Consider the following 72,089-nt stretch of genomic DNA (forward strand, 5'->3'; position numbering starts at 1 on the left):
TAATTACAAGGTAACCCTCTAAAGATTTCTTAGAGATTTAACAATTATATCATTGTATTGGTGATAGTGAATTTCACCCCTGGAGGTAGCGCAAGCAACACTATAGATCAAGTGGATCCAACTCCATCAAAATTAGCATCATAATCTTCATAAATAATGTGAGCTGGATGTTGAACTCAATGCCTATGGGATACCGGCAGACGATGAGGAGGGATTACAGCATCCATGTTTCGATATACCCCCTAGGTGGGACTAATACTTATATTTGTTGCACATGTCGTGCAACATCCTGTTCGGCCTCTAGGCCCAATCTCTGCCTCTAAGCCTCTTGTTCTTGAGCATTAACCTTCTTGCGTATGTTTTTTTTGAGTTCCTGATCGTAAGGTAGCAATGTGGATCACTTACTTCTAGTGGTAGGCATACACAACAATTTTAATATGTAATATATCAAACACAACATCACAAGTAAAATTAGGAAATTATAACTAGAAGTCGAATACAAACTAGTAAAACACTCCTGACCTGAAATTTCTCGGAAGCAGCGCCAAAATTTGATGTTTCCAAACTTGCACTTTTAATGAAGGTGTAACCGTTCATTTTCACTTTATTGAACTCAATTGGAGATAATGATTAATTATCGCTCTTATCCAATTGTTGTTACTATCTCCTAATGAGTTTAGACAAAAAAAAATTAGGTATGAATGGCAAGTATCAATTTCTAAACTTAACATTATGATTCCAAATATATCGTATAGAGGATGAATAACGATGGATTATTCATTTGATTAGGAGAAACAAGATTAGTGTTCACTATGAAAATAATTGCGAAACTCCTCTGACATCTGAGCTTCCAGCAATCATAACTTCACAAAACTCAGCAAATGAAGTTGATACAATGCTTCTCAGCCTTATCAGAGAATAATCCTCCGTATACTCTCAACTACAAATGGATTTTTTAATTAAGAACTCCCTTAAATGGATGAGAAGATAAAGTTATCTTCTCTCAAATTCTAACTTTACCCATAATATTGTGAAAAAAGATATGCTTCCTCCTAACAAGTGCTTTTCTCTCGAACAGCCACTTGATTCGAGCTAGTCTAACACGTGCACTCATTAGACCAAATTATAGTAAAAACTTTAATCTTGATCTTTGTCCTTAACAATTATTCTACGCTCGTTTTACACATACAAATTCAAAGTATCATGATAGATCCCACACACCTAATTTTAATACTTCGGTCTAATAGTTCTATGTATATCACAGTTGATGATAAATGAGAACATCATATTAATTACGTATGATAGCAAACTGAAAGTCACAAACAATCTTGATAATCTTATAATCAAACTTCCTCTTGTTTCCAAGCAATTCGAAAACAAATTGTGATCGCAAAATCCCAAGTTCTCTCCTACCTCTCTTGTCAAAATATTCGATAATCAAATAATAGTTCAAAAACTTCATAAATAATATCCCAAAAAGACTTTTTAAAAATAGACCTAATATAATTAGTACTGCATTGTCACTTTCCTTCATGGTCCGTACAGTAGTCCGTGGTCTTGCCTTCAACTATCCAAAACATAAACTCTTTGTTGTTCTCTAAAGCCTGGTTCATTGAAAAAAACATGGACCGTGAATATTATAACTATTTGTGAAAACGTCTGTAGTCTTCACTTTGACTTTCTCAAACTCCAGATCCTTTGCACTACTTTCTAGAATCTTATTGATGGACAAATCATGAACCGTCATAATCACGGTCCATGAAACGTCCGTAGTCTTTACATCAACTTTCTCGACATCGGACACTTGCACTACTCTCTGGAATCTTTTTCATTGAAACGCAAAGACGTCCGTAGTCTTCATTTAAACTTTCTCGATTCTATACATTGTGCACCGTTCTCTGGAATCTTGTTTATTTACAAAATCACAAACCGTCAAACTTATTACGGTCCGTGAAGAGGTCCATTGTATTTGATTGAACTTTCTCAAATGTAGGTCTTCGGAATTCCTTTACTATCATTGCACTTTACAGTCACTTACACCGTCTGTGAAGTGAGACATGGACCATCAAGATAACAGTGATTTACCATTTCTTATCTTTTCTGTCTCATTATTCCTGCATCATTACAGAAAACATGAAATCATACCAAATACACTAGATTCTTGTATTAGTTCTTTGTTTTTAAGCGTTAAATTATACTCGGATATCCCGTTACATCAGTTGTCTTCCTATACGAAAAGAATCTGATGAGGAATGTCTATGCTACATCATTCCATGTTGTTATTGAAATTGCGAGCTCTGAATTCTACCATCTGTTTTCTTTCCCGAATAGAGAAAATGGGGATAAAGTGAGCCTCAAACAATCCTTAATCACTCAAATTGGTGTGTACTTATGACTGATCTCAAGAAAGTTATGAATGTGAACCGTAGGATTCTCATGTGATAGACCAGTAAACTACCCATTTGAGTGCAATATTGGCACCATATTCTGCATCAATTTGAACTTCCCACAATCCTCAGGTTTCTGAATGTGTATAGTCACATTGGTGGGACGTGGGATTGCCACATCTCCAACCTCATGTCATTAGCTGCCATTGTTTCAGTTGTTTGTTCTCATTCCTCTGTCTTAGTAATGGGGATTGTAATTCCCCAATAACCAAAGGTATTGGATATTCCGCTTGCCTTCACCTTCTGTGTACAAATCTTATAGAATCTGAGAGAGGCGACAACAATTCTCGATCATTTTCGAGTTTGGAGTAACAAACATCTTGCAACAAAGAAATTATAAGATCAAGTTGTAGACACTTTTTTTGAAATTTAGAACTAGGAAAATCAAATATTTCGTAATTGTTAAAGTCCCGGGAAATGGCACCAAAACTTGTTATAGTCAAATCGCACACGCATGTGCACATAATTGTACAAGTAATACAGTTGGTCTTTTAGAAAGTCGAGTGTCGTACCCACAGATACTTACAACTAGAATTTATTCATTTCTCTAATTTATAATTCAACACAAGTAAAATTTCAACCCTTTAGAAGATTGTTAATTATGTAATTCTACTTAAACTAACTTATAACTATTATGATTCAATTTCGTAAGTTTCAAACATTGATTAGGGAAATATCCACGGCTGCATCTTTTACCAGAAATCATGTTATCGGTATCATTTGTTAATTGTTTTCTTTGGTTTATGTCATCAATGAATAACTGGGTTAGATGTATGATCATGGTCTCTCGACCTTTAATTGCCTAAAATAAATAACACCCTAACCACATCGTTGAGCAGGGATAGAGTGATTAACAATTGAGAATCAAGATATCTTCCTGTATGGTAATCCAAGCAAGGTTTCTAGGTATATATCTATACTATAAACAAATTAACCCTAGCTATTTAGAGTAAATCAAGCTCCTTATGCTCCATATTGTATCCTCTTATTGCACTGTCGAGCTCAATTCGACCAATAGATTTATTTCTATGGTGATCAATCAGGAAATACTAAAAGCAAGAACATAAGAAATATTCATATGCTAATCCAAGATAAAATCCAATACCAAACTCAAAAGATTCCATTCAACCTACAGCCACAACCCTAAAACTAGTGTATTTAGCTACTCATAATCATATAATAAATCTTATAATGTTTTTGAATCATCACCATAAAATTGAAAAGAAAAGATATAGAGAATATACCCTAATAACTTCAAGGTTTTTGTTATCCCAGGGTTCCCACTCGAAAATTTGAAAAAGAATGTTTATAAAACAAAAATTAACCCTTTTTATACTAAATGTTGAAATTAATACTACAATTAATGTTTCACTTCCATTTGTGTGATGCGAGGACAACACACATCTGCCCTTAAAGCATTTCCTTATCTTATTCATTGTTTCCTTTTGTCTCAAAGCTCCATGTCTGTCATCAAATCATACGACAAAAACACCGTTCACTTGTAATGTACGTGTAGTGAAGTCTAGGAATCAAGCAATTCATCACGATCTTTAACAACCCCCTGGTCTCTATGAGCATGTGAACATATGGATGAAATTTGTGATATCTCTTGTTACTCTGTTTGGTCCATTGTGCCATGGACTGTGGGCCGCAGAGCAACTGTCGGATGGCCTAGTAGGGAGGTATGATGTTCATCTAGGTTAGAACTAATGGTTATGTGTCCTCATGTGTGTACTATATAGCATTTATGCTCGCTGGTGTGATTGGAACGTTCCTATCGCGAACAGTGATAAAGTGAGATCACGTGTTTGCAACTTTGGCATAGAACTCCCAAACAATGCTCACTCATCCGGCTCAGCAAATACAAATCCCATTTGAAACTCTCTCATCCGCCGTACAATATGTGTGAACTCACGAGTGAGGGTGTCAGGATAAATGCACACATCAGAGAAGTAAGAAGCCTCTGTGTGCTTCTTGTACCAATTCTTCCCTTCCATGGACAAAACCTTTTGCCCATATTATCTTGTCTGTCCTTGGGGAGCTGGGGGTGCTAGTGGGACATTCTCGCTACTTTTCCTCTTCTTTTGAGTTGGCTGAGTAACAAATTTCCTAGGGCATTGTGAAGTAGATATAGTTACCTGTATAATAAGTCCCAATTTAGTCTATAATGTTGCATTTATTAATAAATATGGGCAGTTTGCTTCCACCACCCCACATTAAGTTCATAATATGAAAAATTTAGGTACTCACACATCCCACAAGTTATAACATTGCATAGTCAGGCCAACATGAAGTGCATCGCTTGCTTAAACATCATATCATAACACACTCGCACAATCAATTATATGGTGCTACATCAAAGATCAACATCTATTAGTTAGCCCATGGTATATCATGCAACTTTGTCATCTACTCAAGAATTCAACTACATTAAGAAATAAGTATCAATATTCCTTCAATCAAACATACCTAAAAATCAAACATCCATATGTCATAAGTTTTTTTACCCACAACATACCCAAACCACCATTTCAATTCAACCATTAATACTAAAAGGAATGTGCTCTACTCAAGGCTTAGAAGCACACCAACTCTCCAATGTAAAACTCCATATCATAACCTTAATTTCACCTACCCACTACCAAAATAATTCCAAACACCAATTAAAACCAATGCACTCTATCCCTAAAAACCAAAGAAGAAGAAAAATGCAGAGAGATTAGAAGCACAAATACTTGAGCGACGCGTAAGAACATAAGAGAACATTGTATGACCAATAACTCTAGCTGAGTGATACATAATGGGACGCAAAAATTCACTTGGGGTGAGACGAACAGAAGGGAAATACTCGATGATTTTATAAAATTGAGGGGAAATGGGAAAAATCAGGGGTTAAAAAGTGGAAATTGGGGGATGGGTCTGGTTATTTTATTTATACGGGTGAAACCCATTTAATTTAAAAAAACCTCTAGAAGTTAAACCTTACCTCGAGATGAGTGACCTGCACAAGATCTTTTGTAATTTTCATTGTAGTTGAACCAAGTTGTGGACTTCACTACGCGACGTGGAACCAACACGGGATAGTTATTTTTTATGAAGTAAAAAAAAATTAAACATCGATATCACATCTAGACCTTATCAGGTGACGCGAGAGTTGTACGAGGCATTCTTCCTCGAATTTTTCATCAAAAAAGATGTGAATCGTTTCCTGCAATGAGCGCCCAACACGAGGCTCATTGACTCAAATTTCATCTTCAGCATATTGTCCAGAACCCCTGCAATATCAACTCATTAATGAATACCTTATGGGTTTCCTCCCATCCAGCGCCCTAGTTACGGTCATGGAATGACTCATATTTTTGTGTTTTTTATAACTATCAAAAACAAAGTACTCATAAATTATTACAACGGTTTACGGGTTAAATCCGTTGTAGCACTTGATTTAACGTCGCAACATGACCCATCTAATGCCTCACTCATCATTCGGTGCGAGTGCTTCGACCTCACGATCCACATCCTTGAAAAAAAATGCTTAACCTTTTGCCCATTTAAAAGTAATGTTGAACTGTCACCCTTGTTTTTTAATTCAACAGCACCATGTTGGGTCATTCGAACTACTTAGGATTACTCAATTTAGATCGAAGCTTTCCTAAGAATTTCTTCAACCTAGAGTTGAACAAAAAAACTATTTGACCAAGGTCGAAGGTCCTTGGCACAATATGCATGTCATGCCACCTTTTAGTCTTTTCTTTATATAACATTGCATTTTCATTGTCATGAGGCCTAAACTTCTCTAGCTCATGCAACTGTCCAAACCTTTTTCCTTCGGCTAACTTAGTATCAAGATTCAACTTCTTTATTGCCCAATACGCCTTGTGTTGCAACTCTGTCTATAGGTGACAAGATTTTTCAAACACCATTCTATAAGGCGAAGTCCTTATCTGTGTCATGTAAGCAGTTTGATAAACCTATTAGGCGTAATCTATCATTCCTTTCTTATTTATTTGTTGTTTTCCTTCTTCCTTCAATCATCCTCATCTCTTCTCGTCCTCTTATTCTCTTCTTTCATTCATATAAAAATTTCGTCCAATACTTGACTTTAAAAATTTACATATTGTAAACATGAGTCGCTTCGAACGAATAAGTCAAAGCATTTTGATACGTTTATACCTAAATATTTTAACTGATTAGAGAAGATTTGAATTTGTTGGAATAGAAAAAATAAAATGTAAAACTATAAACTTAGACTTATTAGGCAAAGACCTTACTCAAATTACACAAAATTCATTATATTTACCCTTATTGGATCAACGATCAAAAATATTTACCCAACTACCCCTTGTTCTATTAACTGAACCACTATCTCTTCATCCTTGATACTATCAAAGTCTGTAATTATCTAGTGGTATCAAAGAGTAACTTAGTACTATTTTCAACGAATCACTACTTCATCCCCCTTGATAATGTAACGCTCTCAGCTACCCACCGGACGCATATACGGGACCTAGGACCACAACTTATCTGAAGCTATCAATGGTTGAAAGTTCAGGAGCATACTAAATATGAATTGAATAAAAGATACTGTACGGAAGCTACAATCATAAAGAAAGAAATAATTGGGAATACCCATATACTATAACTGAGATATGTGAAAACTTGTGAGTTTAATACAAGGAAGATATTAACTCGATACTATGCTTAATGTATCTATGTATGAAAATAGCCTTTAACTGACTAGAAATGCTAGGACAAGCCCTAGCTAAGTCTAGAAAAACAGAAACTAAAAAGAACTGAATCTACTGAAAAAGAAACTCATTAATATTAACCTCAGAGAATGATGACTCCGCACTGATTCTTCTTAACTGGAAACAGGGAACCGATCTAAGCGTTATTTGGATATTGAGAACCTAAATCTACATCACCAAAAGATGTAGAACAAAATCCATGTCAGTACTTGAAAGGTACTAAGCATTGAAGATAGAATACAACTGAGAACCTGAACAAAACAAATTAGGAATTATATAATCTGAACATGATATACTTAATACAGAGCTAACTGGATGCAGTGACCAAATTTGTAACATGTTGAGACTGAATAGTTAATGAAATGTAAATATGGTTAATGCAATCGAGTCTAACTGAAATGTAGGAGCTATTAATAAATGACAATAAAATCACACGAGTTAAATGTGGAGTCTATGTATACTCCTCATCAAGAGGACCCAATATACCCGGCCATAGGTATAGAGGCATGTTGGTATAGTCACTAAATTAATGCCAAAACGGGGGACTTACTACCTACTTGACTAGTAATTCTTGGACTATTCGGGTACGGTGAACCCTAGTCCAACTCGGTATTCTTCTACTCCCAATGAATAAAGTGGTTAGCACATTATGATTTAATTTCTGTAATATTGATATCTCAAAACTGAACATACAAACAGAGAATGCAACAATTAATCTGTTAATGATGAATTAATAACCAAGGCATGCCTAACTGAATATTGATATATCTGACCTAGCGTGTGTAATTCAATAACTAAAAGATTCAAAGCTAGGTTATTTAAATTCATGCAATAATTTTAGAGATAACATGATAATGTTATTTGGAACATTTAAATAACTAAATCATGATGATCTACTGAAATAAGAAAATTATTGAATTCTAGGAACCTAATGGGAAAAAGGAACCCACTAGTGAAATCCCACATACATTGTGATGAATTCCACAGAGAAATCTTTTGATTTCTTGTCTAGAACTTATGGAAATTTGTTGCATTCTTGAACTAGGGTTCCTGACCTTTTTCTCATCTCTTGCTTCTAATTCCCTATGTTTTTATTAATGATTTGACTTTGGTAAGCTCTAGTTGTCATTCTAGGCTTTAACTGACTAAAACCTCATAATTTAGGGTCTAAATAACGTAGCATATGGGTCCAACAAAAAAGAAAAAGACCAAGAGAAACCTGACATAATTGTTGTCAGAGTGACTAACAGACAGGACCTATGGGTCGTAGGCCGATACGACTTCACTAAAATGGGCATAACGTTTTACTCGCAGGTCAGGTTTTAGACCATGTCAAACCCATCTCTATTTTATTCTCTATTCTCTATATTTAGAGAGTAAAATAGAGAATGAATTTTCCAACCACTTTGCATTCACCTCTCTATTTTACTTTTTGATTATTATAATATTATATTATTTATTTAATCTTTATCATTTATAACTATTTTCTAATGCAATATAATATTTAAAAAGTTTCTACCTCAACCAAATTATTCATTTTTATTTTATATTTTTCAAAAAAATTGTCACTTTAAATTTGTAACGTAAAGTTATTTTAATGTTAATTATATTATATAAGATTATTAATTTAGTACATAATATTAGTAATGATTTTCTAAGCAACACAACATTTTAAACATTATATTGATTTTATTACATTTTTTTGTCATTTTAAATATGTAATATAAACTATAATTGTTTTTCATTATGAAGTATGCACAAAATTTATATAATAATTCAAACGATATATTTTTTATGTTATCGTGATAAATTATTAATCTACACTTTTGAAATAGCATTAAAATATTTGATTCAATAGTTCAAAATGGAATATGGGAAGTAAATTAGTACACATAATAATTGGTTACAAGATGAAATTTTTAATTTAAACAATTTTTAGCTACAAATAAAAAATAAGGACCAAAAACACTAATTTTGAGCTCCGTAATACAATAATAGAACATTCATGAAAGTAATGTAATAGCCTTGAAAGTTGAGTACATATGTAAGATTTAAATTAATTTTTATGATAATACAATAGAGAAAAGACATAAAGACACCATAAAAGTTATTCTGTATTTGCATAAAGACAATTTAACTTTTAAAGTGTCCTATCACCCCACATAACTATTTAATTCCTTTGTAAATGGACCATTTTGACCCATTCCCTAGTCTATGTAATGGTGCGTGTTGCTCAACTTCCTATTATATAATTCAACTCGACCCTACCATATTCTTTGAACAAAAGTCATCTTCTCCTTTCCTTTTCTTCTTAGTTTGGCATGCACATTAAAAAAAAGTTTAATTAATTTTTCTTCTTTCGTGTTTTTTTATTCAACTATCGAGTTAGGTGACAAGAAAATTTTGAATGTGAAATTGCTTTTAGTTGCAACCTTTTGGTAGAAAAACTCATATCTGCACTAATTATTCCCACATCTAAGTAGCGCCCCAAGGGGGATCTGCCTAGATATTACATCAACTAACACAGAGTTTCTTCCTCCCACCTTCACATTAATTTTCAGTGATAAACTCGTTTTAGGTCACCATAAAGAGAGCCATTATTTTCTAGCAAGATCAACCAGGAGATCAAGCTTCTCCCATAGCAGCTACAGCTTTGTCCTGGCATCATGAAATCGAGTTTATAAGGATTCGGGTTTAAGTTCATTTAGAATATTCCACACATTTGTGCAAGCTCAAAACAAAACCATGAAATCAAAAAATGAGGACAAACAATGATTATTTTGGGTTTAAATTTGGGGAAGATGACATAAATTGCTTAAATAATTAATAAAAAAAATAATGACACATGGTACCTGTAAAGTGGAATATGGAAGTACAAATACTGCATGACGCGCCTCATATGCGTGGTAACAACCCATACTTGAGAATGGGTCAAAATGGTCAATTTACAAAAAAATTAAATAGTTCTGTGGGTTGATAGGCCACTTTAAAAGTTATGGTGTTTTTATACAAATACGGGACAACTTTGATGGTGTCTTTCTGTTTTTTCTCAATACAATATTTATGATGCAATTATATTTCATCAATGATTTCATTTTTATTTAAATTGTTCTTTAATATGTATTATATATAATATATATCGCTACTTATGTCATTTAGAATAAATTATAATTTTGTATTAATTGAAGTATTTTAAAAAATAAAATTTTGTATTAGATAATAGAGTAATTATATTCAAAAATAGGAAATGATTGAGATTATGAAATAAAAAATAAGAATTAAAAACAAATAATAATATAATATTAAGGAGAAGGAAAAAAAGATTCTTTTTTAGAGAGTAAAATAGAGAATTGGGTTGGAGTTGATTTTCTGGAAAAATATAGAACTCTATATTTAGAGAGTAAAATAGAGTATAGGGTTGGAGATGCCCTTAGAAAATTCGTCGGCGCTTTAAAGATGATTCAATTGTGTGTAAAATCATAGGTTATTTGACATTTAGTTATTTTGATGCGGAGAGTTATGCCCACTTGAAGTTAACCCAATCACAAATTTGCCCTAACTAACTACTAACCTTCAGTTACGGTCTGATCTATGCAACATTGGTCTTTTTCGTGGGTCGAGACTTCGCTGATTTTCTATGCTGGATTTGGGGAGGGGCTGTAGTGGTGAACTACATACCTACAACACAGGTCGTGCATCATACTACGGTCCGTTCCTGGTGACTGTAGGTTGCACCTGTAATTTTGAGAAAGTGAAATTTGTCTGTTTTTTGATACGGAGGTGTTACATTATCTCCCCTTGGGAACATTCTTCCTCGAATAAATTCTAAACTAGTTGAGTGAGGAGTGTAGGAGCTGCAACCTTACAACTAGACACTAAGAACTCAATTTCTTACTGATCTATGTTCCAAAAACATGTAAATATACTAAAAAATTCAAGTACAAATTAGAGGAACATGACACTAAGATTGATCTTACGCATGAACGGATGAAAAACTAAGCATGAACTATTGCCTCAACCTGGAGTGGTATCGGATGGAAAAAGGTGATGATACATGGCTTGCATGGCTACTTCTACTTCCTAAGTAGCTGCCTCTACGAACTGACACTTCCACAAAACCTTGACCAAAATGACTTCTTTGTTTCTCAACCTTCTCTTCTGCTGATCAAGAAGCTAAACTAGTACATCCTCATAACAAATATTATATTTCACAACCACACTCTCTAATGGCACAACAGATGCTGGATCACCCACACTGTTCTTCAAATGCGAGATGTGGAAGACCGTACGCACTGCTGCTAGATCTGCTGGCAACTCTAACTCATATGACACTTTGCCAACCCTTTATAAGATCTTGTAAGGGCTTACATATCCAAGACTAGCTTTACTTTCTTTCCAAATCTCATCACCCCCTTCATAGGCTTAACTTTAAAGAAAATCCAATCATCAACTTGGAAATTAGTTCCCCTCACCTCACATTTGTATTAGACTTTTGGTGACTCTCGTTTTCTTGAGTCTATTTCTAATGATTTGCACTTTATCCATGTCATAATGAACATAATTTGGTCCTATCAAAGCTATTTCACCTACATCAAACCAACCAACATGAGATTTACATCTACGCCCATACATGCTTCATTAGGGGTCATCTGTATAGGCGCACACTATAAGATTAAGGTGGTCATCCCAACTATACTTGAAGTCAATCACACAATATTTCAACATCTCCTCTAAGGTATGAATGGTACACTCTTCCTACCCATCCATTTGTGGATGAAATGATGTGCGAATATTATCCTGAGTACCAAGACCTTTCTGAAATTACTTCTTCAAATGAGACTTAAACTTAGGACTTCTATCTGATGTAATAGATAAAGGAACCCCATGCAACCCGACTATCTCATTGATATAAAGCTTGGTGTATTCCTCAGCCAAATATGTAATCTTGACTGCAAAAAAGCACGAAGACTTAGTCATTATGTCAACTATCACCCAGATGGAGTAATGTTGTTGCGAGTGCGAGGTAACCCTATAATGAAATCCACATTGATTATTTTCCACTTCCAAGTAGGAATCTCAATATCATGGGTCATACTCCTTGGTTTTTGATATTTTACCTTCACTTGCTCACAATTAGGGCACTTACTCAAAAAATCTTCTATATCTATTTTAGTACCATTAATCGAATTGACTTTCCACATATCTCGGTACATCTTAGTGGTGCCTAGATTAATAAAATATTTGGAGTTATGGGTTTCTGCAATATTGTGTTGTTTCAACTCTCTCTCTCCCTCTCTCTCTCTATCACACACACATACACACACACACACCTTTCGGCCCAGGAGTCCAATATATAAATATGTGTACCCCTATATTATTTGTACCTTTCCATAGTTAATTAATATAGGGGGAGATGATTTTATCCTTTCTTCCCTTTTAGTGGAACTATTGAAGGCAAAGAGATATTACTCCTATTTAATTTTATTTTTTACTCTTAGTGAAAAAAATGTGACTAACTAGTAATTGTAATCCCACTCAATTTAATATTTATCTATCCTTGAAATTGTGCTAGCCAAAAAGAAAATTGTATTTGAACTAGGAGAAGGATTTAATTCTAGATGTACTTCGAATAGAATTCACAACAAAGTGGAATTATACCTAACATAGGAAAAGTATTTCTCGCCCCAACTTATCCTTTATAAATAGAGGACTCCTATCATTGTATTTTTCATTGTCAATATTCAACAATTGCATACTTCTATTTTTGCAGATCGTTGAGGTTCATGTTTTTTTCTTTTATTTTTAAATTTTTTCCTTTGTTATTTATTCTTGTTTTTTTGGTCTTCCTCTTCTTTTTTTCCGTCTTTCTAGTTTGAGAAAAACATAAATAATATTTATATTTGGCGGAGGCTAAACAATGGAGATCCTTATCACAACATGAAAGTTTGATAACGTCCATGACTTGTAGGTCACTAACTTGAGACTTTACTAGAATACTGTATTTGACGTCGCCGCCTTGAAAAAAATACTAATCTCAAGGCCTTATAAGTTCCCAAATACTTAACCAACTTGAAGCTTTCAAGAAAATCGTATTTAACGTCCCCGCCTTAAAAAAAATACTACTCTAATGGATTTACAAGGCGGCCCCGAAAAGTTAACCAACCTGACGCTGTACTATAATATTGTGTTTAACATCCCCACCTTGAAAAAAAATATTACTCTCAAGACTTCAAAAGATTCCTAATACATAACAAACTTAAGGTTTTACTAGACTAGTGTGTTTCATGTTTCTACCTTGAAAAAATCATTACTCTCGAGGCCTTATAAGGTCAAAATACCCAACCAACTTGAGGCTTTTCACGAATACTGTGTTTAATGTCCCCTCTTTGAAAATATACAACTCTCAAGGCTTTACATGATCCCGAGTACTTAAGCATAAGATATGAACGGGTGTGTACAATGTTCTCCTCTTAAAAATCACGTAATTTGACTCTTTTCAAGATCCCTAATGATTAAATTATTCACCTCTGCTTAACTACCCATTTTTAAAAATTTTATCTTCTTTTGTGCATCATCATAAATAAGTATTGAGTATCTTTTTCTTTTTTTCTTTTTGCAGTTTGAACAATGGGTTTCTTCAAAAATTGTACTTGAAAATCTTCTCAACTCAAATATCTCATTGTTAGAACATATGGTATTATGGTGAAGACTTTGTTTTTGGTCAAGGATTCTTTTGTTGGTAGTTATGTTGATGCATGGCCACAATTGACGAATACGCTTCATACGAGAAGTTGGACATCTGAATACAATCACAAATCTAACAAATCCTTCAAAGTGAAGTATACTGAGAAGCCAATTCATCATCATACAAACATCTTGAGCACTCATTAAAATTTAGGTCGTTGCATGACTGTAGAAGAACTACGTTGGGGAGATAACACTGTGCTTGAAGGTGAATATCACTGCGTTCCGGGATACTAGGAATGGACAGTTCTTAAGAAAAAATGGGCAAACTCTAAATAATTCTTCTATTCGTGATGTTGTATTTTCTTCCCTTTTTACTTATGATCTAAAATACAATATTATACAAGCCTTTTGTGAGGGTTAGTACCCTCAAACAAATATATTGCTTACATATACTGCGAAAACATCCATATCTCTTAGGGACTTGCATATTCGGGGGGGGGGGGAATGCATTGTATGGAATGTAACCATTCTTTGTAAGTCTCACCAAACATATTATATTTATGATGGAAAAGCACCAGAGTTGGAGCTATCTTCCATGTAGGATGGGATGTTCCATTGTCATCCAGCAATCTGGTTTGCACCAATTTAGTTTCTAATTTATTTTTCATCAAGATATTGCTGGAAATTTATAAAATGATAGTTGTGCTGAGTCGCTCGATGAAGGCCTTAGATATTTGCTCATTTGTACATCTCGTGCAACTATGTCTAATGCGGTATTTCTCCTACGTTAACTTCAACAAAGAAGCTTTATACTACCCAATATTCATTTTTATGGGAGAAATCCTATTGAACGTTTTTGAGTATAATTTTGATTCTATGATGGAGAAAGATGGGTCATAATTTGTTACACTTTTAGAAGATAAAAGTCAAGATATCGAGAAGACACTTTCAAAGGTCAAGACACCACTTTCTCTCCAACCTCAATGTAAGAATCTTAACTTCTCTAAGGCATCCAAGAAAAAAGTAGTTCATTCTCCTATGGATAAAGAGAAATGTCCCAAATTCCACTTCCCAAGTAAACGGGCCTTTTGAGGAGAAAGAAAAACAAGAACGGATGATGGTTGTTAAAAGAGTCATATGGTTGAACCATCTAGGGTTGAAGTTGTTTATAAAGGAGTTGTCGAAGTCCAAAGTGTTTATAGTCCTTCATGATGTTTGAGATCAGAGTGACAATGTTTTCTTTCCTTTCTTATTTTTAATTTTTTCAAATAAAATGACTTGAAGGTTAACGTTTTCGAACATCCACTAGAATTGCCACATGAAAGACCACAAGTTAGCGATGAGTCTACTGTAATATCACGACCTAAGGAAAAATAAATTTCAAAGACTGAGCAAGAACAAAAGACATCATGTACTTCTCGTGGGAAAATTTTAATAAAGGTTTGCTCCTTATTCAAAAGAGAATTCTTTAGTTCTTTCAATGAGTAATGGAGCTATGTCTGTCTTTGAAGGAAAATTGGTTGCGTTCAAAGACAAAATGAATTACATCTTGGATCTTTGGGAAGATATGTGAAAAACATTCAAAAAATTCTCTAGACAATAATATTTCATCTTACAAGGATTATAATTGTTAGATTTTCTAGGATATGAGTGAGATAAATTTATTATATCTTTCACAATTAAAGATCTTTGTAGATTCTCTTTTTGATCATGCTACTTCTTATTATCAAGAACACTCTTATTTTATTGAAAAGGCACATGAAGATAAGAAAAATAAAGTTTCTTTCCAATGCAAAAGAGTTTCTTGAATTGTTCAAAGTAGAGGATGGAGAGAAGGCAAAGCATGTTTCTTCAAACAAGAAATCGCTAAACAAGGTTAAGCGTAAGCTGGAAACTTTACAAGGAGAGCGAGAGGGACTTGAAATCATTTTAGATGCTACTAAGAAGAATGTTTAAGAGATTCAAGCCAAGAATTAGATACAAAAGATTAAATATCCTTGTTTCAAAATGTAAGTTTATTAATGCCTAAAGATTCCATCTGTTTGGAATAGAACAGAGAGTGCTTGGAGGTCACCTATCAAGATTTGACGAATTATAAGTTACGCTTGGATAATGATTTTTATTTTCTTTCCCTTATTTTTATTTTCTTTTGCATTTATTGATGTTTTAGACAATTTCACAATAATGAAGTTTTTTCATTTTTTCCCCTCTTATCATTCATTTTTATTGCATTCTCAGATTTGAATTCGCTCTTTAGTTCTTGATTTTAATCTTTTAGTAATTCAAAGTAATTCAATCTTTTGCATGCCAATAAGAATGAATATAGTGAAAGTCTATATTTTTAAGTTTGCACATTAAAACATGACTTACGAATTTTGTGGAACTTGATTCTTCAACTCGTAAAATGTTTTAGGACCTTAACTTGTAAATTCATAGATTTCAAAGACATTATAGAATGTTAAGACTTAAACTTATATCTTATTATTTTATAGAATTTGAAGACTTATGTTATAAAATAAAGTACTTATCGCTTTGACTTTCATGTGAGAGATCAAGTGGGAACATTTGATTTTTGACACTCATGCAACTGAACTTTGAATATGGTTCTAAGAGCCTATGTACCTTAGTGAAAAGGATCAAGTCACAACATAGTTCTGGGGGAGTGAGTGACTTTTTTTTTCTTCTTTTTTTTGTGTCCTACATAGTTTATACTCTTGTTGGCCAGGAGTGACATGCAATGTAGGCTCGTACATTAAGGACCAACATCTTACATCAAAGGTAATATGTCTTTAAGAATTTTTCATCAATAGGACCGATACATACGCCATCAGCATCAACAATCTTGTAAGAACCATTTAAAAATATGCTTCCTGTAAAACATATGGTTCATTCCACATTGAGGTAGATTTTCCCCCAGACTTGTGCGAAGTAATGATGGTTCTTTTTACCGTGAAAACGTGGTCTCCAACTTAGAAGCACCTCAAGTGAACCTTCTAATTAAAAGCACAATATAGACGAGATTGATTACATTAAAGGTTCTTTTGGGAGTATAACATCTTTTCATAAAGTTCTTCTAACATACCAAGACGCAGTATAGAATTTTCTTCTTTAGTGAGACCTTCTTGAAAAGCAATTCTCAAGAAAGGTATTTGACGCTTAAGTGTCGAGACTGGTTCAACTACAAAAGAAAGTGAATATGGTGTTGATTTAGTTGCAGTGTGGTACATCGTTCTATACTCCCAGAAGGATTCTTCCATTCTTTTCATGGCAATTCCATTGGACTTGGAGACAACTTTTGTAAGAAGGTTGCACAAAGTCTTAATGAATAATTTGGCAAGACCATTGGCTCCAACAGGATACATAGATTATTTACGCTTCTTGAAGACGAAGAGATCACAAATATTGTTCATTAACTTGTTATCAAATAGCTTGTCATTGTCCGTTATTATGTTTCGAGGGATGCCAAAGCGATAAATGATATTAGTTGGGATAAAGTTTGCGGTATTCTCTTTCTTTAATTCCTTAAGAGCGACAGCTTCAGCCCATTTTGAGAAGTAATTTTTTGAAGACAATATGTACAAATGTCCTCTAGAATATTTGGGTAGTGGCCCCATAACATCAAATCCCAAGCGTCAAATGGCCAAGATGCGATAGTTAGGTACAATACTTTCGAGGGCTGATGTATGAAATTCAAATGAACTTGACAAGTATCACACCTGCGAGCATAGTCTAAGAAATTCTTCACCATGGTTGAAAAATAATATCCCATCATCTTTATGTGAAAGTGTTGTTTCGGTCCGGATTTATGTGATCCACACACTCCTGAATGTGTTTCTTGCAGAGCTTGAATTGTTTTTTCCTCTCCCAAATATCGTAATAGTACACCCTCATATGATCTTCTATATAATGTGTCCTTGTAGTAAGGGATACAATGTGCAAGATGACAATTGTTCGTCGTTCTCTTTGGATTTTCTGGGAGTTTCCGTAACACATCTAGTCAATAATGGGTTTTCTCCAATCTTACTCTGTAGCTTCAGAAATGACAACGAGATACTCAAGCTTATTTTCTATATATATTTCCCCATTTAGCGGTGGTACTATCCATCTTTGAGAAATATTAACTTGTGTTTGATCAGGAAGGGTTAGTGTTGAAGCTTGGGCAACAAATGAATCATCTTTCTTATTTTCCGTTCTACGCACATGTTTAAAATTCACATCTCAAAGCCATCCAATTAACTTTTGATAATAATCATGATATGAATGCAATTTGGATTTCTTCACCTCATAACATCCCAAGAGTTTGTTGATGACAAACTAAGAGTTACTAAATTCTTTTAAGTGTAATTGTTTATTGTCGATGACCATCTCGAGTGCAAGTATCACTACATGGTATTAAACTACATAATTGGAGAAACATTGCTTCAATATAAAGGAGAATGGTAGAACCTCCTCTTCTGAAGTGATGAACTCTAAGCCAGCGCCTGCTCCACCACAATGTGCATCCCTATAAAAGAACATTTTCTAGGAGATTGAATTTGAGTACACATTGTATCTTCGTCAAGAAGGTCATCTGTTAACTCCTTATCGTCAGGTATCGGACGCTAGGCAAATAAAATCCACTAATGCTTGTCCCTTTACAATTTTTTGAGGGATGTAAACAATCTCAAACTGTTGGAATTGAAGGTATCATCTTGCTAGTCGGTTACTAAGGTCAAGATTTAACATAACTAATTTGATGGGATTTTCTCTAGAAATAAGTCTGACAACATAAGCTTGAAAATAAAGTTTGTTCTTTTTAATTGAGAAGACAAGTATGAAGCACAATTTTTCAATTGTTGAATAGTTCAGCGTATTCGGCATCATCGTTCTACTTAAGTAATAAAGAGATTTTTGTTTGTCTTCACTATTCTTTGGACTAATAGGGCTCATACGAACCATTTTGTGTCGCAACGTAGAGTATCAATGGCTTTCCAGGTATTGGACTACCAAAACAGGAGGTTTCTCTATATATGATGTCATACTTTTAAAGGCATCACGACATTATTGTTCCCAATTAAAAGAACTACCTTTCTTCATGAGGTGACCGAATGGTCGGTATCTTGAAACTAGATTTTAGTGAACTTCCTAAAGTAGGTTAGCTTTCCTTAGAGACTATTTAACTCATGCATATTTTGAGGCTCAAGGATCATGCATATTCCATCAACTTTGGCTTGATAAATTTTAATTCCTCGATGTCTCAAAAAAAAGCCTATGAACTTTCCATAAGTAAATCCAAATGCACATTTAAATGGATTCATTCTTAGTTGATATCTTCGAAGTTACTCAAACACCATTCATAAGTCTTTCAATTTATCACCCCTCTTTCTTGACTTCCACTAAGTCATCAACATAACATTCAATATTTTTATGGAGAAAGTCATCAGATATATTTGCATAGCCCTTTGATATGTGGCACAAGCATTCCTTAGATCAAATGACATCACTTTATAACAATAAATACCCTTAGGTGTATGAAATGTGGTGAGTTCTTCATTCTTTGGTGCCATGTGGTCGCTTCATAATTAAAAGTGTCATCAATCATGAACTCTAGAATGAGAAGAGGAAACTCATATTATGGAATGCATTATTGAGAACTCTATTGTCAAAACAAACTCCAATTTGGCCATTATTCTTCCTTAAATGAGCAATACTTGAAATCCATGTTGGATATTTGACATAATAAATAAAGCCTGCCTCAATGAGTTCGTTAACTTTCTACTGATGAACCAAGTCAGGCCTAAAACATCTTTGAGCTTGCTTAATAGGATGAGAAGCATTTTTAACTGCAAATTGATTGACCTCTACTTTAGGATTCAATCCAATGATTTCTTTACAACTCCAAGAGAACACATCTTTATATTCATAAAAGAAATTTTTGAACCTACTTTTTGAAATGCACTTAAGTGAGTTGGCCTTGAATCTTCATTAGTGCAAAGGTTAACTTCCATCAAAGGATCTATTGTGGTCTTTACTCTTTCTTCAAATTTTGGTTGAGCATCTCCAGCATGTTCTTTTTCTAAAAGATTGTTGTCATTGCTATATATATGACATTATAAGAAAATATCTTCTAAATCTTTATAGATTTTTGTTAGAGGCAAACAATCATACTTATTTTGGATTGTAACATTATTTGACAAGCCTATCATTTCTTCAACTTCCTCACGCTCTTTGCTATAAACCAATATGAAAGCCTTTGCCTTGAGTTCCTCTTTAAACGAAGCCGCAAGTTTCATTCGTCTCCTCATTCTAGAAGGAATCAAGGTTTTTAAATCCTATCGAATCAAATGTGAAGCATTTGTTGTAACTTTTAAATAACTTGTCATATTCTTGTTTTTCTCTAAAGGACGTAACCTCTTCAACAGAGAAGTTCTTGTAGTCGATTCTCCAAGTTGATCAAATACAAAAGTATTTTTGTTGGAAGTAGTGACATAATCTTCAAAAGTTATATAGTTATTGCTTTCCCTTATTATGCAAATATGAATTGGTGATGGGGTTTAATTAATTTGGTTCGACTTCGCAAATTAAGGGTAAACGGAATTTAGGAATAAATAGCATGCAATGTCGTTGCTAAGAATTTCGAATAAATTTCTATATTTCTTAAAGTTACGTGTGAAGTTTACTTCATCTGGTAGAATCTTTGATCTTTCCCTCTATAGTGTTGGTTGGCGGAATCTTGGGTCGCCAGACTCATCCGGCAAAAGTGAAGGTTTGGTTATCATCCCCCCCCCCTTCATGCGTGTATCTAGGAGAAGTTTGTATTAACATTTAGATACTTGCCTTATGATTCACATACCTCTTTCGTCGAGATGCCTTTCAAAAAGATTTTCCCTTTTCAAAAGAAGACCCACTATCGTAGATTTAGCCAATCCATGCGGGGAAGGTAATTCCCTAATAAATTCTACAAAATCAGTGTTTTCTGTAAAAAGTTAGATTTCAGAAACATGTGTATTTTAAATTGTTTTCTAGCATTATGCTACATGTCCAAAAACAAATCCAAATTCTTCATGATGAAATGAATATTTAATACTTGGACAACTAAATTTCCAATATATCCCCTTTAACAATATAATTTTTTAAATAGAATTTCTGATTGGCAAATTGTGACGCAACTTTTGTGAAAGTATAATCATCTGCAACTATCTTCCTTTCAATTCCTCCATTAACATACTTCAAACATTGATAGTATGAAGATGAGAAAATTATATTCTCATGTACCTAGGACATGCCAAGTAATATATTGTATGTCGTCTTTGCGTCAATCTTCCATGTACTTGATAGCACATCTTCCATGTGTATGTCTAATTTGATAGATCCTATCGAATCTGCCCACTTAATTAAATTCTTGTATCAATAGACGACTTTCAGTTAGTCTCCAGTCGTGATGGTTAGTTCTTTTGTTCTGTTGATAGGCAAAATGTTGACCCCAAATCCTTCATCTATTAACATTTTATTTACCTTCTTCTCCTGAATGTAACACTCCATATACAAAGGACGATTGTGTAGTGTTTCACCAAATAGAAGATCAGTATCTGTAAATGTGATTTTGGTGTTACATGGATGTATTTCTTATGATTAAGGTTCAATAGGTCTTTCAGAAGTCTAGGGAGACATCATTGATGAGATTTTCTTGTTGCTTTTCTATCGTCACTAGGAGAAACTTCTAGTGAGGATTCACTTGTTATTCATTCTTTGTCAATAGAAGGTACCTTCGTCGTTTCTGCTTTATCAACATTGAAACATGATTCCTCGACATTGTTTTGGTAGTGATGCACTTCTACCTTTGCCCTCTTGGGGCGGTTGATTCGTTTTCGCTTCTCCAATTTCTTCACCATTTTTCCTTTTATCGATTTCTCGCATTATTATTTTCATAAGCTTGACATGTTGTGTCTTTGTCTAGTTACAAGAATCCAACTTCATCACAATCTGTTTCATCTTGAGATTTCTCCCATAACTCTTCTTCATATTTTTCTGAGATATATATTTTGATCAGATTGAGAGAACCAAATGTGATAGAGATTTTTTTAGAACTATCTTTCTCATCATCAAGGAAAGTTTTCTTTTCATAAAGCAATTACATCACCCTATCCTCGAAGAAAAAACATTTTTCAAGAGGATGACTCACAAGTCTATGATACTTGCAATAATTTGGGTTATCAACTTTTGTCGCTTCATAATTACACTTCATCTCTGGCAAGTAAATGATCTTTAACTCAAGAATTAAACTTACCAAAATCTGAGAAGCATCATAATCAAAGAAAGCATATTTTTCCCTTGCATCTCCTTGAGTGTCTACTTTTGATTTGAACATGTTTGGAAAGTCGTCCACAAATTTTTATTCATGCCCTCATTCATGGTATGCAGGAAACACATTAACATTCCCAGATTCTTTGTTATCTCATCTAGGAACAAATTTGATCCATCTTTTGGGTTCCTCTTTGTCTATTCTTTTGCAAGGATTATGGACGATAGACATATGTTTTCCATCAGAAGACATGCTGAAATACGTATTATGAGTGCGAGTATCTAGGTCATTGAAGAATTTTGGTTTTATTCCTTGAAAGATGTAAAGAGTGCCCCAATGCATTCCTTGGATACACATTTTTATTTCAAAAGCTTCACTAAGCCTATCCTTGCAATTAAGGCTAACTTTCTTCTATCAATATATGAATCGATAACCGAGTCATCCTTCTTTTGGAGATTATTCTTGAGTTCTACCATGCTCACTATACACCTTGTTTTATAGAAGTTTATTGATAAAGTCGTGCTATAGTTGCTCCTAAATATCAATAGAATTAGGCTCATAATCTGTGTGCCAATCAAAAGAATATCCTTTTAGAAAGCGGACAAATTGTTTGACAAGATTGTCTTCATAGCTTCCAGCATTAGTACATGTCTCCACAAAGTGTGCACATATTGTTTTGCATTTCCTTTACCCTCAAATTGTTGAAATTTTGTAGTTTGATAACTAGCAGAAATTTTGAAGTTATCAATTCTAGACATGTATGGATTAGCATACATATGAGAATTCTTGGTGGATATTTCATAATTATCTTTCGTTGTGCCTTCAATAAACACCTTCAAGCGTCCGAGTGGGATCATTCCCATCAAAAGAAACTGGCATCTCTTAAAGTTGTACTTTCTTTCTAGGGTATCCGGTCTCTCGAACTCCAACATCCTTTCTAAGTGCATGAGTCGCTTCTCCATCTAAATGTCCTTCCATCCTATCCATCAAAATATTAAGTCTAGACTCTTTGTGTTGTACATTATTCGTCAATCCATCAACCAACTTCGTCAGATATGTGAGTTGTATCTCAGAGAGGAAGGAGAAGTCGCCATCTTTTGCATGATCATTGGAGATTTAGGAGAATAACATGGATAGTGCCGTAAGTTAGTCTTCAGTGGACTCACGTGTATGTGGAGATAATTCATTAGTGGAAACATATTTCTTTCTTGTGGTAGATTTATTGGAACTAGATTGCTCAATAGAGCCACTTTCTTCTTAATCTTTTCAGCAACATTGCTTACTCCTTCTAGAGTATTTGTGGAATAAATTTCTCCTTTCGGAGTAGCAGACCCAAAAAATTGCATTTGATACACACAATACTTGAAGTGTTTGTTGTCCTAGCATAGCAGCCTTGCTTCTCGTAACAACTCTAAAATTTCCAAAGGTAACACCAAGAATGACTTCACCTTCAGTTGAGAACTTGTAGCTAGTAGCCTTAGAGGCAGTTATTCGAGAATTGTTCTTCATGGAAGTAATTTTTATATTATTCGATGCTTGAAAGTTTTAGATGAGAGGTAGAGATTATCCCACTGGGCGTGTAATAATTTGTAGATGATAAAATTTGCATTGAGAAAAAATAATCAAGAATTATACAACAACCGTATCTTTAATTTCAAAGTGTGAGGTTTACAATATCTATTGTTCCTCATAATTCCCCTTTTCAAATATAAATTCAAGGGCTTTAAAGCTTGTTCTTGAATCTCCGATAAACTTGAACTTTTAACTTTATCAGGATCTTAACTTTTACTTGAATTCAAGGGCTTCGAGATTGTTCTTGAATCCGATCCTCTTGATCTTTATCGTTCTTAAACTTGAATGCTTGAATTCTTAAACTTGTTGATATATAGGAGTTTGTAACATGGATTTTCTCTATTTTCTTGCTTAGAATTTTCTGTCTTTTTTCTAAATTGTAAGGACTTCTATTTATAGTTTTAGAATAGAGGAATCATGATTGGAACAAGATTTCCTTCGGCCAATCACATTTAAGTGACATGGTATATGGTCTTTATGAAGTGAGATTGACATATTTAACACATGTCATGATCTTGTTGACTTCTTGTTTGACTTGGAATGCAATATCATATGCCACATGACACCAAAAAAATGGGCCTCTAGGATGAGGTAAAATTGAGCTCATCTATTGTATCCCAAGCCAATTAAATTGAATTGATATTTATTGGACTTAAATAATCAGCCCAATTATATTAATCCATAATATTTATTTGAACTAATATATTTAAGTCTTTAACATAAATTAATCATTTTATAAGTTAATATTTAATAAACTTTAAATGATTATAGTCATTGGCCTTTTTTTTTTTTAAAAAAAAAAGATGAATAACAAACCCTCTTGTATAATTTTTCCAATAATTATTATTCCTGGAGTAAACATATGCATTCACTGTTTGCATCATTTCCATTAAAGACCACATCTTTATTATACTTTGCAAAGCTACAACGAACCTTAAATGTTTGTTGTGCTTTTTGATTTTCATAATATTGAGATTGGATGAAAGTATATTGCTTGTAGCCATCATAATGTATCTCTGATAAAAAGACAATGAACACTCTAAATTAATTGTTTCTACACTTATTTAAATCATCTAAAACAAAAAAAGAGATGACACACTCTTCTATTCTACTATCTGTAGGAATTCAAACTATGAGGGTGATCCATGAAGTTAGTCCCCTTTGTTTGTGGAGCAGGGCCTCCTTCGTCTCTTCCGACCAACAAATATGGTGCAAGATATCTTTCATCAGATTTACAACAGCATCAGGTTTAAAATGAAGAAAATACAACCAAAACAAACCCAACCTTCACTCTAATTATAGTTTCTCCTCTTCAACTCTTGAGAAATATATTTTCAAGTCTTCAAAAAGAATCTAAGGCTTCACTCAATTTAATTCGATTTTGCAAGTTCAGGGTCAAAGGAATTTATGAATGAAGAGCATGCAAAGTTTTTTCTTGGAATTCAAAATAACTTTTTATAATCCTTAAGGTTAGAGGTGAAACTTACATCCTTTTGGTTTCACATTTGATCTTTTCCTCTCGAGGGTTGGGTTATGTTGCAGCCTCTGGGTTTCCAGACTCATCTGAAAAAGGTGGTGGTTTGGTTACCCCCCCCCCTCATTATTATATGCGGGAGAAGTTTGTATTTGCATTTACACAATTGCCTTATGGTTCACAACCCTCTTTCGCTGAGATGCCTTTCAAAAACATTATTTCCCTTGTCAAAAGAAGACCAACTATCGTAGTTTTAGCCAATTCGGGCGTGGAAGGGAATTCCCCAATAAATTTTACAAGTTCACCATTTTCTTTAAAAATCTATATTTCACAAACATGTGCATTTTAAACTGCATTCAATCATTATGCTCTACGTCCAAAAACAACTCAATTTCTTCTTTACAAACAATCCAATTGATATACAACGTACTTGTTATCCAGTTTTTTCTAATTACATCCTTAATCTACTAGTAGTTTTCCTTTTGTGGCCTTGACATATATTCCACTCATTTCTTCAATATTTTCACTCTCTAAAATTCAATACTAGGATATTTAACATCATGGCAAAAACATTGCGACTAAATGACTATTTATTACGTGGACTACTAAATATCAAATTTATCTATATCTCCTCTAGGAAGTAATTACTTATGCAGAAGTTTATTTAACTTAGATCTTTCTTTTAAAGTAAGTTCTGCAAAAGATCCCTTACAAGCTCCTGATTTTTCTAGACTAAAAATGTCCAAAGTTTTAGATATTTCAACTTGAACACTCTAAATACAAGGAAGCAAATATATAGATGACAAACCAACGTGGAAGAAGAAGATTTATACTTGTCATTCCTGCGCTAGAATTCAATGTTTGGTGGAAAGAAATTGCAAACAAGATAGGAAGATTCATGAATGCTTCTCCAAAGAAGAAGGAATAGTCTATCAAAGGAAGAGCCATTCAGATTGATGGATCTTGTGACCGATGTTAAAACCATGTTCTGAACATATGTGTGGTCTGCAATTTCCATGAAAACTTTCTGGAGCTGCACATGGATTAAATACTTATGAGATGGGCAACAACAATTTCCTTTTAGAATTTTCTTCCAAAGCAGACACAGAGTAGGTTATACATGGTGAATAGAAATGGAATGAATCTTCAGCTCAACCCCACTGGTGGTCACCAACAATCGGAGCCATCAAGAAGGAAAAGAAACTCAGCTCTGTCTGGGTTATGTTTGCAGGACTAGCATTATTTTATGGTCGTAAAAGACCTTAAGAGCTATTGCAGATAATAGTGGGGGTGGAGGAAACACAACGCCCGAACCATATAAAATAGGAAAGGATCATAATAAAGGAGACAGTAATGAAATTGCACAGAATTAGCGACAATAGAGAATGGCGGATTTTAACAGTTCCGGGGGGATTCAAAAAATTAATGGAGAAGAACACTGGTGGCAAACTTGAGGAAAGTGTGTTCTCTCTCACCTGTAATGACGTCACTGGTTGGAAATGAACATCTTCAGTTGAAAAAGGGAAGTCTTATTGCATCCTAGAAAAACCAATTTCATTGGTTTCTCGTGAAATTTCTTTGTCATCTCATTTCCTATATCTACGTCTTTAGACTACTCAAATAAAACATCAATAACTGGCATACTAAAGCAAGAACAAGATTTAATGTTTTTCGGTGGAAAAAATAGGATCTATTATCCATGAAGAGTTCTCACCTGACATTATAAAATGCAAGTAAAATATGCAGCTATGAAATGACATCGTTAATCAATTAAATCAGGATGTAAGGACAAGGAGTATCAAATAAAAAAAGCCCAAGCTTTTACAAATATCAACTGAGAGATGATTTAGCTTATATCTATCTTCTTGGCATCAAAAACACTAGTTATTATTAATAATGAATGACTAGGATGCATAGTCTTACTCGACAGTCTCAAGGATATAGCCTTGAAAGATAGGAAGACCTTTAATAAAGAAACTTGAGAAACTCTTGTTTCCTTATTTAAAACTTGTTCATTGCATTGGCTAGCAATGTTTGCTCTCGCTGTAAATCTTCCACAATTCTTACCCTTTCCCATTGCAACTCCTTCATTCGTTTGTCTGTTTCAAAATAGCTTTCAGGTATATACGACCTTCCAGAACTCTTTGGAAATATGATATGTACTTCTCTTTACAACAAAAAATACAATCGGGAAAAAATCCAAATGATTTAGAGATGCCATACAAATAATAATCACATCAAGTGCAATCCCCAAAGTGGATCTTGGAGGGTGCAGTTACGCAGCCATGTTACTACCTTTGAAAAGGTAGAGAGGATAATGATGCAATCAACAAGAAAAATAAAGTTTGCTATGAATTAAAATAAATCTAATTTATAAACATACAAAATTAAACACATCTAATACATTAAGATAGGAATAGGATTAAAAACAATTCATAAAATATAAATTATTACCAAAAGTCATTTCAGGTAAATTTAAAATGTGTGTTAGACTCGAAACCTGATAAATCCTGACGACTCCTATCGCAGAAAATTATATTATAGATTATCTTTCATGATTAATGTGTCGCTGACTCTTTGTCCCCCGTGCCCCTATAGGATAATGATTTATCATAGATTCAAATGGTTTGTTAATCATTTTGAAATTAAAATGCCTTACAAACAAATGTAAGAATGGCTACCGTACAGAAGGTTTGTTGTAGATGTAGTGAAAGAAATGGAAGAACATACTTTCATGCACCATTCTATACAGATTGACAGAGGAAGTTTGTGAAAGGTCAAACTACTAAACTCCAAATAGGTCAAGCAACATGGTCAAAAAATTGTACCAGCTTCCCATTTCAGGCGCACAATTAGAGGTCAAGTATATTACTTCATACTCAAAAAGGAACAAGTTAATACGAAATCAATTCTTTAAATTATCCTCCAAGAAAGTTAAACTATGGTGTAAGCTAGTGTTGGTAGGGGGAAGCATAGAGATGGTCGATTTTATAGGGAACTTTGTAATTTTGTATGTCTTTTGAGGGTGTGCCCACTACCCTCTGCAATATAAGTTTCCAATTCATCATCAATTGGATGAGGAATTTTTTGTGAATACGAAATTAACCTTATCTAAAAATAAGCAAGTTAAACTATGGGAGAAAAAAAATTATGAATATAATAAACATACTATTAAAGACAAACCTCTTTACCTTTTGCCTAGAGAAAATATACCAGTACTCTTTATGATACCACTGTCCAATAATATGGCTCCATCAAGTATAAAAGGTAATGTCTGCATCATTTCTTCCTTTGTTTTGTATACTTACAAACGTGATAAGAGTGCATAGAAGAGGGTATCTCTAAAGCCACAACCAGTGCTGGTAACACAATCTAAGCTGGCAGTGTAAATATTGATCATATTGACAGCATAACAAAGAAAACAAGGAGGAATTTCCTCGTTGAGGTATGTTGAATTCCTTATGGCAAGCCTCTTCTAAGGGTCACCAGCAATAAATTCACAAGAGTATGGTCTAAATGATAAACAGAAAATTAAAAAGATAAGGGAGTAAAGAAGTGCTAAAGAATATGAGATGTTTTTTCAATAAGAGATCATCCTAACCTCAAACTTTAATGTTTCAAGAAAGATTAGAAGATATCGGTGATCCAAAGGTAATCCAATTGAGGCTTTAATGCCATGAAGACCAGAACTTTTATTCACGCGACCTTTCATATCATATGTATGCAGTGTTTTAAGTCCGTCATGAATATTGCAAACAACTGCTAAAATGGTTTCTATCCCAAGATAGTCGGAGAGACTCCTTGATTTAAGAGATTAGTATACAAATGTCAGTCATAATACAGTGAACTTTTACATTCATTTTGGCAAGTACAGTGAACTTCCATTATCTGTCTACTTCTTTGTAAAGATATGGCACTAGCACCAAACTCGACCCCTATGGTTATCTCATGAGGGGAAGATTGCCAAAGCATATTTATAAAGACCAAACATTCATTTCCCAACTAATATAGGAATTCTTTGTAACACCTAAGAAAGTGAGAAAACGTCCAAATACCTAGTCTGCGACCTAAAAACCATAATCACTCTAACTATTCCAATGACAAATTCAAAGACCAAAATATATCAATCCTTTTGTCTCAATTCTTCACCATCATGCAGCCACATATTGTAATCTTTATTTTGAAAGAGTGAAAAAGTGTTATGATCTCTTGAACAGGAGTAGCATAGAATGTTAATTCATACAAAGCTCATTTCATTTTCTTCTTTATGTATTTTTTGTAGAAAACACCTGAAATTACAGGATTCTATGTGAAACTAACCTGCTAAGATTATCATCGTCAACCTTGTCAAACAAAGCAACAATTCCTATCACGTCCCTCATGTACGAAATATGAGTAATCTGAGTTCCATTATAAGTTGGCAGCTGGCAACTGTTCAATTTTAAGATATTTTCAATGGACTCCATCTCATTTTGCCATTAGAAGATTACTCATTTTTCAAAACGAATTCCACTTGCTGAATATATCTCACCGAGAGCAACTATAATACCACAAGCACAAGGAATTAAAATTAAGAAACAATGAGAAGGCATATGAGAAAAAAGGGAAAGAAAAAAGTTAAAGTGAATGTTATATTTTATATGGAGTGCTTTTGAATTGGAAATAAACACATTAAGCCCATGCACAATATATTAAGGTAACTGAAACAAGTTGATGGTTGATATTATGGTCAAAGGTAATTACGAAGTCCATATTTACTTGAAATGTTATAGACGCCTATTGATATGAAAATCATACAATGTTTGATTGTTTGTTTCCCATAAAGACATAATAAAAACATTATATTCTAGTTTACTTAAGTTACAAAATAACTACACTATCCTTTTGAAATTGCATGTGCATTTTACAGCACAACTACTTAACTTAAAAAGAAGGAAACAATACCTTTTATATCAAAAATTGAATCATCCAACATTTTCTTCTAACTCTATAAGAATTGGACATTATATTCATGGTGTTAATTTTATGACCAATCTCCTTAAATGCATCCTCATATTTTTGCAGTAATAAATAAATGAAGCAGTCATGAATATTGATCCATTTATTTTACAAAAATTATCATGTTCATTATCATGTCAAATAATGGATCCTAGTAGATATATCTATATCGATAGTCAAAATTACTGCGTATGTTGCATCCATTAATGAAAAAATAAAATAACTAGGCAGATATCTTTGAAAGTCATAACCACCTTGGATTCGCAGACAAAAGCCTCAGAAGTTGCATTTTGCCTTTTGCCCCGATTACCAGCTAAAATAAAGGAATTAGTCGAACCTCCTTGATTGAGAAATGGATCATGTAAAAGAAGTTCCTTATGACTGTTTTGTAGTTGGAAAAGGAACGTAAAATCAAACATCAGTTTGTTAGAGTTGCTTACTAATAAAAGCATGAACATTTGCCTATTATAAGTTCCTAGAGTGCTCACTACATATATTGTGAAGAAGTAATACTAATTCATTCATTTAGAGGGAACATAAAATATACTTTGTTTCTGAAAATCCCATTTCAGATTTCCACAACGGGATGCTAAAGTTTCTTTAGGCAATGCAAAGAGGCCAAAGCTGAGGCTTACTGGAACAACCCTCATTTTTAGCATATTTAGAACATGCGACCAAGTATAGGGAAATGGAAAACAAACAAATTAATTAATGGAAGGGCTTTGAAGCTATGTCCCTTGAGTTTTATATATAAAATAAAAATTGGTAAAGGGGAGCCACAAAGGGATTGATATTGTTGTGTTTAGAAAGTAAAAGCAGCTCACAAGTGCATCCTCAAACTGTTTAAAGGGGACGGGACACATAAATATAAAGTGAAAATAAAATAATACTATGAATTCCTTGAAAGGTAGCTCATTATACATTTATATTGCATTAAATATCAATTAACTTATCCTTTACCAATAAAAAAATAATAGCTGGAGTATGAGGTTTTCCAATGAAAATTGGCATACAAATGAAGACCTCAGCAGACTGAAGTATTTTTAGGGGAGTATGAGGTTTTCCAATGAAAATTGTCATACAAATGAAGACCTCAGCAGATTGAAGTATTTTTAGGTATTGAGGTTGCTCAGTGCAGCTTAAGTGTTGTTATTTTGAATCACATGTGTGACTTTGAGATTTTTGAGGAGACAAGAATGATGGGATGTAGAATTATTGACACTTCTATAGATTCCAATTGTAAAATCATGCAAGGACTGGGGGAGCTACTCAAAATTTATAGAAGGTATACTTGGATACTGAGAAAGTTAAATTACAGTGACTAGACCTTACATCCTTTTCTTGTGAGTCTTGCATGATAGTTTATGATTTCCTTGTAATAACCATTGTGATCCAATTATTCGTATTTTGGGATATATAAAATGAGTGTCAGGTATAGGACTACTCTTCAATGATCAAGACCATAATCATATCATTGGATATATAAACGAGATTGGTCAAGATCACCCTCTCATAGAGGGTCCAGGTTTTGGATGATTTGTTTTATTAGGAGGTAATTTGGCAGATAGGAAGAGTAAGACGCAAAGTGTGGTTTCTCGATCAAGTTCAGAAATAAATTATCGAGCAATGGTTGTAGAAACTCCTGAGCTATTTTGGAGTAGAGCACTAGAATTTAGAGAAATCGACCAAATGGAGTTTGAGTGTTGATATAAACCTGTGGAGAAAAGAATTGATGGATTTTATGATAAACCACTCCATTAAATAAAAAGGATTTCACCGTTTTATCCATCCCACTCTTTCTTTGTAAAATTTCCATTTCCACTAGATCCTAACATCCTACTTCCTTCCTAATCATCATGTATATTGATACACTTGGATATCATAAAATTCTACTTTAAACCCTACATTCTCTGATACCATTAACTAGAAGTCAAAGGAACATCAAAATTGACTAAAAATTATGTTAGAGCACATGCATGGCGACTTTATCGGTTCCCACTAGCATTAATTAAGTATTTTTATGCTTTGTATCCCATATTCTGAAACTCGATTGGAAAAATGGGAATTTTCAATTGAGTAGAAAATTCAGTTAATTTACTAAACAATCGAAGGTAAAACAGAGGGGGGGGGGGAGAGGGAAAGGGACAACCCTCACCTTCTAATTGTCCATCTAAATTTTTTGTTGTTTGTCGTCCATTGTTGAATCTCAAGAAATTCCTGAAAGAATAAGACTGGCACAGTTTAGGTGAAGAGTGGAGAACAACAAATTTTACAGCAAAGTAAATATAAAGGTATTTGGTGTGAAGGTGTTTTGACATTTATTTGGTGCATAAAATCTCAACTAACTCACACTCGACACATGTACAATTTTCTTGCCAAAACAAAATTGGAAAATTTCTTAAATATAAAATTAAAAGTAAATATATTTATGCCAAAAATATATTCAAGTATTTATTTCTATATAAAAGTAGTTTAACCTTAGTAATACATGTAATAAAACTTATTTTCAATAAAATAATTGTATGTATATATAATACTCCCTCTGTCTCAATTTATGTGAGAAAGTTTGACTCATCATGGAGTTTAAGAAAGAAAGGAAGACTTTTAAAACTTGTGGTGTAAAATGAATGATAGAAATTTGTGTGGCTGTAAATCATATCATTAAGGATAAAAAGATATTATATATTCAAATTGTCACTTTATATATAAATGTATCATTCTTTTTAGGAGTGACTAAAAATAAAAATAAGCCACATAAATTTGGACAGAGGGAGTTTATCAATATCATATTGTATATTGATATTGTACAAATAGTATAGACTTGTGTATAGGTGATGTATAACTATATATTGGAAATGTTCTCGTTGATACAATGAATTATATAAATTAAATCTCAATCAACTCAAATCTCTCCAAAATAGTTTCAAAATTTAGATATGAGCTCCTCTAGATGTATTGATTCGTATAATACATTTTCAATTTTTGCTGCAAATTTAACGGGTGATAATTTTAAAAAATATGCAAGATATGAGAACTTTTATATCATGATTGGCTAAATTTTCTAGAGAAATTTTTCATGATAATAAATTTGTGTATATTTCGTTGATAGACATTCATTCCATCCAAAAGGTTAGTTTCACTAAATACGTAAAAACTATCATTATTTTTACATGTTCCGTAGTGCACAATCATGGAGTTCTATGGAACAATTCATCTTTATCGACATCTAGATGATCTGAGGAACACTTTACAAGGTGTAAAAAGATATAAATTTGAAAGAGTTAAAGGAATAATGTAAGGGGGGGGGGGCTAGGATTAATAAGTTTATTATATTTTGATAATTAAGTAATAGTTAGGTTAAATTTGGTTAGTACAATAATTTTATAGTCATTTTTCACAGTAAACTAATAATTTGAACAATTTGAATAGTTCAATACTAGAATGATCAATTCTTTTAATTTTTCCCTTATCAAGTGTAATTTAGTAAAAGTTGCAAATTAGGACCTATTTCATTTGTTCAGTTTGAGCTTGATTATAGATATGTTCATTTATTAGCTCAAACATTTTATTTCATCAATTATTTGGACAATTATATTCTCCAAAGTTTAGAATTATTCATGAAATTTATTTATCAACATATAATAAATAATCATAATAACAAAAAATTATATTTTTACAAGGGAATAAAATTATTATAAAAACAAAAAAGCGACTAAAATGTAGAGAAAATTGGGTAAATTGAGTTATGAACACCCCCCCCCCCCCNAAATTTGACAAAATGTCATTTGTTCCAACTTTGTCCCTAAAAAAACTCAATTATCATTAATTACTATTGAAAATGATCATTTATCTGAGTCATTAATGACTTATCCCTTTCTATTTCTTCCCTTCCTCCTTATTCTCCCTTCATTTCTTATTTATTTGTTGTTTTCCTTCTTCCTTCCATCATCCTCATCTCTTTTCGTCTTCTTAATCTTTTCCTTCTTTCATATAAAAATTTTGTTCAATGCTAAACTTTAAAAATTCACGTACCATAAACATGAGTCGCTTCAAATGAATAATTCAAAGAATTTCGATAAATATATATTTAAATTTTGGAACTGTGTAAAGAAGATTTGAATTGGTTGGAATAGAAAAAAAATGGAAAACTACAAAAATTGGACTTATAAGGCAAAGAACTTACTCAAATTAGACGAAACTAAGTATATTTACTCTTATTGGATCCAAGATCAAAAGTATTTACCCGACTGCCCCTTGTTCTATTAACTGAACTAATATCTCTTCATCCTTGATACTATGAAAGTCTATAATTATCTAATGGTATCAAAGAGTAACAGAGTAGTATTTTCATTGAAGCACTAATTCTTCTCCCGTCATATTGTCACGTTCTGAGGCTACCCCCTAGACGCAGACACGTGACCTAGGAGCACATGTTATCCCAAGCTAACTAAGTTGGCTTGATAATGAGCATACGAAATATAAACAAAATGATAGAAAATATGGGGAAGCTTTAAACATAAACAAAATGAAATGATGGTGAATACCGTTATATTATAACTAAAATATGTCAAAACTAATGAGTTTTATACAATGTAGATATTAACTCAATACTAAGCTGATCTATCTATGTGTTAAAATAGCCTTTAACTGACTAGAAATGTTGGGACTTGCCCCAAATAAGCCTAGATAAACAAAAACTAAAGGACTAAAAATACTGAAAAGAAACTCATGAATATTTTCCTCGGAGAATGAGGACTCACTACTGATTCCACTGAACTGAAAAGTAGAAACCGATGTAAGTGTGATCTGGATACTAAGAACCTAAAATTACATCACCAGAAGATGAAGCACAATAGACACATCAATACTTGAAAGATACTAAGCATGCAAGATAAAATACAACTGAAAATAACATATAACTGAACAAAGAAAATAAGGCATAATATAATCTGAACATGAGGTACTGAATATTGAGCTATCTGCATGCAATGACAAAATTTGTAACATATTGAGATTGAATACTCACTAAACTTTAAATATGGTCAATGCAATAGAGTCTAACTGAAAATGAAAGTATAAATTGAAGGAACATGATAATAAGACTGATCTTACGCATGAACGAATGAAAAACTGAACAGGAACTATTACCTCAAGATGGAGTGGAATCAGAGGAAAAGAGGTGAGGATACATGGCTTTCGTGGTTACTTCTGCTTCCCAAGTAGCTTTCTCTACGAACTGACTCCTCCGCAAAACCTTGACTAAAATGACTTCTTTGTTTGTTATCCTTCTAACCGGACGTTCAAGAATATCAACTGGTACATCCTCATAAGAAAGACTATTTTTCACAGCCACACTCTCTGATGTCACTACAAATGCCGGATCACCCACACACTTCTTCAAAAGCGAGATGTGGAAGACTGGATACACTACTGCTAGATTTGTTCCCAACTCTAACTCATATGACACTTTGCCAACCCTTTTAAAGATCATTTAAGGGAGTGGATATCTAAGATTGAGCTTTCTTTTTTTTCCAAATCTAATCACCCCTTTCATAGATTACACTTTCAAGAAAATCCAATCATCAACTTTGAACTTTAGTTCACTTTTCCTTACATTTGTATAAGAATTCTTGTGACTCTCATTTCTTAAGTCTATCTCTAATGAGTTTCACTTTATCCATAGCATAATGAACTGAATATGGTCCTCTCAAAGCTATTTCACCTACTTCAAACCAACAAACAGTTGATCTACATCTACGTTCATATAATGTTTCATAAGGGGCCATCAGAATGTTGTCATGGTTGCTATTAGTATAGGCGAACTCTATAAGAGGAAGGTGTATCATCCCAATTACCCTTAAAGTTAATCACACAATCTATAAACATGTCCTCTAAGGTATGAATGGTACGTTCTGCCTTTCCATCCATCAGCGGATGAAAAGATGTGCCAAGATTAACCTGAGTACCATGACCTTTCTTAAATGACTGCCATAAATGAGATGTAAACTTAGGACTGCTATCTGAGATGATAGACAAAGGAAACCCATGCAACATGACAGTCTCTTCAAAATCTGTAGTGTTGACTACCAAAAAGTTAGAAGACTTAGTCATTTTGTCAACTATCACCCAAATGGAGTAATGTTGTTTAGGAGTACAAGGTAGCTCCTTAATGAAATCCATATTGATCTTTTTCCACTTACAAGTAGGAATGTCAATCTCTTGAGTCATACCCCTTGGTTTTTGATGTTATACCTTCACTTGTTCGTAATTGGGGCACTTAATCACGAAATCTGCTATAACTGTTTTTCTACCATTCCACCAATGGACTTCCCATATATCGTGGTACATCTTAGTGGCGTTTGGATGAATAGAATATTTGGAGATAAGGGCTTCTGTAAGAATATGTTGTCTAAGCTCACCCTCATAAAGAACACACAATATATAATTCCACCTTTCGGCCCATGCGTCGAATATAAAAATATCTGTACCCCTATATTATTTGTACCTTTCCAACGTTAATTAGTATAAGGGGAGATGATTTTATCCTTTCTTCCCTTTAAGGAGAACTATTGAAGGCAAAGAGATATTACTCCTTATTTTAATTTATTTTTTACTATCTTTGCAAAATAAATTGTGACTGAACTAGGAATTGTAATACCACTCAATTTCATATTTTTGTATCATAGAAATTGTCCTACCCGGAAAAAAATTGTATTTGAACTAGAAGAAGGATTTAATTCTAAATGTACTTCAAATAGAATTCCCAATAAAGAGGAATCATACTTAACATAGGAAAAGGATTTCTCACCCCAACTTATCCTTTATAAATAGAAGACTACTATTATTGTCTTTTCCATTCTCAATATTTCAACAATTGAATTCTTCCATTTTTGCATATTATTGTGTTTCGTGGTTTTTTTTTTGTCTTTTTGTATTTTTGATTTATTCCTCTTTTGTTTTCTTCCTCTTCTTTTTTTGTGTCTTCCTTTTTTGAGACAAACATAAAGAATATTTGTTTTTGGCGGAGGCTAAACAATGGAGAGCTTTATCAAAACATGAAGGTTTGATAACATCCATGACTTGAAGATCACTAACTTGAGACTTTACTACAATACCGTATTTAACATCCCCGCCTTGAAAAAAATACTACTCTCAAGGATTTATAAGTTCCTAAATACTTAACCAACTTGAAGCTTTTCAACAATATCGTGTTTAACATCCCTGCTTTGAAATAAACACTACTCTCAAGGCTTTACAAGGTCCCGAATACTCATCCAACTTGAGGCCTTACTACAATATTGCAGTTAACATCGCCGCCTTAAAAAAAAATACTAATAACAAGAATTTACAAGATTCATAATACTTAACCAACTTGACGCTTTACAATAATAGTGTGTTTAATGTCTCCGCGATGAAAATATACTACTCTCGAGGCTTTACAAGGTCCAAATACTCAACCAACATGAGGCTTTGCAAGAATACTGTGTTTAACGTCCCGTCCGCTCCCCCCCCCCTCCAGAAAAAAAATAATACTCTCAAGGCTTTACATGGCCCCGAATACTTAAGCATAAGATGTGGAGAGGTGTGTTTAACAGACCCTCCTTGAAGATCACTTAACTTGAGGCTTATCAAAATCCCTAATGCTTAAATTATTCTCCCCTTCTTCACCACTTCTTTTTTACGGTTTTATCTTCTTTTGTGCATCATCATAAATAGATATTAACACTCTTTTTTAATTTTTTTTCTTTTTGATTTGAACAATAGTTTTCTTCAAGGATTATACTTGCCCTTCTTCTCAACTCCAATATCTCATCGTTAGAACCTATGGTAGTATGGTGGAGACTAAGCTTTTGGTCTAATATTCTTTTATTGGTTTTTATGTTAATGCATGTCCATAATTGAGGAACACACTTTATATTACAAGTTGGACATCCAAATACGATCACAAATATTATAAAGCCTACAAAGTCAAGTATCTTGAGAAACCAATTCCTCATCGTACAAACATCGTGAACACTCTTTCAAATTTAGGTCTCCGTATGATTCTAGAACTACGTTGGAAAGACAACACTATAATTGAAGGTGTATATCACTGTGATCTGAGATACTAGGAATGAACAGAAGATTTTTGAAGAAAAAATGGGCAAACTCTAAGTAATGCTTGTATTCGTTATGGTGTATTTGCTTATCTTTTTACTTATGAGCGAAACTCCAATATTATACATCTCTTTTGTGAGGATTAGTGCCCTTAAACAAATACATTGCTCAGATCTACTGCGGAAACATCCATATCTCTTAGGGACATGCATTTTGGGGGGAATGAATTCTATTGAATGCAATCATGCTTTTGTAGGCGTCACCAACTTATTATATTGATAATGGAAAAGCACCAGAGTTGGAGATAGCTTATTTTATGAGCCTTTATTTTAATTATCTTCCATTTAGGAGGGGAGGTTCCTTTGTCATCGAGCCATATCTGCACCAATTTATTTGGTAATTTGGTTTTCATAAAGATATTGTTGCTATTTAGAAAATGATAGTTGTACTGAGTCTCTCAATGAAGGCCTTAGATATTGGCGGATTTGCATATCCCGTGCAACTATGTCTATTTGCGATATTCCTCCTACTTTAACCTCTTCAAAGAAGCTTTATACTACCCGATATTCATTTTTGTGGGAGAGATCCTGTGGAATGTTTCTTGAGGATAATTTTGATTTTATGGTGGAGAAAGATGGGTCAAAAGTTGTTATACTTTTAGAAGATAAAAGTCAAGATATTGAGAGGTCACTTGTAAATGTAATGTCATCACTTGCTCCCCAACCTCCAAGTAAGAATCTAAACTCCTCTAAGGAATCCATGAAATAAGTAGTTCATACTCCTATGGATGAAGAGAAATGTCTCCAATTCCTTTTTCCATAGTAAATGGTCCTTTTAAGAAACAAGAAAAGAAGCAAGGATCGGTGTTAAAAGAGGCAAAGGCTTGAACCATCTGGGTTGAAGTTGTTGAACTAGGAGTTGTAGAAGTCCAAAGTGTCGATATTCCTTCAACATAATTGAGAATTAAGAGTGAAAATGTTTTCTTTCCTTTCCTTTTTTTTCATTTTTTAAAAATAAAATGACTTGTAGCTTAACGTTGCCTGACATTCACTAGGATCGCCGCATGAAATACCACTAGCAACGAGTCTACTGCAATATCACTAACTAAGGCAAAATCAATTTCAAAGACTGAGCAAGAACAGAAGAAATCATCTACTTCTAGTGGCCAAACATTAAAAGGGTTCACTCCTTATTCAAATGAACTTTCTTGAGTTCTTTCAAAGATTAATGGAGCTACGTCTGTCTGAAGGAGAATGTGTTGTGTTCAAACAATAAAGGAAGTACATCTTGGGTCATTGGGAAGATATTTTTAGAAAACAATACATAACTTCTCTAGATAATATTTCATCTTACAAAGATGATATTTGTGACATTTTCAAGGAGATAAGTGGGATAAATTTTTTAGATATTTCACCATTGAAGATCTTGGTAGATTCTCTTTTTGGTCATGTTGCTTCTTATGATCAACAACACTCTAAGTTTATTGAAAAGGCGCATGAAGATAAGAAAATAGAGTTGCTTTCCAATGCCAAAGAGTCTTGAATTTTGTAAAGTAGAGGAGGGAGAGAAGGCAAAACATGTTTTTTTCAAACAAGAAATCACTAAAGCAGGTTAAGAGGAAGATGGAAACTATACAAGGAGAGCGAGAGGGACTTGAAACCATTTTAGAAGCTGCTAAGAAGAATGTTTAAGAGATTCATGCCAGGATTTTATCTACAAAACTTGAAATATCCTTGTTTTTAAATATGAATTTATTAAAGCCTGAATATTCCATCTGTTTGGAACATAATAGAGAGTGCTTGGAGGTCACTTATCAGATTTTTACCAACTACAAGTTACACATGGATTAGGATTTTTATTGTCCTTCCCTGTTTTAATTTTCTTTTGCATTTGATTGATGTTTTAGACAATTATACAGTAATGAAGTTCTTTCCTTTATTTTCCTCACATAAAGCATTTTTATTGCATTCTCCGATTTGAATTCGTTGTTTAATTCTTGATTGTAAGCTTTAATTAATTTAAAGTCATTCCATATTTTGCGTGTCAATAATAATGAATATAGTGCAAGTTTTACATTTTTAAGTTTGCATATTCATACATAAATTATGAATTTATTTTAATTTTATGCTTCAACTCGTAACAGGTTTTAGGACCTTAACTTGTAAATTCATAGAATTCGAAGACATTGACTTGCAACTTGGTTGATTTAATCACGTCGACATGCAAACTTGTAGGACTTATCTTATAATTTGGTTATTTTATAAAATTTTAAGACTTCAACTTGTATACTTTAAGGATTGAAGAATTCAAATCGCATACTTGTCTGAATTTAAAGACTTCAAGTCTACTCTCAAAGAAACTCATATGTCATAAGGGTTTTCCCTCTCTATTGATCAATTAATACTTCGTACAAGTTAAAAGTTTGATGAAACAAAAGACAAAATAAAATACTTAACTCTTTGACTTTCATGTGACAGATCAAGTGGGAACATTTACTTTTTTTTACACTCATGCAACTGAACATAGAATATGATTCTAAGAGCCAACATACCTTTGTTAAGAGGATCAAGACACAACATAGTTCTAGGGGAGTGAGTGGCCTTTTTTGTTTTCTTGTTGTGTCCTACACAATTTAGACTCTTGCTTGACAGGAGTGACATGCAGTTTAGGTTCATACATTAAGGACCATAATCTTACTTCAAAGGTAATACCTCTTTAGTAATTTGGAATTAACAGGACAGATCGTTACGCCATCAACATGAGCAATCTTGTAATTACCATTTACAATTATGCTTCATGTGCAACATATGGTCCATCCCAGTTTGAGGTAGATTTGACCTAGTGTCACACCTCCGAGCATAGTCTAAGAAATATTTACCATAGTTGGACAATAATATCCTATCCTCTTTATGTGATAGTGTAGTTTTAGTAGAGTTTGATGTGATCCACACACTCTTGAGTGTGTTTCTTGCAGAGCTTGAATTTTTTTTTCCTCTCCCAAGAATCATAATAGTATACCCTCAAATGATCTTCTATTTAATGTATCCATGTAGTAAGGGAAACAATGTGTACGATGATGAATATCCGTCGTTCTACTTGGATTTTCTAGCAGTATCCCATAAAAGATGTAGTCAATCATGGGTTTCTCCAATCTTCTTCGGCAGCCTGTTAAACTTCGCACAAATTTTCACCATCTTTTGGGTTCCATCTTGTCTTTTCCTTTGCAACGATTATGGATAAAAGGCATATCTTTTCCAGAAGATATGTTGAACTCCATATCATGAGCGCGAGTAGCTAGGTCTTTGAAGGATTTTATTTTATTCCTTGAAAGATGTAAAGATTGTCCCAATACATTCCTTGGATACTCATTTTGATTTCAAAAGATTCACTAAGACTATCGTTGTTATTGAGGCTCGCATTCCTCCATCATTTTATGAAATCCATAACTGGTTCATCCTTCTTTTGGCGGTTATTCATGAATTCTACCATGCTCACTATATTCCTTGTGCCAAAGAAGCGGTTGAGAAATTCATTTTATAGCGTCTCCTAACTATCAATAGAATTAGGCTCGAGATTTGTGTACCAATAAAAGACAATTTCTTTTAGAGAGAGGAATAATTGTTTGACAGGATTGTCCCCATAGATTCCAACATTATTACATGTCTCCACAAAGTGTGCAACATGTTGTTTTGGATTTCCATTACTATCAAATTGTTGAAATTTGGGAGGTTGATAACTAGTAGGCATTTTAAAGTTATCAATAGTCACGACTGAGGAGCACCCCCTAGAAGTAACACGGCATACTTGACCTCTGAGGTCTTATACAAGCGCTTGAACATCATTCATTGCATAATCGTAATAAAAATAGCAGACAATTTAAAATTTTTCATAGCACATCATATGCTAGAATCATCAGTTTCTATATATATATATATATATATATATATATATTATATATCAAAATACATAAGTAGACTCTAAGTCTCTTTTGCCATCTTAGACTCAACAACATTAGAGTGGAATAGGGACACGACCCTTAACAACATAAAACATAATCTAGACTATTACATAATTTGAATAACATCTTTGGCATAAGAAATCCTTGAATCTTAAGGATCCCTTTCTTTAACTTCGGAATCATCTATCCAAGCTCATCCCTCTTAGAAACATCCTCTAGCAATCACAACCTACACTTTGTGTAAAAAGATGAAGAACAATTGTATTAGTACATGAATTCACTAAGTATGGAAACCACTCAAAAACATTCATTTAAAGAGGACAATTAGTTAGAAATCATGCAACATGCCTTTTTGGTAAACATCATGAACATTGGAAGAATAACCACGACATATTTTACATAATTCATATAGACATTTGCACTACTCATAATAGCACATATAGCCATTTATCATACTTTGAGGAATATTCAATGGACACAATATCTCTCTTTTATCCTACTTATTTCCTTAGGAAATTCTCAAATGCACTTAGTACAATGTGTCACTTATGGTCACCTAAGATGGTCTATCATAAAAATGTTTCATCAACACAACCACATAAATCATAAGGTCATAAGAACATCATAAGACATTAGCTTCACATAAGAACCATCACCTAAAACAACCTCCAACTCACACTTGTCCAATATGTAGGTAGCATCCATAATACTAATTTCACAAAGTGTACAGAAGAAGTCACCCTAGACTAGGCACATCATACTCAACAAATCATAACACCTTCAATTATCACTATAGATAAGGCCACATGCTTCATAACATCATATAAGGACTCTTTCCTTTACTATAACCTTAGTGATATCTCACTTAGTGCATACCACAAGTAAACCACCCTCGTAACCCCTNATATATATATATATATATATATATATGAACTACATAAGTAGACTCTAAGTCACTTTGCCATCTTAACATACAACTTAATAGAGTAGAATAGGGACACGACACTTAAAAAGATAAATTATAAGTCTAATCTAATACATCAACTGAAAGAAACATCTTGGCATAGGCAACCCTTTAATCATAAGGGCTCCTTTACTTGAACTTGGGAGATCTATCAAAGATCTTCACTTAGGGGACATCCTCTAGTCATCAACACTTACGATTTGTGTAAAAAGATGAAGAAGAATGATACTAGTACAAGAATTCACTAAGTATGACAACCATGCAAAAACATGCATTTAAAGAGGACATTTCATTTGAAATCATGTAACATGTCTTTTTAGTGAACTTCATGAACATAGGCACAATAAGGACAATATAGTTCACATACATCGTATAGACATGTATACTACTCATAATAACATATAAATCCGTTTATCATACTTTGACACATATTCAATGCATACAATACATTACTTTTTTTTATCTTACTTCTTTCCTTTAGAAACTCTCAAGTGTACTTAGTACAATGTATCACCTTGAGGTGACCTTACAATAGTCTTTCATAGATATGTTTCATAAACATAACCACATATATTCATAAGTCATAAACACTTTATAGACATCAACTTCACATGAGGACCATCACATAAGACAACTCCCATGTCACATTAGTGAAATACGTAGGTAGAATCCCATAATACTACTTCCACCAAGTGTAACCAAGAAGTCATCCTAGATAGTCATATCATAATCAACAAGTCATAACACTTTCATTTATAACTAGCCATAAGGTACATATTTCATAGCATCAAATAAGGACTCTTTCATTTACTACATTCTTTGTCATAACTCACATAGTTCATAGAATAAGTAAACCACCCTCATAACCCCTTCACAAGCTTACTCGTGCAATGTACACATGGAGTCTCATACGCCCACGTATACTAAGTAAACCCATTTAGAAGCTATAATTGCAATTCACACACACATACATAATTCGTGTCTTGACATAGCAAAATCACATAACAAGGTATTCGTACAATTCATACATTACATAACATAAACTTTGCTTTCATACAAGTACTAATCTTATCCTTTCTTTAAGTTTACTTGTGCAATGTATAGGTAGCGGTCCTAATCCTACCTTTACTAAGTAATCTTCTCCCGGAGTTGATATTAGAGCCTATAATCTTATGTTAGTTCATTTTTTACTTAGGGAGACTTAGCCATAACGACATAGATCATGTGAGCTACATGGAATCCGGTGTTCTCCTCCCACATGAAAAAGATAACGTTAACACTTGCCTAAGTTTTTACCAATGGTACATATCTAGCTAGGTGTAATTCACAAAATATAAACTACTCGGGCACGTAGTTATGGAACACGGAGATTGCTTCTAGAAACCTTGACTTACTAGCGTGGAGGTTTTCATATCATGAGACATCATCTATGTTAGGAACCTGAACTTGCTAAACGTGAAGGTTCTCTTGTGGGAAGCCGTACTTTACTAAACGTGAAGCCCCCACTCTCATTTGTCATGTTCATTCGGTACTAGGCTCATACTCCCTTATTAAATCATATATTATTATAAGTGGGATGATCTAAAGTGCAAAGTTGAATTACCGTTTTACCCTTATACTAAATCAAATTATTAATTTTAAAAAATAAATTTATTAAATATTAAACATTAAATAATAATTATATCATATTATATTATATACTTATAAGTGGAAGTTTTTAAGTGGAAAGTTGAGAAATGAAAATATCAATAGAAAGTTTAAATTAGATATTCTTTTTTCCTTTTGACAACTAAATTTAACTTTATTTTTAAAAAGTATTACATTTCTTTTATATATATTTTCATTTCTCGCCCGTCATATCATATCATCATATATAATACTAAGAGTGGGAAGTCACAAACGTAAAAGTTGAAATACCATTTTATTCTTATCAAAATTTAAAATATTATAAAATATCTAATTAAGTTAATATTAATTAATAAAATATATAATTAAATATATTAATTGCCAGAAGATTGAAATATCTAAGTAAATAATGATATTTAAATCACATAAACAAAATGGTGAGTGAATGAAACTTTCGCAGTGTTTTTTTGGGTGTTGAATTTGTTAGATGTTCAACGGTCACTTTCAATGTTCCATATTCAGTTTTCTCAATGTGCCCACATATTTTATTTACTACAATCTTCAACAAGCATCCTAATTAGTCTTTTCCCTCAATATTTGATTTTTACCCCTTTTTGATGTAAAAGTTGGTCCTTTCTAACATCCAAATAATATTATTTTTTATTATTCATGTTAAACGTATTACCTCTATTATTAAAAGTTTTCTCTTCAACTCATACAAGTGAATCTGTAAAGGTAATGTACATTGTACTAAATTTTCCTTTTTCCAGCCATCAATTTTTTCTAACAATTTATTATATTCTTAATTGCGCTCTACAAAGGTCCACAAAGTTGTTTTCTTTTTCTTGCACTATTTGTCTTCTTTTCATACATATTTTTTCCAGGTATGTATATGATCACTGCTATTATTTCCCTATTAATATATCATTGCTGTTGTTTTGTTATTTTTGTTTCCTCTTGAATTTAATTGATTTATAAACATGTTTTGTTTTTTATTTCTTTCCACCTTTATCCTTTTGTTTGAGAAATTCTTTATTTAAGATTTTCGCTTAAAAATACTTTTTTTTTATTAAACTTCCATCATATATTTTTCAATATAATCCCTATAAATTTATTGATTTTGTTTTATCTGAAATTACATTTATCATTAGTTAACTAATTGTCTTTTTATGTGTAATAATTAATATATTTATAGGTTTCTTGCTTATTACTTCCATATAATTGGCCTGGTAACACTTTCTCACTTTGTCTTTCCTTTTCAAAAGCTAATTTGCTATTTATATTCTTGTTGGATGAGGTATATCAACTGCATGATTAGTATCTGTCGATAGTTAGAAACTCAAAGTAATCAAAATAAAAATATTAACTCTAAAAAATTATATTTATAGATTATTATCTAATTGGTCTTACTAATTATTTCAAACATTATCCACAACCCCATCTTATTCCACAACTTTTAATCTTCTTTGGGCTTTATGCTCCTTCTATTTATTGTTAAATTTCCTCATATCCTTTATTTAGATGCAATGAAGTTATACAAAACACCTAGTTTATGTGTACCAAATAAATATTCTTATGTTGATAGTTATTAAGGATCTCGATAACAAATAGTTATTACTTTCTTCCGCAGGTGTACATCACGAAATTGATAATGATCCCATGCATCCAATTAAATATATATGTTAATTTAATCTCCGTACAACTTTAACGTATGACTATAATATGGTGGGGGATTAATTTTGTAAAGACAAGACACAAGCATTTAAGACATGAAGTATATGTAATCATAAGTGATATTTGCTCATATTCTTAGTCATATTTGAACTATGTATTGTTGAACTTTCACAAAAATTAATTATTCAATCAGTTGAGAAAATCTCATCAGAAAACATAATTATACAACTATTGACTATATTATTAGTGGCCGAACGAAAAAAAATAATATTAAAGAAACTTTTTTTGTCTTGAAATGAAAGGGATCATTTAAACACTATTTGATAGATTAAAAACACCTCTTAAAGTGAATAAATCACTTTTTATATGGTAATTTAGTTCTTGAATTTGTACTTACCCAAATCATATTTACAAGTTTTTGTATAAGAATGCTATTATAATGTTATAAAATGATATAAAGTTTGTTTTTCCATGCTACACTAAATATGTCAAAAGCCACATGAATTGCTATAGATAATAAGAATTTATTTTAATTTGAATGAGACAATAACAAAATTATTATCACGATACATATGTATCAGGTAAAGTCTTCAATTAAATACTAACTCTATTTGCGTTAAATTAATATCTAATATAATGTTCATATACATTAGTTTTTTTAATGTTACTGTGCCAGAGAGACTGTTAGAATGAATATGAGTCAATTATTTTAACTTAAATAATTAGCTTGAAAATATAATTGTTCTACTCATTCATCTCATGTTCAACTACTATACTACTTTGGCGTATATGAAGACCAATTATCCATTTGAGTTTTTTCCTCTTACATTTTAATTTTGAATCTCACACTAATATTTTAATAGTATTTATTAATTGTCAGGAATACACATAATATTTTTGTGATATTTTTGTTTCAATTATATCTCGTAAATTTGTTTTCTTCTTTATCAATAGCACGTTGTTACCCCTATTTTATGTTTATTCGTTGGGATGTTCGGAATTTGGAGAATGTTGTTCGAACATTTGTTCCTATTGTTTGTTGTTCTTCCACAAACATCGATTTGATACTTCTTGTATGTTGTCTCAGTTTTTTGATGTCAAAACACCTCCTCCCTATGGCATTATCTTCAATGCTCTAAGATGGATTAACTTTCCTCGTCTAGAGAATCTCTTAAACCCTTGTAACAAATTGTACATTTTTTCTTGATCTTCAAATATTAAGAGACCACTGTGATTTGTCTTTCTAGAACTTCCATCATCGATAGATATTGTATTTTCCATGTGGTCATCCTTCTTTACAAAGATAAATGTCAATCACTTAATATTCGTTGTTGTTGTTTTTTATGTATTGCTCCTAATAGCAATTCTATCCATTATTTAGGTATTATGCCTTAGGATACCAGTTGCTGCATGTTTACTCAAGTTCACATAGACATAAAATTCCGGAAACTTCGTAGACAGGAAGAAGTTTATGTTGTCATAAAGCTCCATACCCTCATTGAGAAAACAACCAACAAGTAAATACACCATAACATAAAAAAATTTCAATGTACATTGATGCGTTTCTATCCATTTATGAACAATTTTTGACAAATTAGCTTAACTTTCCTATTTATTGAGATCTAGATATTTTGATATGCATTTTTCTTTTTTGGAATGTTGGATTGTCATTGAGCACAAATCTAGCGTATACCTCCAGATGTGTTCTTTATTTTGTTAGTGTTATTTATGCTTCTATTTAGTTTTATTTGGTCTATGAATTGGAGATTTGGGAAATTGAGTTCAGCAGGCACCTTCAAAAGTATCATATATGTTTTGGTTTATATAGTTTTCTTTTTCCTACCATATTGTTGACATCGGACAAATGATTATGTTGTATTTCATAATTAAATTATATGTATATAACTTGACAAAAATTTCTTTTGTAATGATTTACAGATAAAAGAATTAACTATATTAAATAACCCAAAGAAGATGAAGGATACATATATATGTAACTATTATATATATATGTTAATAATATATTTAAACAATGATTATTTTATAACAAATAAATACCTCTGTTTTGTAGGTATATACAATGAAATTTATAATGATTTACTATTCATTCTAAGGAAGACATATGTCAATGGATTTTCTCTACAACTATTACAAAACACCATTTTCCTTCGACGAGAAGTTATCGATATGTAATATCTGTAAAAAGGTGGAGGTTATTATTCCTTAAAAAGAACGATGAAGCTTTAACATATTAAATATTTTTGTAACTATAATGTTGACCTTTAAATTATGTGGTCTAGCATATTATTGTTCCAACTTCTTGTTTAGACTTGCAACTGATTTCGTCAAAGAAATCTTAACATTATAAATAAATAATCAAGAAATTCTATGATGTTCAATATAAATATAACTCAACTCAATATGATACTTTGTTTACGCATTTAAAGCACATACATCACTTATAGATACTAAAGAATAAATCAGATGAGGAATATTGCATAACAATGTTTCTTCTCTATTTAATAACTACATATGATGTATATTCATGATCTTTCAAAAATTACACTTTCTTAAAGAAAATTATTTGATTAATCAAATTCATTTTTTAATTATATTTGTGTAATTATATTTTTAAGTTTTATACTCATTCACATGAGTTGCGCGTGCCCAAAGTCTAGTATGTATATAAGCCTTTGATGCATTAGTTCATAAAGAAGGCTTTAGGAGCTTGCTCCTTCATGCATCATATTGCTCAAAGGATTCTAGGATGAGAATGTCATTTCATCATGGACCCTGCTTCATGTGAGAATGTCCTTTCACATATTCATACAGTCATACATCATGTCTGTCCCTACAAGTTAAGATCTACCTTAAAATAAACAACACTAATTTCACATGTTCATAACTTCATTAATCACGTACTTCACATCAATAGAAATAGGTAACAATGCATAGGAGAACAATCCTTTCCTTTGTCATCATGAATATATCCTATTCATAGTCATGTATGAACTGTCTGTGTATACATTGGTCAATCATAAACACATAATGGCTATAAAATAACCTTGAGGAAGCCACCCTCTAAAGATCAAAAAACATGTACAACATTCCTCAAGTCTCAATTCACACACATATAGATTATTAAGGACTATAGACAACACACACTCACATTACATCATAGGACACAAGATAATATTCCAAATTAGAATAGAAGACTCCTAGCATGTCTTGATTACACATTCATATAGGATTTATATAGGTAGGGGTCATGCTATAAGAGTATTCATCAACATTAGCCTTCTAGACCACCCCTAACCCTAACATGATCATCATATATATATAACACCATCCACACACCTAGATCATGCAACTAATGTGGAACATTATGCATATACTTCACATAACATAAATTCAGTTAGAACATGATATTAGAATCAAGGCTAAATCCTTCAACTTCCTAAACATGGAAATCATCATAGAAATTCATCTTGCATATAACACATTTAAGTCCATGATCATAACATATAACATGTACAAGGATGTAAACACCGCCACTAAATGGACCAATCATATCAATACAATATACAATCTAATCTAATAAAAAGAAATAGGTGAACTTACTAAATCTCCAAGCTAGTGATCATGTTGATCAATTCTCTATAATTCATAATCAATTAATATAGATAATAAATATTATAATCTAATAGAAATTGAATTATAATCTAATCATCCGCTTAACAAGATAACAAGACCCAATTGAATGATTTTGAAATCACTTTAACAATGAACACATTTCTAAATTGAAGGATATGATTTTTGACTTAGAATCATATTTCAAAAAACTTTGAAAGGACTCCAAAGATGAATGGTTATCTAGGGATGAAGGACTACCATACCTTCTACATTAGAAATTCTAGAGAAATCTGAGAAGAAAGCTCCAAAAATCCACCTCCATAGCTTGTTCTTGAGATTGGTCTTCAATGGGGGGCTTCGAGAGAGTTTGTTTTCAGAGGGAAAGTTTAATTTGAAGAATGATGTCTAATTGGGGTTAAATACTTATATACTAACTTAAAATACCTAAAAACACTTAAACAAACCGTCCACAGTCTAATTAGGAAATAGGGTGAATTTCCCATTCACCCCTTAAGTGGATAACCCGCATGCCGTGCAGTTGCAGGTCCAATCGACGAGCATGGATGTTGGGGCATAGATGGAGTGACGGGCCTTCCTGTTGCTCCATAGACGGTAACTAGGTCTTGCATTATAAGGGTTTATCTCACACGTCTAACTGTTTATCCACGCGAATAAGGCGCAAGAACCTAAAAGGCAGACTAAGATAAGTTATTCAGCTAGGGAATGTTGTTTCCATTTTCTACGTCACACCTTAACCTCATTAAAAAGCGCCCCAATATTTGGGGCTTCGATGAGAGTACTCGGCGTCGTTTTCCAGGTGTAGGTTGACACTGCAAAGTTAGTGTCTAAGCAGCTTTTGGGTCCTCCACAAGGACCCCTTGGGTGGTCCTTGGGGAGTCGTAATCGGACATTTCAAACCTTAATACATCTTTTAACAAGTTAAGGAACTTACATCAATTTGATCATCCAATAACACTTAAAACCTACCAAGGCACACTAGAACAAACTAGCACGCCTAAGGTCTAAATTTATAATATCTCGAGCATTCTTGGACTTACCTCCAAACCACTTCAAATCAAGTATACACACTGTAAATAACTTAATTAACATGTTATTAACCTTTTTAGGCACAAGTGAGGCTCTAGACACCTATATTCATTTTGAGGGTCTTGACATCAATGCTAGCGGTGTATGGCTTAGAATACATATGAGAAGTCATGGTGGAGTTTTTATACTTATACTAGATAGTGACTTCAATAAACTCCTTCAAGCAATCGAGTGGAATCATTGCCATAAGAAGAAAGTGGCATCTCCTTAAGCGGTGCTCTCTTCGTAAGGTCTCCGATCTCTTGAACTCCAATATCCTTTAATGGAGCATGGCTCGCTTATCCATCAAAATGTCTTTCCACCCTATCAATAAAATTATAAATTAGAGACTCTTGGTGTTGTACATGCTTTATCAATCCTTCGACCAACTTCATCATATTTGGGAGTTGTTCCTCAGGAGAGGAAGCAACAGTCACCATTGTTTGCATGATCATAGGAAATGTAGGAGAGTAACTTGTATTGTGGCGTAAGTTAATATTCAGTGGACTAACGTTACGCAATTAATGTGGAGATAATTCATTAGTGGAATCATAGTTCTATCTCGTGGTAGAGTTCTTGAACCAGATTACTCAATTAGAGCCAATATCTTCTTGATCTGTTCAGTAACACTGCTTCCTCCTCCTAGAACATTTGTGGAGGAACTTTCAGTCATGACCGAAGTCTAGATCCCATATGAGAGTGGCTCGTTGACCTCTCAGAGGTCGTATACAAGTCTACATACGTCATCGTTAATTCATCTAGGTTAATTTTAGCGGAACATTTAAACTTTTAGTTACTTAACATTCATAAAAGACATTCTACTTAAACTCATAAACATTCACAATCAACCATCTAATATTAAGATCATTAAATGAAATGAATAGTTCAATACTACATTAAGTGTTACTTGCAAAAATGGCACCAAGGCAACGTGTGAAATAAAATGGGAAAGAAATGCTAGTGGAACATACTCCATTAACTCAAACCTACCAAGTCCGGATGAATGCTCTACGTCCGGATAGCAACAACGTTGTATCATAAGCTTTAGCATCAACCTGCACCTGCACCTACAAGTATAAAGTTATATGGGATTAGTACACACTTAAACTGAGTATGGGTATATGCAAGCACTCACCAAGGACATGCATGATTAAGAAGAGCTCTCTCCTAACGAAATGAATTATGAAAAGTCAAGTCAGTGTACTTCCCAAATTGTTATTTAAGAAAGTCATGCCATGAGAGTAACATGCATCATCATACTTATCAGTTTGCAAACAGCACATAACATATTACACATACCATATCACATAGTTAATAATATTCTTTCATATTCCATGAGACCTTGGAATCATTTACTTTACATTAGGACTTCCCAAAATGAGGGCTCAACATATGGGACCTCAACTAGGGAGCCTTCTTTATCAAACACAGAGTCTGCTTCATTCATTCATACGTACTTCATTTTCATTCTTTCATCTACTAGTGCAAACACCAGTCATACCTAGGATGTAGTTTAAGACTCTCATTTGTTTTGTTGTGCAATGACAAAGAATAACCTACTGTCATTACTTAAGTCTAGCTCACCTTTTGATTATCCGATCCTAACACCTTTGGTATCGTTCATTTCATTATGTGTATTCTTGATGCTGGATTTATTTTTTCTTAGGGAACTTTAACCTTAACCGACATAGATCATGAGCATCATGAAATCAACTGTGTAATTCCCACACCGAAAAGGGGTAGAATCGCCGGCCAAGGTGAACCAAAATATCCTAGCGTATATAGGGAATTGAACCCTGCTAGATCCCTATATTGGCACTATAGGTATAAACTCTAGGAGATATAAGGAGACCAATACACGGCATTTCGGACAGTCTCATCTCATGAGAGTTACGTGAATTTCTGACGTTCCCAAAAGAAGGCATCACCGCTCATAGCAAGCTTATCGATGCTCAGTATAAAGTTCCATTACATTCAACTCATACGTCATGGAAGCTGGCTTATAGTACGAGGACATCATAGGTCAATAGATGATTTATCATCTTATCATTAGTATTAACTATACATTAATCTCAATAAATTCGTTAGAGTGTTCATACAGACTAGTCTCTTCTTTAGCTTTACACTCTAATAGGTGAGTACGTTTTAGTAAAATTTACTTACGCTCATTTGAGATCGCTCTCATCTTCACATTAGCCTCTTATAATGTTGTCACCAGATTCATTAGATTTAGCACATTTACTCTTCATAATTACTCACCCCATTTTACGTGAATGTTCATTTCATCATATGTCAAATCACTTTGCCATTTTGTGTGTTTTACACTCTTACTTGATTCAACTAGGGTTTTATCATTTTGTTACATAAATCTTAGCTTAACTTACTTTACACATATGCTACACTTATGGGTCTATATATACAAGCCATGAGGCTTCAATCATAGTTTGTTTAAGTGATTCATATCTTTCTAAGATTATATAGTACAAGACTTATGCATCTTGTCAGTATGCCAAGATCTCAATTTCAATCTATGTAGGCAACATTATTTTTTCTAAAATTTATTAACGTATGACTTATGTATCAATACTGAATTTGGGCAAGGGAACCGGATTTTGAATTTCATAGACAAAACTACATTTTTATTTATTTAGTTTGATCCACACGGCTTGGGGACCCAAGATCGAGCCCCAACGCTTCCTTTTCATTTTCCCTTAATTATTTCTTTAGTTTTCATTCATTTGGGACTGCGAGGATGTGGGATCGAACCCCCTCAACCGCATTATCTTTTATTTTCCTTTTTCCTTGAAATTTTTTTTGTTTTGACCAAGAGGGTGTGGGATCGAACAACCAAAATCTCATTTTCTTTTCTCCTTAATTTCCTTTATTCTGCCGTGTGGTTGTGGGTTTAATTCCCACATGCCTCAATTTTTATTTTTATTTTAATTCTCTTTAATGTTTTACAAAGAGGTAGTGGGTTCGAACCCCACACACCTCATTCTTATTTGTTTTTTCTTTTCATTTTCGGTGAAGTCGCACAGGTTTAAATCCCACATGCCACATTCTTTTAACTCACATTATTTCAATGATTTTTAAAATGGTGAGGTCACGGTTCAATCCTCAGTGACCTCACTTATTTTTCTTCATTTTACGTAGCTTATTAAACAACTTTACTTGGCTTAAATTAACCAACAAGGTGTTGGAAATTTGAGTTACATTTTTCAGCTTCTTTTCATTAACATTTTGAGTTAATACTTAGGGCATTTCGTGAATCATTTAGCTAATAGTTTTTAACTCAAATCAGCCACATTATACTTCATATGAACATCACGGTTTATATAAGTTTCTGTACGTGAAATACAACCATAAAACATGTCATTCCATGCTCCAATCCGTGGCCAGGAGCCACGACAACACACATTTTGCACACATACTTGTCTCATATTCTTTGAAAAACATACTTTAATAATCACATAAATCCGAACACACATTCATGAACATGATCATCACAAAAACATATTACACCCTTAATTTCTACCAGCAAACATATCCAACCTACGAAGCAATGGGAGCTAGTGACAGGGACATGCAACGAGGAACAACCCTATTTTCGGAATAGATTCATCTGAGTCTTAAGGGACACTTGGGAATGGGACCAAGAGTAAGAAAACACATTCCTTATTTTAACGTTTATTCAACCCATGACCTGCTGTACAACACCCTCTCCAAATCTCGTTCAAGTAAAAAATTTCAACACTAAACTCGACGGAAAAACTTCCCTTTTTGCCTAACATTTTAGCTTACGTTTTGATTATATTTTTCTTGTGAGTTCTTCAACCGTGAAGAATTTTGTATTTTTTTTTGTTCTTGTACGGTTGTTAGGCAGAGAGAATCGTGAAAGATAAAGGGAGTGGAGAGACATAAGGGAGATGAACATGAGAGAGTGTTAAGCGTGAAAGAGAGTTAAGTAGTTTAGACTTAGTAAACTAGGACTCTTTCAAACTTTAAAAATATCTTATTTTTACTTTTTCATAAATTAGATAATAAACATTATTTTATTAAAATCATTTCTTCCACCTAGGTTCGAACCCGGGTGGAGCAAGATTTCCTAAAGGGGCAATTTCAGCCCTTTATCCCAAAAATAACCCTCCACCTTATTAATTAAATAATTAATTACATATTAAGGTTAATTATGATACTACCCTTTGATTGGAAAAGACCATTTAACCCCTAGATCTCCAAACATAAGGTTTCCCTTTTTAGGTCCGGTAAAGACTCATCTGAGTAAATCTTCGTATTTGAGAGCCCTACATGGCTAGACCCAACCATTTCTAGCTCAACTAAATTCCCAAGTTAGTTGGCTTGGATGTAGCAAGGGTTCAGAGGTCTGGTTCTACGCGCATCAATCCGTGTGAACCCGGTTTAATCGTAGGTATTCTAGACACATTAAGCATTATTTAGTATAACCATTTTTAGGGTTGTTACACTTTCTCCTTTTGGAGTAGCAGACTCAAAATATGCAGTTGATACAGACAATACTTGAAGTGTTCGTTATCCTAGCATAAAAGTCTTGCTTCTCGTAACAACTCTGAAATTTCCATAGGTAATACCAAAAATGCTTTCAATTTCAATAGAGAACTTGGAGCTAGTAGCCTTAGAGGAAGTTGATCAAGGGTTGTTCATCATGGAAGTAATCTTGATATTATTCGATGGTTGAAAAGTTGAGATGATATGTAGAGATTGTCCCACTGGGCGTGCAATGATTTCTAGACGATAAAATTCACATTGAGAAAAAAACATGAACGAAAATGCAATAATCGTATTTTTTATTTCAAATTGTGATTGTTTCTCCTTTTCAGATATGAATTCAAGGGGTTTACATCTTTTTCTTGAATCTCAGATAAACTTGAATTTTGAACTTTATATAAATCTTAACTTCTACTTGAATTCTATTGGATGATACTTTTTTATGAATACGGAAGTACCCTTATCTAAAAAAAAGCAAGTTGAACTATTAAAGAACAAAAATTTATTAATATAATAAACACAATATTTAAGACAAGCCTCTTTACCTTTTGCCTAGAGAAAATATACCAGCACTCTTTATGATCCCACTGTCTAATAATATGGCTCCATCAACTATAAAAGGTAATGCCTGCATCATGTCTGCCTTTGTTTTGTATACTTGCAACCGTGAGAAGAGTCCATAGAAGAGGGTGTCTCACAATCCATGACCAGTGCTTGTAATACAATATAAGTTCACATTGTCAAAATTGATCATGTTGACAGCAAAACAAATAAGACCTGGACGAGTTTCCTCGTTGAGGTATCTTGGCTTCCTTATGGAAAGACTCCTCTAAGGGTCCTCAACAATAAATTCACCAGTGTATGGTCTAAAATAATAAACCAAAAATGAAAAAGATAAGATAGTAAATAAGTGCTAAATAATATGAGATGTATTTGCAAAAAGAGATCATCATAACCTCAAACCATAAGTTCTTGAGAAAAATTACAAGATATCGGTGATTTAAAGGTCTACCAATTGAAGCTTCAATAACATGAAAACCAGAAGGTTATTTCATAAGACCTTTCATATCATATGTTTGCACTACTTTAAGTCCGTCATGCGTCTAGAAAACAACTTCTAACATGGTTTCTATCACAATATAGTCGGAGAGACTCCTGGATTTTAGAGATTAATATACAAAAGTTTGTCATAATACAGTGAACTTTTAAATTGTTTTTGGCAAGTATAGTGAACTTCCATCATCTGTCTACTTCTTGGTAAAGATATGACACTAGTGCAAAACTTAATCCCATAGTTTATGTCATGAGGGGAAGATTTCTCAATATTTTTTACGCAGACCACACATTCATTTCCCAATTGATGTAGGACTACTTTGTAAGAGCTTAGAAAGCCAGAAAACTTTCAAATACCAACTAACCCTCTACCTTATTCTGTGACATCCAAACCCTAATCACTCTAAGTATTCCAATTACAAATTCAATGACCAAACTATATCAAACTTTTTTTCTCAAGTCTTCACCATTATGCAACCACATATTTTAATCTTTATTCGGACAGAGTGGACAAGTACTATGATATCATGAACAGGGAGTAGCATATATAGAAAGTGGACTCATAAAATGCTAATTTATTTTTTCTTCTTTATGCTTTATTTGTAGAATTACCGGATGCTATGTGAAACTAGCCTGCTGATATTATCATCGTCAGCCTTGCCAAGAAAAGCAACAATTCCTATTACGTTCCTCATATATGGAATATCTGTAATCTGAGTTCCATTATAAGTTGGCAGCTGGCAACTGTTCAATGTTAAGATTTTTTCGATGGCCTCCAACTTATTCTTCCCATTAGAAGTATCCTTAATTTCAGAACCGGTTCCACTTGCTAAGTAAATCTCGCCGAGAGCAACTATAATACCCCACAAGCACAAGGCATTAAAACTGAGAAACAGTGAGACGACATATGACAAAAGGGAAAGAAAAAAGTTAAAGTGAATCCTATATTCTACACGGAGTGCTTTTGAATAGGAAATACACAGATTAAGCCCATGGACTCACTGAAACAAGCTGATGGTTGATATTTTTGGCAAAGGTAATTACGAAATCCACATTTACGTGACATGCAAAAGACGCCATTGAATGAAAATCTTTAAATGTTTGGTTATTTTGTTCCCATTAAGACAAATAAACACATTATATTCTAGGTTACTGAAAGAATAAAATAACTACAGCAACCTTTTAAAATTGCATGTGCATTTTACAGCACACCTAATTTATTTGAAAAGAAGGAAATAATACCTATTGTATCAAAAACTAAATCATCCGACCTTTTCTTCTAACCCTGTAAAAATATGACATTATCTTCGTGGTGTTTAATTTGAAGACCAAATTCCTTTACCGCATCCTAATGTTTTTGCAGTAATTAAACGATGCAGTCATGAATGTTGTTCCATTTAGTTTACAAAAAATTATCATGTCCATTATCATTTAAATAATGGATGCTAGTAGATGTTCCTACAACGATAATCAAAACAACTATGTATATTTCATCCATTAATGACAAATTAAAATAAACTAGGCAGATAACTTTGAAAATCATACCCACCTTGGACTCGTAGACAAAAGACTCAGAAGTTCCAGTTCGCATTATGTCCCGATTGCAAGCAAAACTAAAGGAATTCGTCTGACCTCCTTGATTGAGCGATGGATCTTTTATATGTAGTTCCTTAGGACTTGTTTGTAGTTTGAAATGGAACGTAAAAGTTAACATCAGTTTGTTAGAGTTGCTTACTAATAAAAGATTCAACAAAGGCCTATTATAAGGTCTTAGAGTGCTCACCACAAATACAATGAACAAGTAATACTAATTGTTTCATTTAGAGGGACATAAAATATACTTTCTTTCTGAAAATCATTTTTTAGATTTCCACAACGGGATGCCAAAGTTTCTTCACGTGATCAAAAGAGGCCAAAGCAGAGGCTAACTAGAACAACCCTCATTTTTAGTTAATTTAGAACATGCGACCAAGCATAGGGCAATGGAACACACACTAATTAACTAAAGGAAGTGCTTTGAAGATATAAAATAAAAATTTGTAAAGGGGAGCCACAAAGGAATTGATATTGTTGTGTTTAGGAAGAAAAAACTACTTATAAGTGCATCCTTAAGCTGTTTGAAGGGGACGGGCAATATAAAAATAAACTGAAAAATAAAATAATAGTATGACTTCCTTGTAAGGTAGGTAATTATACATTTGTATGGCATCAAGTATCAATACGCTTATCCTTTACCAATTAAAAAGTAATAGCAGGACTCTGAGGTTTTTCACAGAAAATTGGCATACTGATGAAGACCTCGGTAGACTGAAGTTTTTTCTAGGTATTGAGGTTTCTCAATTTAGATCAAGTATTGTTATTTTTCAACGCATGTGTGAGTTGGACATTTTTGAGCGGACAAGACTGATTAGATGTAGAATTATTTACACTTCTATGGATTCCAACGCTAAACTCCTGACAGGGAGCTACTTAGGGATTGTAGAAGGTGTATATGGATAGTGAGAAAGTGAAATTACAGTGACTAGTGATCACATACTTTTCTTGTGAGTCTTGCATGATAGTTTATGACTTCCTTGTAATAATCATTGTGATGCAATTGTTTGTATTTGGTGATACATAAAATGGTTTCAAGTATAGGACTCATCTTCGATGATCAAGTCCATAAGGATATCATTGGATATATAAACGATATTGGTCAAGACCATACTATTATAGAGGGTCCAGATTTCGGATATTGTGTTTTAGTAGGAGGTAACTTGATATCCTGGAAAAGTAAGACAAAAAGTGTTGTTGCTCGATCATGTTCAGAACTACATTATCGAGCAATGGTTGTAGCAACTCATAGACCATTCAATTAAATAAAAAGCATTTCAAGGTTTTACCCATCCTACTCTTTCTTTGTAAATTTTTTATTTCCACTAGATCCTAAAATCCTACTTCCTTCCTAATCATGATGTTCATTAGTTCGAGTAATTAATGACTCCCTTCCTTATTCTCTTATTTCTTCTTATTCTCCTTCCATTCCTTATTTATTTGTTGTTCTCCTTCTTCCTTCTATCATCTTTATCTCTTCTCATCCTCTTATTCTTTATCTTCTTTCATATAATTTTTTTTCTAATGCTCAATTTTGAAAATTAGCATACCCTAAACATGAGTCGTCTCGAACGAATAATTCAACGCTTTTGATAAGTTATATCTAAATTTTAGAACTGTTTAGAGAAGATTTTAATTTGTGGGAATAGAAAAAATAGAATGGAAAACTACAAAAATTGTGCTTATCAGGCAAAAAACCTACAAAAATAAGAACAAACTCCATATATATTTTTCCTGACTGGATCCACGATAAAAACTATTTACCGGACTTCCCCTTATTCTATTAACTATATAGAACATCTGTCTCTTCATCCTTCATACTATCAAAGTATAATTCTCTAACGGTATCAAAGAGTATCAGATTAGTATTTTTATTGAAGCACTACTTCTTCCACCTTGATATTGTGTCCTTGAGGCTACCCCCTGGAGGCGACATGGGACCTAGGACCACAAGTGATCGCAAGCTAACCATGTTGGCATGTTCATGAGCATACTAAATATAAACTGAATAATAGAAACTATACGGAAGCTATAGTCATAAACAAAATTAAATGATGGGAAATACCCATATATTGTTACTGAGATATGTCAAAATTGATGAGTTTAATATAAGGAAGACAGTAACTCATAATTAAGCTGAATCTATCTATGTTTGAAAATAGACTCTAACTGACTACAAATATTGGAACCGGCCCCAGATTAGTCTAGCAAAACTGATACTAAAGGACTAAAAATACTAAAAAAAAACTCATGAATATTTTCCTCGTACAACGAGAACTCACCACTGATTCTAATATTTGTGGAGATCGGGAACTGATCTAAGCATGATCTGGATACAGAGAATCTAAACCTATATCACCAGAAGATACTAAGCATGAAAGATAGAATACATCTGAAATAACATAATCTGAATAAATCAAATAAGGAATGATATAATTTGAGTATGATATACTAAATATTGAGCTAACTGGATGCAATGACCAAATTTGTAACATGTTGAGAATGAATACTTACTGAACTATATATATGGTCAACGAATCGAGTCTGACTGAACTATAGGAGCTGCTAATAAATGAAAATAAAATCACATGAGCTAAATGTGTAGTCCGATGTATACTCCTCATCAAGAGGACCCTATATACCTTTACAAAGGTAAAGACTCATGCTAGCGTGAACACCAAATTGATGCCAACACAGACGACTTACAACCTACTTGGCTAGTAGTTTTGTAGAATTATTGACACTTCTATGGATTCCAATGCTAAGCTCGTGCCAAGAATGGGGGAGCAACTCAGCGATTATAGAAGGTATAGATGGATAGTGAGAATGTTAAAATACAGTGACTAGAACTGACATCCTTTTCTTTTGAGTCTTGCATGATAGATTATGACTTCCTTGTAGAAATCATTGTGATGCAATTGTTTTCATTTTATGATATATAAAATGAGTTTTTGGTATAGGACTACTATTCGATGATCAAGGCCATATTCATATCATTGGATATACAGACGAAATATGTCAACTCATGAGCTAGTTTTGAGTGCAACACTAAAATAAGGATAAATAAACCAAATTGAGCTTGAGGGTCGATATAACCTAGTGAGAAAGGAATTGGTTGATTTTATGATAGACCGTTCCATTAAATATAAAACATTTTACGATTTTACCTATCCCACTCTTTTTTTGTAAAATTTCCATTTCCACTAGATCCTAATATCCTAATTTATTCCTAATCATAATGTATATTGATATAGAAAGATTGCATAAAAATCTACTTAAAACCCTAGATTCTCTGATATCATAAACTAGCAGTATAAGAAACATCGAAATTGTTGAAGAATTGTGTCAGAGCACATGCTTGACAGCTTAAACAGTGCCCATTAGCATTAATTAGGTATTTTTACGGTTTTTATCCCCTCTTCTGAAACACGATTTACAAAATAAGCATTTTCAATTGAATAGAAAAGTAAGTTAATTCATTAAACAATCGAAGGTAAAACATAGGAGTGGAAGAGGGAAAGGAAGAACCCTCACCTTCTCATTGTCTATTGAAATTTTTCCTTGTTCGGCTTCCATAGTCGAATCTACGGAGATTCCTAGAAGAGTGAGACTGGCGCCGTTGAGGGGAAGAGTGGAGAACAACAAATCCTACAGCAAAGTGTATTTAAGGGTATTTGGCCAGAAGGTGTTTTGACATTTTTTGGTGCATAAAATCTCAACAACTAACAATCGGCACGTGTACAATGTTTTTGCTATAAAAAAGTGGAATATTTCATAAATAGAAAAAAAATTAATTTATCTATGAAAAAAATATAGTCAAGTTTTTATTTCTGTAAAAATAGTTTAAGTTTAGTGAGAGATGTAATAAAACTTGTTTTCAATAAAAATAATTGAATGTATATATTTTACTCCCTTCGTCTCATTTTATTTAAGGAAGTTTCACTCATCATGGAGTTTAAGAAAGAAAGGAGGGCTATTAAAACTTGTGGCCTAAAATGAATGATAGAAGTTTGTGTGGCTGTAAATTATTTCATTAATGGTAAAAAGACATTATATAGTCAAATTGTCACTTAATATAGAAATATATCTTTATTTTTAGGGCTGACTTCAAAGAAAACTAACTGAAATGAATTGGGACAGATGGAGTATATCAATATCATATTGTATATTGATATTGTATAAATACTATAGACTCATGTATAGATGATGTATAACTATATATAGGAGATGTTTTTGTTTGTATAATAAATTATATATATTAAATCTCAACCAACTCGAATCTCTCCAAAATAGTTTCACATTATAGATATGAGGTCCTCTTGATGTATTGATTCGTTTAATATATAATTCATGTTTGCGGAAAATTTAACTCGTGATTTGATATGAGAAATTTTATATCATGATTGGCAAAATTTTCTAGATATATTTTCATGATAATCAATTTGTGTATTTTTCATTGATAGACATTCACTCCTTAAAAAAGGTTAGTTATCACTAAATATGTAAAAATTATCATTGTTTTTTAATGTTCTGTATTGCACAACCAGAGAGTTCGATGGAACAACTCAACCTTATAGTCATCTAGATGATCTGAGTAATCTTTTACAAGATGTAAAAATATATAAATTTGAAAGAGTTAAAGGAATCATGTAAAGGGGGGGGGGGTCGTGATTAATATGATTATTATATATTAAGACTATTCACTAATAGTTGAGCTAAATTTTGTTAATACAATAATTAAAGTCATTTTGTGCAGTAAACTAATAATTTGGCCAATTTGATTAGTAAAATAATCAAATGATCAATTCTTTTAATTTTCCATTTTTCATGTTTAAAGTAGCAAAAGTAGAAAATTATAACCTCTTTAATATTTTCAGGTTGAGGTTGATCATTGATATGTTTATTTATTAGCTCACACATTTTATTTAATCAATTGTTTGGCCCAATATATACTCCAGAGTTTAGACTAATCATGACAAAATTATTTTTTTATTAACATATAATATATAATCATATTAACAAAATATATATATATTTTTACAAGGTACTAAAAATTGTAAAAACAAATAAACTACTAAAATGTAGCGAATATTGGGTAAATTGAGTTATGCCCCCCCCCCCCTTCCCCCAATTTATTTCGATCCAAATAAACTTAAGAAAATTTTCCATAAAGTCATTTGGTCCAAATTTGTCCCTAAAATAACTCAATTATCATTAATTACTAAAAATGGTCATTTGTCCGAGTCATTAGTGACTTCTCACTTCCTTCTTCGTCTCTTCCTCCTTATTATCCCTTCATTTCTTATTTACTTGTTTTCCTTCTTCCTTCAATCATCCTCATCTCTTTTCGTCCTCGTATTCTTTCCTTCTTTTACATACAAATTTCATCCAATGCTCGACTTTAAAAATTGACGTACCGTAATCATGTAATCATGAGTCTCTTCGAACAAATAATTTAAAGCATTTCGATAAGTTTATATCTAAAATTTGGAATTTTTTTAGAGAAGATTTGAATTGGTTCAAATAGAAAAAACATAGAATGGAAAACCAGGCAAATTGGACTTATTAGGACAAGGACTTACTCAAATTAGACCAAAATCAATATATTTACCCTTATTGGATCCATGATCAACAATATTTACCCGAATTCCCCTTGTTATATTAATTGAATCATTATGTCTTCATCCTTGATACTATCAAAGTCTATAATTCTCTAATGGTATCAAAGAGTAACTGTCACTTCATCCTTGATACTACAAAAGTCTGTAATTCTCCAATGGTATAAAAGAGTAACTAAGTAGTATTTTCACTGAAGCACTACTCCTTCCCCTTGGATATTGTCATGCCCTCAGGCCACCTCCTGGACGCAGACACAGGACCTAGGACCAAAAGTGATCCCAAACCTTCCATGTTGGATTGATCATGAGCATACTAAATAAAAACTGAATGATAGAAACTGTACTGAAGCTATAATCCTAATTAATATGAAATGATGGGCACTACCCATATACTATAATTGAGATATGTGAAAACTAATGAGTTTAATACAAGAATGATATTAACTCAATGCTAAGCTGAATCTATCTATGTCTGAAAATAGCCTCTAACTGATTATAAATATTGTGACAGGCCCCAGCTAAGTCTAACAAAGTAGAAACTAAAGGACTACATATACTGAAAAGATACTCATAAATATTTTCCTCAAAGAATGAGAATTCACCACTGATTCTACTGAACTGGAGGTTGAAAACTGATCTAAGCGTCATTTGAATATGGAGAAACTAAACCTACATCACTAGATGATATAGCAAAGTATACGCGTCAGTACTTGAAAGGTACTAAGAATGCAACATAGAATACAACTAACATAACATATAACTGAACAAAGCAAATAAGGAATGATATAATCTGAATATGATATAATAAATACTAAACTAACTGGATGCAATGACAAAATTTATAACATGTTGAAAGTGAATACTGGCTTAACTGTAAATATGGTTAATGTAATAGAGTCTGACTTGACTGTAGGAGCTACTAATACATGACAATAAAACCACATAAGCTATATGTAGAGTCCGATGTTTACTCTTTATCAAGAAGACCCAATGTACCTGACTAAAGGTATAAACGCATGCTAGCGTGATTACTAAATTGATGCCAACACAGGGGACTTACAACCTACTTCGCTAGTAGTTTTAGGACTATTCGGGTATGCTGAACCCTAGTCCAACTTCGTATTGTTCTACTCCCAATGAATTAAGTGGTTAACACATTATGATTTACTTTCTGTAATACTGAATAGGTCAAAATGAACATCCAAACTTAGAATGCAACAATTAATCTGCTTATGATGAATTAACACTGAGGCATATTTAATCGAATAATGAATATCTGACATAGTGTGTTAATTCAATAACTAAAAGATACAAAGCTAGGTTTTTTAAATTCATGGAATAAGATAAGCGGTAACATAATAATCTTTTTTAAAATATTCAAATAACTAAATCGTGATGATCTACTGAAATTATTGAAACTCTAGGTATATTCATAGTACAGGAATGAAGAAACCACTGAATTCTATGGACATAATTGGCAAAAGGAACCACTAGTGAAATCCCACATATTTCGTGTTGAATTCCACAGAGAAATCATCCGATTTCAGGTCTAGAACTGATGGAAATTTGTTGTGTTCTTGAACTTGGGTTGTTGACCTTTTTTTCCTCTCTTGCTTCTAATTTACTGTATTTTAATTTTAATGATTTCACTTAGGTAATTTGTAGTTATGTTTCTAGTATTAAACTGAATAAAACATAATAATTTAGGGTCTAAAAAACAGAGAATAGAGTCGAACAAAATAGGAAAAGACGAACAGACCCCTTAATTTTTGTAGGAATTACTAAAGGAGAGGACCTACACGTTGTAGGTCAACTAAACTTCACAAAAAATGAGCATAAGAATTTACTCGCAGATTAGATTTTAGCAAATTCGCCGGCATTGGAAAGAGGATTTAATTATGTAAAATATCATAGATCATTGGACATTTAATCCTTTTTATGCAAGAGTTATGCCCACTTGAAGTTGACCCAATCACCAATTTCCGCCAATTGACTTCTAACCTTCACTTACGATGTGTAGGTCCATTTGCGGACCATATTGGTCGATCATGGTTCATTTTAGAGGTTGGGTAAAGAAGGCCTCAATCTACGGACACAGACCACGAACCGCATTACACTCTACAGAACATAGGTTTGTTTCGTGTGTTGTGATTAGCTGATTCTCTAAGATGGATCTGGGGAGGGGTTGCAGTTATGAACTACATACCTTCGGCACATGTCATACATCAGACTACGGTCCGTTGATGGAGATCGTAGGTTGCACCTGCATTTTATGAAAAGTTGAAATCTGGTCAATTTTTGGATAAGGGGTGTTACGTTATCTCCCCCAGGAAATATTTGTCCTTGAATGAAGTCTAATCTAGTTGAGTACGGATGGAAGGAGCTACAACCCTACCATTAGACACTGAGAACTCAATTTTTGACTGATATGAATTCCAAGAACATTTAAATACACTAATAATTCAAGTACAAACTGAAGGAACATTCTAACACCCTGTATCAAAAATAGACCAGAAATCAGATTTTTAGAAATCTATCAACGGTTACCATTGATGGACCATAGACTGATCTACAATTCATACTATGTATCTGTCGTTTGCCAGTGAATCTAACCCAAAACTCACCCTAGAAAAATTGACTAAGTGCCGATTTATGGAAAGACCTATTGTTCGTAAATCAAACTACAATATGTGGTTATTGTCTATGGATTGAGACCCATGTTACCCAGCCTCGAACATGAACTACGGATTACCAGCATGGATCGTCGATCGATCTACGATTTGAAGGTCTGACCTTATGTGAAAGTTAGCAGTCAGTTGGGGAAATGTTGTTGGGTAAACTTCAAATAGTCATAACCTTTAGCACCAAATGAATTAGGTGTCACATGACCGATGAAAAGATAGATAATTGAAATATCTATTCATAGCCACCGAGTATGATAAATTCGAAACTTCGAGTAAAAGGTTATGCCCATTTTAGTGAAGCCTTGTTGAGTAGACCAAAATTACGAACCCAAACAACAGATCGTTCATTGAACGATATCCGGTCAATACAGATCGCTGACTGCTTCGACAATAATTAACTTATGGGTCTTTTTGTCTTTTCCTACTTCGCTTAACACCTAAGATACATCATTTTAACCCTAAATCATGATATTTTAGTTAGTTTAAGCCTTGTAACATATTACGTTAGTCAAAATCGTTAATCAAAACTTAGAAAATTAGAAGCAAGAAAGGAGAAAAAGGTCAAGAACCCTAGTTCAAGAACGCAACAAGGTTCCATCAGTTCCAATCCTAATGACCAAAGATTTCTCCATGGATTTCAGGACAAGGTTTGTGGGAATTCTCTAGTGGGTTCCTTTCACCCTTTGGGTCCCTAGTTTTCATTTGGATTCTTGATTCCCATATCATGATTAGACCTAGGGTTTCTAGAACTTCTACAGAATATCATGAATTAGTTAGTTATATGTTCCAAATTAGATTATCATGTTATTACTCATATTATGATATAAATTTCAGAACCCTAGCTATGTATATATTTAGTTCTTGAATTACACATGCTAGGTCAGATATTTTAGTACTTCAGTTATACATGCCTCAGTTATTAATGCATCATTTTCAAATTAATTGTTGCATTCTTAGTTTGCATTTTCAGTTTTGATTTATTCAACATTTACAGAAATTTAGTCATAATATGTTAATCACTTCATTCATTAGGAGTAGCATAATACCGAGTTGGACTAGGGTTTATCGTACCCAAATAGTCCCAGAACTACTAGCCAAGTAGGTTGTAAATCCTCTATGTGGGTATCAGTTTAGTGATCACGCCAGCATGCCTTTATACAACTTGCAGGGTTTAATGGTTCCTTTCGATGGGGTGTATATATCGGACTCCACATTTAGCTCATGTGGTTTTATTATCGGTTATTAGTAGCTCCAAAAGTTCAGTCAGACTCTATTGCATTGACTATATTTACAGTTTAGTTAGTATTCAATCTCAAAATGTTATAAATTTTGTCATATTTACAGTTCTGTTAATATTCAGTCTCATCATGTTATACATTTGGTGATTGCATCGAGTTAGCTCAGCATTCTGTATGTCATGTTCAAAATATACTACTTGCTTTTGTGCTTGTTCAGTTATGTTTTATTTCAGCTTCACTCTATCCTAAATGCTCAGTATCAATCAAATACTGACGTATACATGCGCTACATCTTCTCATGATGTAGGTTCAAGTTATCAGCATCAAGATCACACTTAGATCAATTTCCGATCTCAAGTTCAGCAGAAGAAGTGTTGACTCCTCATTCTCAAAGGACAATAGTCATGATTTTTTAAAAGTATTTTTAGTCATTTGGTTTCAATTTTTTTAACACTCAGTTGGGGCATGTCCCTCCATTTCTAGTCAGCTAGAGGCTATTTTCATTAAGACTCATACATCAAATAAAGGACATTCAATTAATGGTCTTGGAAAAGACATAGGAACTCCAAATAACGTCTTCAAAGTCTATTGTGCAATGTCTAGATAGTGTCTCATACCACCACCTAAACCTCATAAAAATCTCTAATGCTAATAGGTATTTCATATAATGAGAATAGGCAATAACCAACATATTCATTCGTAGAAAGACATGGAATCTGGAGTTCTATCCTACTCTGATGAGGTTGTTCTACTTTGAAAGGTAGAACTTAGACACATCCCATGTAGGTACATGGTTAAGGAATATGAATGACTTCTTTGTATTCTACTCTCATACATAACTAGAACTACTTGTCTTACCATACTCACTCGTGCTAGCGTTAGTTCTCATAGATCAATTCTCATTAGGGTCCATATAAATGGGTCCCATACCTTGTTTATGACTAAATTACATTCAACCAACCAAAGAAGGTCCACTAGGGCATATCTCACCATGGCGACAAGAAGCTCATCGCAACTTTCGTATGGTATAATATGATGTCGTTCAAGCTAATCAACATTAAGTCCGTCACTCATTACGTGAAGGATACAATTACAACTAACTACTTTACGATTTATAACCTTACCACATGGTTCAAGGTTCCACATAAAAGACCTTCGTATTATCATGCAAGGTCTCACCTATATTCATTTATTAAAGACTAAGACACTTTAGGTTCCAAAGTCAAGACATCACATATTCACATAAGCATCAAGTAAGGGACCCATGTCTACCTAAACAAGACACAACATACTGCGATTTAATACAAATAGTCTATCTTCCTTTAGACTCTTAGGAATGAACCTTAACTTTATTTAGTCAACCTATTCATTACCTTAACATTATCAACCTAACCATTTTAGAATCATCTAGCAAATTTAGGATCAACCATGTATGAACTCTAAGACTACACACTTAACACATAGCCATAACATTACATGAATAACTAAATAGTATCAAAAGTCTAACACATACTTTCACATATAGGTAGATATGATTACATATCATCAAATCAATTCAACAAATATCCATATAAGTTAAAGTAGGTCCAACAAAGCCATGATCATTAATATTCTAGAAAGTAACGCCAACAAGGCCACATCAATTAACATAGCACCGCCACCAAAGGTGGACCAAGCCATTCATAACACAATTGAAGTATAAATAACATCAAAATAAAGGAAATGGGGAAGCATGCCTCCACTCCATCATCAACACTTCAATTCAATGCTAAATTACTCAATTCGATAATACAAGACCCTTACCCAAGGCCATAACCAACAATTCAACATAAAAAATACAATAATCAATAAATTAGGCTAATTTCATGTAAATTCATCAATCTAATACAACCTAGATATCAATTTACTAAAATTATTACATCATTCGAAAGCCCATAAGAAATTACATAAGAATTCATCAACATTAGATCAATATCAAGTAACCCAAAAACATAGTCAAAATCTAGGGTTCATCCAATTCATGTGTTTATAGGTAATTTAAATTTAATTAATCAATACAATATAAATTAGATCATAATTCAATGTTTATAATTCATTTATGCAACAACCCATGGTAGAATCATGAAATTTGACAATTCAACTTTAGAAAACATCTTGAGAGTTGGTATCCTAGATTAAACAAGTTTCAAGGATCAAAAGTCATACCTCAAGGATGATATTTCTTCACTTTTATGAGGAATTTCCACTCAAAACTTCACCTTCAAGCGTTTCTTGATTTGGACTTCATTGGAGTCTTTGAGAGAATTCTAAGGGATTTTGGGGTTTTTATTTGGGTGATTGAAATATTCTAAGTGTTAAACACTTATGTAATTTTTTAAAATTACCAATATACCCTCAATAAACCACCAATAAATCCATGTAGAAGTGGGGTGAATTTACATTTTCACCCCTAACATGGTAGCAGACCTGCGCAAGAAAATAGTCCTCAATGACGTCTGCCCTTGACGGGGCTTCACCCCACTAATGGGTCGTGCTGGCAACCGTCGGTGGGTTCAGAAACTAGCCAAGTCTCTCTTCCTTCCCCAAGTCCAGTTCCCCATTGATGATACCCTTTGACGGATCGTCAACAGGCCTTAGAGCCGTCAACTGCTCCGTCGTTTGGGGTCTTCCTAGGATAAGCTTGACACCAAGTTTAGGTCCTTCCTCAAGGACCCTTGGGTGGTTTTTGGGGATAATTTCTTGGACGTTTCCAACCCAAATAGGATTGTTTATGATTTTAATACCTCTCACATTAATGTTATCCTAAACGAACACGCAAATATCGACGAAACACGCCCACAAGGTCACTTCAAGGCACATCTTTCGAATGTCATGGACGTTCTTGGTCGTTTGACCTCAGAACTCCACGAAATTTGACACACTGACTATATATGCTATAATAAATCATTTAAGAACCATAAAACCTCATGAATCACACATAAACACATAATATCACATATTAGGCATTTAGGTTAGTTACTGGTCGAACATCTTAGTCGTCCCTTGACGTTTGACTTCAAACACACCTAATACTTTTGCTACTGCCTCTATACAATATAAATAGACATATTTAGGATCTTATACCATCAAGACCAACTTTTAGGCTCTATTTAAACTAGGTCATTTTTGGGGTCTTACAATCTCCCCCACTTAGACAACATTCATCCTCGAATGACACTTGCCACTCTCCGAACACTTCCAAGAATAGAGATTCAACTATCAGATAATTACCAAACAATATAACACATATCCAACAAGGAAACATTAATTTAACATAGTCAAGAGTTTCACAACACAACAAGAAACTATAAAACAATTCTATAACACATTTGTGCTACCAAACTCATGTTTCATTCCAAACAGTGAAACTCACTTTATATTCAATTACATTCTTATACACATTAGTTCTAACCACATTACGACAATTTTAGACGAAAGAATCAAATAGTCATTTTTTCACAAAATATTACAGTGAACTGTTTTCAATGTTATAGTGATTTCACCAATTCTTTTTAAAATCCAAATTTTAGGCAATTCATTATATAAACATGCTAATATGAAAGATCACACCATATAAACACATCTAAAAACATAATCATGGCTTCATAAAACACACAATGCAAGAACTTAATGGAATTCAAGTTCAACCAAACTCCTAAACATCATGCACATGCAACACTTCTAGCATAATTCTAACCATACTCCCCCACTTAGAAAGATCTCATACTATTACAAGAGAAATAAGGACTTACCAATGTCATCACCACTCTCACCCGTCTTTTTACCTCTAGTCTTGAGTGCATAGAAACGACTCTTAGTCGGAGCAACTTCCTTTGGACCACTAGGCTCAACTTTTTACCCTCCTTCCTAAAGCAATGCTTGACAATCTCTCACCTTGTGACCATATTTTCAAAATCCAAAGAAAATCCCCGTACCCAAAAGGCACTCATCAAAATGTTTCTTGCCATAAGTAGCACATGTAGGTTTTCCATTGATAGAACCACATCCTTTTTCAAACTTCTTCTTAGGAACACTAGGTCCATCTTGAGATTGAACACCCTTTTTGAACCTAGGTTGCACTTGATCACTATCAACACT

General features: G+C 33.2%; 3 pseudogenes; 1 reads left to right on the forward strand and 2 right to left on the reverse strand.

Annotated features, from left to right (window-relative positions):
* Positions 1 to 27,171: 27,171 nt before the first annotated feature.
* Positions 27,172 to 29,672, reverse strand: LOC107003782 (annotated as a pseudogene).
* A 9,133-nt stretch (positions 29,673 to 38,805) lies between these two features.
* Positions 38,806 to 39,843, forward strand: LOC114074728 (annotated as a pseudogene).
* Positions 39,844 to 56,307: 16,464 nt separating this feature from the next.
* On the reverse strand, positions 56,308 to 58,533 carry LOC107003783 (annotated as a pseudogene).
* Between the last annotated feature and the right edge of the window lie 13,556 nt (positions 58,534 to 72,089).

Source organism: Solanum pennellii, chromosome 11 (genome assembly GCF_001406875.1).
Source record: "Solanum pennellii chromosome 11, SPENNV200".
NCBI classification, from domain to species: domain Eukaryota; kingdom Viridiplantae; phylum Streptophyta; class Magnoliopsida; order Solanales; family Solanaceae; genus Solanum; species Solanum pennellii.